Source organism: Lycium barbarum, chromosome 8 (genome assembly GCF_019175385.1).
Source record: "Lycium barbarum isolate Lr01 chromosome 8, ASM1917538v2, whole genome shotgun sequence".
NCBI classification, from domain to species: domain Eukaryota; kingdom Viridiplantae; phylum Streptophyta; class Magnoliopsida; order Solanales; family Solanaceae; genus Lycium; species Lycium barbarum.
The window spans coordinates 122069981-122142069 of record NC_083344.1 but is presented as its reverse complement, the minus strand read 5'-3'; the positions used below and the strand labels follow the sequence as shown (position 1 = coordinate 122142069).

The 72089-nt window shown below is 34.1% G+C and overlaps 5 protein-coding genes across 6 annotated transcripts; 3 read left to right on the top strand and 2 right to left on the bottom strand.

The window, feature by feature from the left end:
• Positions 1 to 24786: 24786 nt before the first annotated feature.
• LOC132608269 (E3 ubiquitin-protein ligase MBR1-like) lies at positions 24787 to 25254 on the top strand. Its single transcript, XM_060322319.1, has one exon. The coding sequence runs from the start codon at positions 24787 to 24789 to the stop codon at positions 25252 to 25254; it is 468 nt and encodes a 155-aa protein (XP_060178302.1).
• Positions 25255 to 28814: 3560 nt separating this feature from the next.
• On the top strand, positions 28815 to 29183 carry LOC132608268 (E3 ubiquitin-protein ligase MBR1-like). The gene has a single exon (XM_060322318.1). It carries the CDS (start codon positions 28815 to 28817, stop codon positions 29181 to 29183), a length of 369 nt encoding a protein of 122 aa, XP_060178301.1.
• Positions 29184 to 35532: 6349 nt separating this feature from the next.
• Positions 35533 to 36021, top strand: LOC132608267 (uncharacterized RING finger protein P32A8.03c-like). Its single transcript, XM_060322317.1, has one exon. It carries the CDS (start codon positions 35533 to 35535, stop codon positions 36019 to 36021), a length of 489 nt encoding a protein of 162 aa, XP_060178300.1.
• A 563-nt stretch (positions 36022 to 36584) lies between these two features.
• LOC132607034 (ribulose bisphosphate carboxylase/oxygenase activase 1, chloroplastic-like) lies at positions 36585 to 39656 on the bottom strand. Of its 2 annotated transcripts, none has more exons than XM_060320822.1 (7): positions 39497 to 39656; positions 38159 to 38487; positions 37953 to 38058; positions 37777 to 37862; positions 37210 to 37682; positions 36834 to 37120; positions 36585 to 36744 (listed from the first exon to the last, which is right to left on the bottom strand). In XM_060320822.1, the coding sequence occupies exons 1-6, from the start codon at positions 39539 to 39541 to the stop codon at positions 36840 to 36842; spliced, it is 1320 nt and encodes a 439-aa protein (XP_060176805.1). In that variant the 5' UTR covers positions 39542 to 39656; the 3' UTR covers positions 36585 to 36744; positions 36834 to 36839. The 2 variants fall into 2 exon arrangements, with proteins under 2 accessions (XP_060176805.1, XP_060176806.1); XM_060320823.1 differs by having other exon boundaries at positions 39503 to 39650.
• A 27814-nt stretch (positions 39657 to 67470) lies between these two features.
• On the bottom strand, positions 67471 to 69473 carry LOC132607033 (protein PSK SIMULATOR 1-like). Its single transcript, XM_060320821.1, has one exon. The coding sequence runs from the start codon at positions 69194 to 69196 to the stop codon at positions 67778 to 67780; it is 1419 nt and encodes a 472-aa protein (XP_060176804.1). The 5' UTR covers positions 69197 to 69473; the 3' UTR covers positions 67471 to 67777.
• Positions 69474 to 72089: the final 2616 nt, after the last annotated feature.

Below are 72089 nucleotides of genomic sequence, written 5' to 3'. Positions count from 1 at the left end.
TTGGAATAGTGCTACCATTACCAACAACGATTCCAGAATTATTGCTCAAATTAAAATAAGACGTGAGAGTACCTGTGTTGGCAGTTATGTGGGAAGTCGCTCCGGTGTCCATGTACCAATTATCATCTGGTTGATGTATGGACAGAGTGTGCATGGCGGCTTCCACGTCTGTTGGAGTGTACCCAGAGTAGGATGGACCATGCATGGAATAGGCCTGCTGAGGTGAGCATGGACCTGCACCGAGAAGGCCACTGCCTGGCCTTGGCGTCGTGGGACGCTGCTGCCACGGCCTGGTTAGATACGGGCAGGGGGGCAGCGCCCATTACTGGGCAGCCAGGCAGGCCAGTAGTAGCCCCCTGCTGGTGGCTGGGCTGTCGGCCACTGGCCGTGGCTGGTCTGTCCGCCGTCGCCGCGGCCGGATTTCCCGCGGTTGGTGGTGTTGTTATTCCCCTTTCCCTTGTTCCTGTTGAAATTCCTGCCATGATTATTATCACGACGGTTGGTTGAATTATTGGTGCCTCCAGGTGGCGGGGAGGGAGCATCATTATCAACAAGGAGAGCCGCGGGACTAGAATCGCGGGCACGTTCCTTGGCAGCGGCGTCTTTGAGCTTGAGTCTGGAGCACACTTCAGAGAAAGAGGGCAACACATCCTTCTGCTGGATGGCTGTGACAAAGTGTGCATATGTCTCCGGTAAGCCCGCAAGGAGGCGCAAGACCAGACGTTAGTCGGACCCCGGCCACGCCACGTTGGCAAGCTGGTCCGCGAGTGACTTTAGTCGATTGTAATAGGCCATAACCGAGCCAAAGTCGGCCATTTTTGTGGTGGTGAATTCAGTTTCAAGGTACGCTGCCCTTGAGTGCTTGTTATCTTGGAAAAGTTGAGCAACTCAGTTCCAGGCCTTCTCTGCAACATCATCCGCCACGAGAATAGAGGTAAGAATATCATGGGATACGGTGGCGTATATCCATTGGAGGACCACCGCATCGAGCCGTTTCCAGAGCGGAAGATTAGCCGCTTTCGTTGCGTTGTACGCGGTGAGTTCGGTGGTGTCAGTTGGTGGTATGATGTGCTCAAGTACGGAGTGGACGCAGGCTAGAACTTTGAAGAGTGTCGCCCATTCGTGATAATGGTCGGTTTCCATGTCAAGGGTGATTGGTATTAAAGATTTCACATTCGTAACAGTTAAGCAGAATGGAAATTTTTGTCAGCCATTGAAGAGAGAAGAGGGAAGAGGAAGAGGACGGCTAGGGTTAGGAGGGAAGGTGACGGCTAGGTTTTTGGGAGGTGAGGAAAGAAACCTAATCTGATACCATGTAAGAAATTAATCTGTGATCTGTATTGATGTATGAAAGTCATTATATACAAAGTAGGTATCTAACTATCAGCATAATACTAGGCTAAATTATAGGACCTAATTACTATACATAAGGAAGAGATCATGCCTAATATACATTTGCTAATTATGAAAAGATTATCCTAATATTTACGTAGAGTCTATCAATTACTTTGATTGTTATTCCATCTTCTGATCATAATTATAGGAAACACATGAAGCATTAGGGAAGTTCGTGTATGCAGCAGCAATCACTGAATCCTATCTGACAAATATCAACTTGATTATATAATAAGACTTGTCATATTTTGATGAAGAATCCGTGATTGTAGGGCAATGATTTTATTAGCTTAAATTTAACCCTTTGTATTGATCTATATTTTTAGTTATTTATTGGTTGAAAATTTTGTATTTTGATCTTGACAAACTAAAGCTTGAATTATGTCGCCAACTGCAATTTTTTTTTTTTGGGGGGGCTTTTGCTAATATTGTTATAGATATTTCAACTTGGATTTTAGTGATTAGGCTTACATAATTTAAGGATGAAGTTGCCAGATGCACATTGTCAGGTGATCGCATACAGGATTGAGGGGAAGATCGACTCCAAAAGACATGCAAAAAGTATTCAACAATATTTGTGAAGACAGGGATATATGAATTGAAATTGAGAGATTATCAAATTTGCATTAATCTTCTAAATCGGGATTAAAATATTCATCTGTTTGAAGTGAAATTCATCTAGGGCCCGTTTGGAAAGCCACCTGGTAATTGGAATTGGTGTAATTATTAGGGTAGTAATTACACAGCCTAGTAATTTAACAGTAGTGTAATTACCACGACCTATTTGTTTGTCATAACATAATTATAGTGTAATTACAAGCGTACTATTTGGTTGCACAAGTGTAATTACACAGTTAGTTTAATTTAAAAATAAAATTTAATTATAAAAAATTTAAAATTAATATTTAAAAAATATTTGCCGTTATAAATGATATTAAATTAGTTATTTAATAACACTTTTTTTCTTGAAAATATATTAATTAATAATCATATATGTGTAACTAATATTGTAAAAAATAATTGATATATATTTTTCAAATTAATAATATTTAATTTTAACTAATTATAAAACATAAAAGAAGACTTTTTTTGTGAGAACATCATGGATTGGATGTTTGACCAAAAAATAATATTTATAAATATAATGCCATAACATTATTCAAATGTTTGACACAAAAAATCCATCAAATGTAAGTGAAAAATAAACAACATGCAATGTGAAAGCAAATAACTTAACATTGAAAATATAACCTAAATTCAAAATCCAAAAGAATTTTTTTAACATAATACTCTTATGTCAAATTCCAACAGTACATAAGTAAGTTCCAACGTAATTTAAGTAAATATTTCAAAAGAAAGAGAAAATATAAGTCTATAACCTCATTCAAAAATGAAATTCAACTTTAATAAGTCACTCGTTATATGTCAAGTCTGTTAATGACTCATTCTTTCCAATATTAAGAGGTGTAGTTTCAAAAATTAGAATAATAACACGGTTATGCTAAATGAATAAAATAAAATAATAATATGAGCAATTACATGGAACTACAAGAAGTAAAGGTTGGGAATGAGAAGAAAAGAATTGAAGAATAAATAATATAAAAAGAAAAACATATTTTAAAAAATAAAAATAATTAAAAAGAAATTAAAATAATAGAAATAAAAATGAATTAAAAATCAAAAGAAATAAAAATGATAGAAATAAAAAATAAAAAGAAATTAAAATAAATAAAAAAGAAACAAACTAAAAAATAAACCTGTAATTATAGGGTGTAATTACACCCAATTCTCAACCCCACCCCACCCCACCCCCCTCCTTTGAGAATTGGAGAGTGTAATTACACCCTTTCAATTACACCCAATTCCCACCTAACTGTGAATTACTTGATCAAACAAGCAGGTCAAACTGTGTAATTACACTCAATTCCAATTATCTAGGTGGCTTTCTAAACAGGCCCCTAATGCCGTTGCGATAAAATATATAAATTCACACATGCTTTTTTGCTGAATTAATAGTTAGGATAGTAGTCCTATATCCATGTAGCTTCTAATTAAAGACAAGACAACATGATGTATTAAACAAGCCAATGAAGAAATCGGATTAAGAGTCTCAAAGAAGAACCTTTACTAATAATATGTTGTTCTCTCCTTTTTTTTTTTTTTTAATTCTTTTTGTCACAATCAAGAACTTTGATACATCTTATGTCCAAGATATTCACCAGAAAAAAGAAAATGTAGTTTTTTCTAGCAAAGATTATCGAAAGGAATGCTTAACCTAAAATTTGGTTTTACGATTATTGAGTTTATAAAATAAGGTCACAGACAAATAAATTATCTAATTTTAATCAATCTCTAGACGGTGGTCGCCACATATCGACTTAATGGTCACTTAATCTCTAATATTGGATTGTCTTTGTCGTAACATGTTTTCTATATGGTAAAAAAGAAGAAAAAGATAAGTACTGTGAACATCATTTCCAAGAAGTATTAAGTAGATATAATCCTATACTATCGTAATATTTAGGTAACTCATAAAATAAATATATATAATGACAAATAATATTTTTTACTATGATTAAGATTGTCTGGGAATAACGTGCAACTGCACGTTTATAGAGACTAGTCATATAAAATGCCTCTATTACTTCCTCTTAATGACTTTTTGAGATACTTAAGTAAAATTAGCTTTTTGAGACACTTAAGTAAAATTAAGTGACTTTTTCATTAAAAAAAAATAGCTTATAACTTTTATGATACTTAAATAAAATCAATAGTTAAAAAAAAATTTAGTAAACTATTGTAATAAAGTAAAGCTAAAGGACCGGTGTGAAATCAAGTTTAAGATTGGTCATATGGAGAGTGGAGGTACGGGTGATTCAAGGGAGAGGCTAGTAAATCATTTGCTTTAGGCCTCCAAACTTTTAAGTCCCCAAAACTTTTTAATAATATATTTTATAATTCATTTTTGCTTAGATATTGAAGTTTGTAAAATAAACAATTAAAAATTCTTTATTAAACAATAAATAAATAAAGACTTAATACTTTTTAACATTATAAATATTTTAGATCTTTGAATTAAATTCATTAAATCTTCATAATAGTAAATATAGTTTTATACAACAATAACCAAGGTAATGTAATGAAAACACATGCTTAACATCTTAATAACTTGAATTAATTCTTTCAATATAAAGAATAATTCCAGCAGTCTCATCATATACAACAATTCCTTTGAACATTTGGACTATTGTAAGGGCAGATAGTCGCTTCTTTTTGTGCAATCTAAAGCCAACTTGATCATATCAGCTTCTATTTGTCCGTTTCAGCCATTAATCTTCAATCTCTTACTAACTATATGGTCACTATCTTCAACTTTTTTTCTCATTGTGATCACAAAATTATTAGAGATTCCTTTTGTTCAGAGAAAATTTGTAAAAGTATCACCCCATAGGTATAAATATCAAGGGATGAGTTTGCAACAGTCACGCCTTTTTTTTTTTTGGATGTGCCTGGGCCCACCTTAAAAAAGGACATCGAAATGCGCCAAGATCACATATGATTGCAGTGTCATCATCATCAATTAATATGTTATGAGGTTTCATGTCGCAAACATACCTTCGCGTTCTCCAAAGAAAAATTTGTTAAACGAAATATTTTGACTATTGTAAGGGCAAATGGTCGTATTTTCTTTTATTGTGTGCAATCTAAAATCAACTTGATCATATCGGTTGCTAATTGTCTGTTGCACCCACTAATCTTCAATCTCTCACTAACTAAATTGTCACCATCTTCAACTTTTGGCCAGAGAAATTTGTAGAAGTATCACCCCGTAAGTATAAATATCAAGTTATGGCTTTGCAACAATCGGGCTATCATTCTATTTCGACGTGTTGGCCCAGCATTTAAAGATGGGCGTTGAAATGCGCCAAGATCACACATGATTGCACTGCCATCATCATCAATTAATATGTTTTGAGGTTTCATATCGCAAAGAATGAGGAAGTTGGTGTATGTCATATGCACGGAGTATGCAATTTCCCTTGACAACTTAGATGTTGTTGGCCAATCACTCCATCAAGCTTTGTTGATAGGTCCCATTCTTCATAACCTTTTTCAACAATTAAACTTGTACCTTGCCTAAGACTTCTGTGCCATAATTTATTGTGCGGATAAATGACCTATGCAGCAACTGGCAACAACTTTTGATCTCATTACCTTTCTATCATAATTGCTAGGGTGGTAGGACAATGGTAAAATCAATTAAGTCTTCATTATGTTAAAATAGGTGTTAGGTAACTTTTGAAAACATCATATATAATTGAGAAATACTGGTGGCCATAATCAGAGGACCCAAAACATTTTTATATAACAGTTCATGCTCCTAAAGTTTCTCGTCAAGATAGACTCAATATAGGATGGATACGTCTTTCCTTCGTCATAATACTTGTCTAAAAAATATAGTTATCACCCAGCATTTTACTTAGAACTTCGAAAGAGTTTTCACCATTTTCTTAAGTTCACTCTCTTCCTCAGGATCCTTTAGTTGCCAAGGTTGTATTCCTGGTTGCAAATTAAGTCTATGAATGTAAGCTTTTTCGACATCAGCTAGTTGCCACTACAGAATGAGGATAGGGGTGGATCTAACTTAGGCCGAGGGGTGTCACATGACACTGCTTCATCGAATTTTTTTACTAAATATGTGTATGTAATTAAAAGGCAACAGCAAAAAGGATGATATACCCCGTGAGGTGACACCCTTGATACAAAAGTGTTGTGTAGCTCAATTGGTCAGGCGCTTAAATTTTTAGGCGAGAGCGCAAGTTCGAACCCAAGCAACATCATTTGCTTTTATAAAAGAAGTTTTTGTTCCTCATCCACAAAATGATAACATGTTCAGGTTTGAACCCCTGACACTTAGAACCATTAATCTTCAATCTCTCATTTACTATATCCTCACTATCTTTAACTTTTCTTCTCATTGTGACCACAAAATTATTAGAGATTTCTTTTGTCCGGAGAGAATTTGTCAATGCCCAAGGGTTCGTTGTTCCTTCTCCAGTTCCAGGAGTGATTCCTTCGCAAGCTCTCTTTTAGCCTAGGTTTTTCCTGAACCGAATTTATTTTGAGTCCTTCTGAATAAGTAACAAATTATCATTTCTAAGACTTTTTAAGGGTGTACATATGAGTACAAGAAATGTGATGCCACCGACATTGAAGATGCGTCTCCTCGTTCTATTACTGACTGTAGTTTCAGACATTCTCGGCATCTCCTTTTCATCTATCACGACTGCAGCAGTCTCATGTACAACAATTGCATCCAATATTGACTATTGTTAGGGCAAATGGTCGTATTTTCTATTATTGTGCAATCAAAACTCAGTATGATCATATTGGTTGCTATTTATTTGTCCATTGCACCCACTAGTCTTCAATCTCTCACGAACTATATCGTCACAATATTCAATTTTTCTTCTTAATCTCATTGTGACCACAAAATTACTAGAGATATCCTTTTGGCCGGACAAATTTGTAGAAGTATCACCTCGTAATTATAAATATACAGTGATGGCTTTGCAACGATCGGGCCATTATTCTATTTTGACGTGCTGGGCCGCCTTTAAAAATGGACTTTGAAATATGCCAAGATCACACATGATTGCACTACCATCATCATCAATCAGTATGTTTTGAGGTTTCATATCGCGAAGAATGAGGAAGTTGGTGTGTGTCATATGCACGAAGTATGCAATTTCCCTTGACAACTTAAATGTTGTTGGCCAATCTAATCCTTCAAGCTTTGTTGATAGGTCCCATTCTTGATTAGCGGGAGAACAATCAACCTTTTTTCAACAACTAAACTTGTACCCTGCCTAAGATTTATGTGTCATATCTTATTGTGCGGATAAAGGACATATGCGGCAATTGGCGGAAACTTTTGATCTCATTACCTTTCGATCATAATTGCAAGGGTTGTAGGGCTGATATTTGTTTGTTGCACCCACTAATCTTCAATCTCTCACTGACTATATTGTCACCTTCTTCAACTTTCCTTGTCATTGTGACTGCAAAATCACTAGATATGTCCTTTTGGCCGAGAGAATTATAGAATTATCACCCCGTAGGTTTAAATATCAAGGGATGACTTTGCAATAGTCGTGCTATCATTGTATTTCGACAAGCCTGTGCCCATCTTCGAATATGAACGTTCAAATGCACCAAAATCACACATGATCACTGCCATCATCATCAATCAGCATGTTTTGAGGTTTCATATCGCAAAGAATGAAAAAGCTGGTGTGCGCTATGTGCACTGAGTATGTAATTCTCCTGACAACATAAGCTACGACCAAAAAAACTTAAATAAAGAATGTAAGCTACGACAAAAAAATACAGAAACGTTTGAATTTGATAAATGCCCATGAAAAGTAAAACACCAAAATCTTTAAATAAATCTATGTGCATTATAAAGATAGGCATAGATAAAGTGATGTGGCACCTCTCTATGGCCACCATTCCTATTTGTCTTTTTACTCTTTTTTTTTTTTTTTTGAATTTTCACTCATTCTTTTGAATTTCCCTCTTTCTTATTCATTTGTTTATCTACTATATTAATATCACATTACTCACCTCTAACTATTCTAAAAAAAAAAAAAAAAAACTGAAAGGCCATGTTTATATTCTGATGGATTAGTGTTTGTAAATAAATTGTCATAAATATACAAGGATTTGAGTGAAAGACACAACGTTAATCTATAAAGTATAAAGTGAGAAGTTTTTATCACCAATTCCGTCTGCCTGTACCATGGCATTTCAATTTCAATGTTGCACATGATGGGTACTGCTCTGCAGGTTTGCAAGCCAAGATTATGAGACTATGAGATTAGGAAGATAACTAAGAAGGTTTCCGATTACGCTCTGGTATTTTTCTCTATTCAAAGGTTATGGTTTGTTTTATTTTTCGCTAGCTAATAACTTTTAATTACTTTTGTTGGGAGTAATACTCTTTTCTATATTGTGATCTCCACAAATTACATTACTTTTAATTACTTTGCTTTTGTAAAATTTCGAAGAACAATGAATTTGTTGTGGATTTTAATTTGGTTTTTCTTGATATGTGTCGGGGTAGAAACTAAAACATATAGTTGAGTGAGATTGGACGCAATACTTTTTGAGTTTGTGCATTTTAGTTTGGAAATATTTTTTTCCAAGTAACTACTTAGAATTATACATATCAAATGAACTATTGGAAGAGCATAGATAGATGAAAGGGTGTAAAAGATATACAAACAAGATACTCAACGGAATCTCCATCAGGTACTAAACCCGAAGGTTTTCTTAGAAGAGGTCAAACAAAAATTCACGATTATAAAATGTACCATTAGGGATCAAAACCCCTTCTTTATCCTAGTAGAATACTCTTCTACCCCTCGACCATTGGTAGGTGTTGATTTTAAGATTTTCATTTTTTATTTATTCTCTTCAAGTTCATTTTTTCGCGAAAAAAACCGACCGTTTTTTTTTTTTACAAAGCCCAACAGAACTTGATCAGGCTTTTGAAACAATTTTATTTCTGAATTTTAAATACAATTGACCGATGTCCTTAGTTTTTAAATCGATTTTTTCTCGGTCAGTTTTTGCCCCTTTTTAGGTGTGAATTGTAAAATTAGTTGGGCATCCATTCTGTTAAAATAGACATGTATGTTCAGGTAATTCTTCAAAACATAATATACACTTGAGCAATATTAGTCACCCATGATCAATGGACCCAAAACATTTATAGATAATAATTCCTGCTTCGAAAAGTTTCATGTCAAAATAGGATATATGTCTAACAAACATGTGTTATCACCCAACATTTCATTTAGAGCTTCGAATGAGTTTTAACCATTTCCTTAGAAGTTCACTCTCCTCCTCAAGATCCCTCGATTGCTAATGATTTATTCCTGGCTGCAAACATTTGAGTTCACGAATGCAAGCCTTTTCAATTTCAACTATGATACATTCAGTTGTTGTCACTATTGAATAAGGAGGGATGCCCCCTAATTTTTAGATTATGCATGTTGTTCTTCTAAATTCTTTGATTTCATAGAGAGTCTTGTCTCCAAATCATTCATTTAATATTCTTAGATCTCCAATAATGTTGTCCTCCAACTTGATATTGAATAGATGACTATGATATAGTCAAACCTCTCTATAACAGCATTGTTGGGTCCGGAATTTTTTGGCTGTTATAGAGAAGGGTTGTTATACACCTATAATTGTATAACAACATTTGAGATTTAAAATATAGTTGGCTATAATAGGCAAAAAAGAAAGCATAAAATCAATTTTTTGTTTATTTTTTAATGTTAAAAAAAATAACAAAATTATTTAAATTTTAAATCTCAAAGACATGCATACTTCACTAACTATACATTAAAGAAAGTTAATACAATTTCAATAAATTCATAACTGAATGTATAAAGTCTTAAGCTCTGAGGCACGCATTTTAAATCTACTTGAAAATTAAATTATTTCAAGATTGATGGAAGAAATTTAAAATATAGCTTGTTTCATAGATTTCAATATCTTAGTGGTGATATAACACTTGTATTCCATTTTGAAAAGTTATTTATAAATCAAAATAGAAGATAATGATATTTTTAGATTACAAATATGTATTCATATCTCTACACTTATTATTGGTATTCATAGAAGTAAAATATAACATCAAAAAATCGGTTCCAAAAAAATTTAGCTGCTATAAAGAGGTACTATTATATGTTAATGTTGTTATAGAGAAGTCTGATTGTATTTTGAAATTTGCACATACCCAAGCAATGCCAATGGTTGGGATCAATAGTATCCCAATTCGACCCCTCTTGATTTGATTTCAATACTCTAATATTTACTTGCATGAAATTCTCCAATTCTAATCTTGCCTGACAACTTTCTCTTAGCAATATAGACACACACTATTTCTCCTGATGAAAAATGTTTCATGACTTTGTTGTGAGAATTCCTTCTTACATTGTAGTTATTTGGTGAGTATTATCGTGAAAATGGAAGACTTTTTCTCCTGCCTTAGTTCCACTTCGACCTTGCCCTAGTTCTTTCAATTTGGGAGGGAAATTGAAAACTCCTTTTCATGTGGAAAAAAATTTGTAAAATCTATTTTGCTTAAAAAAAAAAAAAAATGTAAAATCTCAACCTTCACTGCGGAATTACCAAACCGTCGTATAATTAGTTATGGAGCAAAACGTTTTTGCTAAAACTAGTGACAGACTTTTCTATGGCTAATACTTTCAAAAAGTTAAAAGATCTTTATAAAAAGGAAAGAAAGAAAGACTCAATAACTCTTAACGTTATAAATATTTTATATCTTTAAATTAAACAACTTAAATCTCCATATAGTAAATTAGGCTTTTTACAACAATATCCAAGATAATATATTGCGAACACGTGACGAACACATTATTAACTTGAATTAATTCTTTCAATATAAATAATAGTTGTAGTTTATGAAGTTAAATGTTTTATGTCTTTTAAGAATATTATACTATAAATAACAATTATGAAAAAACAAAACCTCTTATTAAAATCTTGTTTAGGCCACTAATTTTAATGAGTCGCCATTGAGTGACGACTTTAGAAAACAAAGAGCTCCTTCTCATTGAATTTTCGATAAAATTGGGATCTTCTATTACCTCTCAATCGTAATGCATGGTTTGTACGACATTAATAAAATCAATAGGCCTTCATTCTGTCAAAATAGACCTGCAAATTCTTATAACTCTTCAAAATATCATACACACTTGAGCATTATCAGTCGTCATGATTGGAGGACTCAAAATCATTTATAGATAACAATTCTTGCTCCGAAAAAGTTTTGCTTCAAGATAGGATACATACGTCTCTCCTTGGCCATAATACTTCTCTAACAAATGTGCATTATCCATCAGCATTTCACTTAGAGCTTTAAGGAGTTTTTCACCATTTCATTAAGAAGTTCACTCTCCTCCTCAGGATCCCTCGATTACTAAGGTTGTATTCCTGGTTGCAAACATTTGAGTCCATGAATGATTTTTTTTTCAACATTAGCTATGATACGTTCAGATGTTGCCATTATAGAATGAGGAGGGATGCCCTGTAATTTTTCCATTATGCATGATAGTCTTTTGAATTCTTCGATTTCATAGCTAGTTTTGTCTCCAAATGATGTTCTTTTGAATCCTTAGATATTTTGTTTGTTATATTTGAAATTAATATACATTATAAATTTTAAAATATAATAATTATTTATAATTATACCCTTGAAATTTCTAGATAAATATATTTCAGTTGAGTGATTTTGTCTCTAAGTGAAGAGTCTAGCAAAGAGGAGCATCAACATATCTATTTTTGCTCTGTGATAACGTCCAAATCCACTCCTTAAAGAGAAAGTGTGCACGATCGTATGAAATATAATTTACCCAAATATGAGTCGGGGTCGAATCCAACAAGTGTCATGCCCCAAACTCGACCCTGGACGTAACAGGCATCCGATGCTATGAACAACGCCGGAAGAACCTTATAAATCATTAAACATCAGGTTCCTTTATAATAATCTTTCATTATTTAATTAAACAAGTTATAAATAACTAAATAAAATTGTGCTCACAATTATGATGTGAAACCAGCAGAAGCCTAATATAAATAAATAGTTCCTCGATAAGTTATATGAGACTTTCTACATCTACCCACGATCTGACAACTATCTATAGAGCTTCTAAGATGAACAAACGAGTATCTAACTTCAGGATGCAGCCCAAAAATTAAAACAATAAAACTACGTAAATAGGGGTGTCCCACGAACAAGGGTGTAGGCTCACCAATAAGTCTAAAAAATAGCAAGTTCTCCTACTCCGTACGTGTACCACGAACCTACTCTTTTTCGTTAGCTAACATTCCATCAAAAACAACAATGGTATGCCTGAGTACTGGGTATTAATTAATAGCAAAATATATGAGTAATAAGTATAATTGAAACAGTATTGAGAAACAGTTGAAAACACATGATAACATCTCATGAATATCTAGTATAAGCTAATGAAAAAGAAGTAATCACATTGAATGAGTAAGTCATTCTCATTACCTTATGTTCTTTAAAAACAGTTCGAAATCCAGGAATAAAACAGTTCATCCTCAAAGAAATCATTAAGAGAGAAGTAAATCACTTTCAATCCATTATGCCCTTTATCAAGATTAAGTCTTCCATTTGTGAACTTAAGATCATAATCAAATCACTCACGACCAATCACAATCATGCCAATACAGGCCACATCAATAACACGAATGGATGACCACTTAAGGTTCCCTAAAGCAGCATATAAGCACCACATCGAGGTTGGTTACCCTCAATGGCTATCCTTTCTCCCAAATAGCTAGACATAACCACATTGGTATTTTGAACCCTCGATGACCACTTTTCCTCCCGAATGGCCAGGCAAAGACCACACCGGGATATTGACCCTTGATGGCCACTCTTCCTCCCGAATGGCTAGGCAAACCCCACTACGATCCATAGTGACTACCCTTCCTCCCCAGTAGCTAGGCGAAACACAAACAATAGAATCATGGCATAATAGCCGAATTACAAATCATGGCATAGAAGCCGAATCTCAAATCATATCATGATAGCTGAATTGTTCACTATGAATTGTGTTCATCATCCAGTTAATAGGGTACACCAATATCATTAACTGATTTAGAAATCAAGTTCAAATCATTATTCAATTTCAATTCAAAGAAACCAGTTCATAGGGCAAACCACATGAAATATCAAAGCTTTCCAAAATCAAGTTTAAGCATCCTTATGGGGTAATCCATGTTCAAAGATTAAAGCTTTATATTTCAATTCCAATCAACCTCTAATAAGGGAAAATCATGTATATATATAATATACCTAACGGCTTAATGCGGGCTTGTCCCTCACGCACACAAACCTTTCCAAACAACACCTTAAAGGCCTTGTTCTTTGGAAGATCTATCTCGTGTCTGGTACTACATGGTTCCACTCTGCAAGAACCCCGAATCATTCTCTTGAAGCGCATCCTCTTCATCATAAATGATCTGCTTGCCCGTTTGAAAAAAAATGTTCGAAAAAGAGACATACCTCTAATCCCGCTAAAATGCTACCAAACGAAATTCCCAAGGTTCAACATCACTTTACAATGGATTAGAATGATAAAGATTAGAACGATAAATATTAGAACTTCCATCTAATTCTACCCATCTCACCCTTTTTGGAAAAACTAGGGTTTTTAAGTACAACATTCATGTTCTTCCTTTCATATGATCCGTCCATGGATTCCAACCACATGTAATAACCACATTATTCTCAATCCATTCAGTAAACACCATTAGAGGTTAAAAATCTTACCTTTATTGAGATTCCCCAAAAAGTCCTCTCCAATTGTTATTCCTTTGATTCTCAAGAATCTATGGATTGGAATGATAATATAGTGCCAATCCTTGTTATGTTGATGTGGTTTAATCATAAGATGGTTAGAACTCACCTTATAGGGTTTGGAGAAGTTCTAGGGTCTTTTCTCCTCAAAAAGTCAGCCAAAAATGAAGTGGAATGGATAATTTTTGAAAAATTCACAATCAGTGATTTTATAGCCTCATCACCACCTGTGACACAACCTGCTAGACGCAGGTGTGACCTGTGGGATGCATCCCCATCACAAGTTGTGCCAGAGAGGCACAACTTCAGGCGTTCAACTTTCAACATGACCTGCAAAATGCAGATCAGTACGACGGTCATAACTTCTTGTTCACATGTCTGTTTGAGATCCAAAATATATCGTTGGAAAGATACTTCAAAGGGATACAACTTTCATGTTTTAAGTTTTCTCAAATTCCTAACAGATTTTCACATAACTAGGCTGGAAGTCAGACCTACCGTAAACTTAGTCGATTCTATTGAATCTTACGCACCCCACTTTTCATGTTGATCTTAAAACAACTATTTCCACCCAAAATCATCTTGATAGGACTTCATATACCTAAAATATCACACTGATCATTTTAACGCATTCACACCTAACTCGAATTTATGGAGTGTTACAACAGGGAACAATAAACTAGGTGATCAAGCAAGTAAGGAATTATCACTTTCTGTGCTAAGCCAAACACCTGATAATATTTTGATTTTGAAACAATTATAACTAATACGGAAATATAAACTAACCTAGAAAGCAAGTAAAATGATCAATGGCTATAAGCATGGATACAGGGGAAATTACTCTCAAGTAACGATCCAATGTATTTCACGATTTTACAACTAAGAGAGAGTTTATGTTAATAGATAATGGTTTCTAAAATCACATTAAAAATCTTCCAACCAAATCAATGAATTTCATTCTAAACTTTTTCAAGATTTATGGTGTGATTTTAAGCACTGCCAATTGAATCTCAAGCTAACTTTCCTATTCCTAGCTCAAGTTATTAGATAGGGTTTTAAGCCCCAAATCCTTGTTAATTAATCTTTCCATCCTCAATTTTCCTATTCCGAGCTCAAATTGAAGTAAAATGGGCGAGGGGTTAGCTAATCGCTTAAGAAACATAAAAGAACAAGATTAATTAAAGAAACAAGACCCACTTCATTAGAGATAAAAACATCATTCAATACATAAGCTTAACAAGAGTTTGAATCCAAAACTTTAACAACATATATTTCCATAAACAAGTTTCAAGCATTGGAACGAAATACTACACACTTAAATAGTCAACACATAGCAAGGAATTAAGAAATGAGTAAAGGGTTAAGAAATTTGTCATCAAAGTCTTCAAACCTTCAATCCCCAAGGGTCGGTGCAAGAACTCCAGCTCTCCAAGACATGTATGAATGGCCAAAGATGAAAATGAACTCCCCCAAACCTTTATTTTATAGATTTCTCATTTTCTCCATTCAAATATGTCCAAAACACCCTAAATTTTCAGATTTGCAGATCTGGCCGTTTTTGCATTTGTAGCCATTTTTCTTATTTTCTTCAATTTGACCTCTTTTTGACTTGTTTTCACTTGGTTTCTTTCCCGGTCACTTCTAAATCATATAAACATGTAACATGGAAGTAAACGACATTAAATTCACTATTTTCTCAATCAAACAAGTTAAAAGTCTAAGATTAAAGAAGAGCTAAGTTGAAAAAAAATTCAACTTATCACTCTGCAAACGGTAAAATTATCATTTTAGTATTTTAATCCATGTATTAGTTATTTCATCTTCTACCCTGCATAAATTTGACTCATAACTTATGCATGCAGTTTTATTTATGTGGGATTAGAAAATTATAACCAATCAGGAAAACATCAAATTTGATGTGCTGAATTTTATAAAAGTATTAAAAAAAATTATCAAACATGGTATTAGTTATACTAGCTTTAATACATAAATAAATTTCTCCCTAATCAGCAACCAAATAACCCTTTAATATTATGCACAATCTTTCTAATCTTATGTTTTACGTGTACCTCAAATTAAAATATTATAATATTTAGAAGAATATTATTCATATTTTGCATCTCCCAAAATGATCCTGATGAAGTCCATCCCATTTTGTGGTAATTGGCATGTGCCAATTTAGTTGGCTACAAATTGAACTTGGAGCCAAAGAAAAATACTTGGAGCCAAAGAAAAATTCTTGGAGCCAAAGGCAAAAATTTGTGGATTACAAATTTTGAAGCTTTTTCTTTTTCTTCTTTTTGTGCTTGGAGGCCAAGTTTGGTCTCCTATAAATGGAGAGTCATTCTTCCATTTGTAGACACACCAAACAAAGAGAGAAATAAGAGTGAGGCAAAGAAGAGTGAGGCATTCACAGATAGAAAAATAGTCTGTGAGGAAAAATAGAGAGTGTGAGTGATATTGTAGTGAAGTAGAAAATCTTAAAAGAGGGTAATTTCTTTTGAGTGTGTAGTGGTCTTTGGAGTATTTTACTCAGACCTATAAAGTGTAAAACCCTTGCTATAGTGATATCAGTTGCTCCTCTCAACCTGTGGTTTTTCCCTTTTGGGTTTTCACGTAAAAATCTTGGTGTCATTATCGCTCTTTTTTATTCTTGTTGATTAACCATATCACGGTGCTACATTATTATTCCGCTGTAAATACCGTGAATATTATTTCTGCGGCGAGTTTATTCCCAACAACTGGTATCAGAGCACAAGTTTTGCTCATTCACAGAAATATTTTTTGCGGTGGGCCGTACTATACTCGGTAAAAAAAAATGTCTGGAGTAAAGTACGAGGTAGAAAAATTCAACGGTGATAGCGGTTTCTCAACATGGCAGAGAAGGATGAGGGATCTGCTTATCCAACAAGGATTGCAAAAGGCACTAGTGGAAAAATCCAAAAAGCCTGAATCCATGAAAGTTGAGGATTGGGAAGAAATGGATGAAAAGACAGTTAATGCAATCAGGTTGCACTTAACAGATGATGTGGTCAATAACATCATCAATGAAGAGAGCGCATGTGGTATTTGGACAAAGTTGGAAAACCTATACATGTCCATGACGTTGACAAAAAAATTGTACCTAAAGAAACAATTATACGCCCTGCATATGGGTGAAGGTACAATTTTTTTGTCACATTTAAATGTGCTTAATGGATTAATCACGCAGCTGGCCAACCTCGGAGTAAAGATTGAGGAGGAAGATAAAGCCATCGTGCTCCTGAACTCGTTGCCATCATCTTATGACAATTTGGCAACAACCATGGTAAGGACTTAATCGAGTTGAAGGATGTCACATCAGCTCTTCTACTCAATAAGAAGATGAGAAAGAAGCCTGAAAATCATGGTCAGGCTCTCATCACAGAAAGTAGAGGCAGTAGTTACCAAAGGGGTTCGAGCAACTATGGTAGATCTGGAGCTCGTGGGAAATCTAAGATTCGATCTAAGTCAAAATCCAGAAATTGCTACAATTGCGATCAACCAGGTCACTACAAAGGAGATTGTCCCAATCTAAAAAGGGGCAAAGGTGAAAGTAGTGGACAGAAGAATGACGACAACACAACTGCCACGGTGAAAAACAATGATAATGTTATTCTCTTCATAAACGAGGAAGAGGAATGCACGTACTTGACAGGTTTAGAGTCGGAATGGGAGGTTGACACAGCAGCTTCTTACCATGCCACACCGGTAAGAGATCTTTTTTACAGATATGTAGCAGGTGATTTCGGCACTGTGAAAATGGGTAACACAAGTTACTCAAAGATTGCGGGGAGCGGAGACATTTGTATCAAGACAAATGTCGGATGCACATTGGTTCTGAAGGATATGCGTCATGTACCTGATTTGCGGTTTAACTTGATCTCGGGAATTGCCTTGGACCGAGATGGATACGAGAACTATTTTGCAAATAAAAAATGGAGACTCACCAAGGTATCATTGGTGATTGCAAAATGAGTTGCTCGTGGCACGTTGTACAGGACAAATGCAGAAATATGCCGAGGTGAATTGAATGCGGCTCAGTATGAGATTTCTGCGGATTTGTGGCATAAAAGAATGGGTCATGTGAGCGAGAAAGGATTGCAAATTCTTTCCAAGAAATCACTCATTTCTTTTGTCAAAGGTACAACGATAAAACCATGTGACTACTGTTTATTTGGTAAGCAGCATAGAGTCTGATTTCAGACATCGTCTGAAAGAACATTGAATATGCTTGATTTGGTATATTTTGATGTTTGTGGTCCAATTGAGATAGAATCGATATGAGGTAACAAATACTTTGTTACTTTTATTGATGATGCTTCACGAAAATTGTGGGTTTATATCTTGAAAACCAAAGATCAGGTGTTTCAAGTTTTCCAGAAGTTTCATGCTCTGGTGGAGAGGCAGATAGGTCGAAAGCTAAAGCGTCTCTACAGTGACAATGGAGGTGAGTACACTTCAAGGGAATTTGAATGGTACTATTCAAGCCATGGGAGCAGACATGAAAAGACAGTTCCTGGAACCCCACAACATAATGGTGTAGCTGAGAGGATGAATCGCACCATTGTTGAGAAGGTGAGAAGCATGCTCAGAATGGCTAAACTGCCTAAGTCATTCTAGGGTGAAGCAGTTCAGACAGCCTGTTACCTGATCAATAGGAGTTCATCAGTTCCATTGGAGTTTGACATACCAGAAAGAGTTTGGACCAATAAAGAGGTGTCCTACTCGCATCTGAAGGTGTTCGGTTGCAGAGCTTTTGCACATGTACTGAAGGACAGAGAACAAAGCTGGATGACAAATCTGTTCCCTGCATATTCATTGGATATGGAGATGAAGAGTTTGGGTACTGACTGTGGGATCTTGTAAAGAAGAAGGTTATCAGAAGCAGAGACGTAGTCTTTCGAGAAGGTGAAGTTGGAACTGCTGATGATCTGTCAGGGAAGGCTAAGAATGGTATAGTCGCTAACCTTGTTACTATTCCTTCTAACCTTCCCAGAAGTGCAGAAAGTACAACCGACGAGGTTGCCGAGCAAGGGGAGCAACCTGACGAGATTGCTGAGCAGGGGGGGGGGCAACTTAGTGATTATGTTGAGCAAGTGGGGTACCCTACTCAGGAAGAAGAAGAACAATCTCAACCTCTGAGGAGATCAGAAAGGCAAAGGGTAGAGTCATCCAAGTACCCGTCCTCAGAGTATGTCCTCATTAGTGATGAGGGGGAGCCAGAAAGTCTGAAGGAGGTTCTGTCCCATCCAGAAAAGAGCCAGTGGATGAAAGCCATGCAAGAAGAGATGGATTCTCTACAGAAAAATGACACGTACAAGCTGGTTGAATTTCCAAAGGGTAAAATACCACTCAAATGCAAGTGAGTCTTCAAACTCAAGAAAGATGGAAATGGCGAGCTGGTCAAATACAAAGCTCGATTGGTGGTAAAAGGCTTCGAACAGAAGAAAGGTATTGATTTTGATGAAATTTTCTCACCTGTTGTCAAAATGACTTCTATTCGAACCATTTTGAGCTTAGCAGCTAGCTTAGATCTTGAAGTGGAGCAGTTGGACGTGAAAACTGCATTTCTTCACGGAGATTTGGAAGAGGAGATTTATATGGAGCAGCCAGAAGGATTTGAGTATCAAGAAAGAAACACATGGTGTGCAAATTGAATAAGAGTCTTTATAGGTTGAAGCAGGCACTAAGGCAGTGGTACAAGAAGTTTGACTCATTCATGAAAAGTCAAACTTACACAAAGATCTATTCTGATCCGTGTATATACTTCAAAAGATTTTCTGACAACAACTTTATTATTTTGTTGTTGTGTGGATGACATGTTAATTGTAGGACAAGACAAGGAGCTGATTGCCAAGTTAAAGGGAGATCTGTCCAAGTCATTTGACATAAAGGACTTGGGCCCAGCACAACAAATTCCGGGGATGAAGATTGTTCGAGAACGAACAAGCAGAAAGTTGTGGCTATCTCAAGAGAAGTACATTGAACGTGTACTAGAACGCTTCAACATGAAGAGTGCTAAAACCATTAGCACGCCTCTTCCTGGTCATCTGAAGTTGAGCAAGCAGATGTGTCCTACAACAAAGGAGGAGAAAGAGGGCATGGCCAAAGTTCCTTATTCGTCAGCAGTCGGAAGCTTGATATATGCAATGATATGCACTATACCTGATATTGCTCGTGCAGTTGGTGTTGTTAGCAGATTTCTTGAAAATCCTGGAAAAGAACACTGGGAAGCAGTCAAGTGGATACTTAGGTACTTGAGAGGTACTACTAGAAACAGTTTGTGTTTCGGAGGATCTGATCCAGTCTTGAAGGGTTACACAGATGCTGATATAGCAGGTGATCTTGATAATCGTAAATCTACTACTGGATACCTGTTCACTTTTTCAGGGGGAGCTATATCATGGCAGTCGAAGTTGCAGAAGTGTGTCGCACTCTCTACAACTGAAGCAAAGTACATTGCCGCTACAGAAGCTGGCAAGGAGATGATATGGCTGAAACGGTTCCTTCAAGATATTGGATTGCATCAGGAGGAGTATGTCGTCTATTGTGACAGTCAAAGTGCAATAGACTTGAGCAAGAACTCCATGTACCATGCAAGGACAAAGCACATCGACGTGAGATATCACTGGATTTGAGAACAGATAGAGGATGGATCTATGCAGGTCAAGAAGATCCCTACAGGTGAGAATCCTTCGGATATGCTGACCAAGGTGGTACCAAAAGACAAGTTCGAGCTATGCAAGGAACTTGTCGACATGCACTCAAACTAGAAATCCGGCGTTGCCTCCTTCAGGTGAATGGGACTGGAGGGGGAGATTGATGAAGTCCATCCCATTTGGTGGTAATTGGCATGTGCCAATTTAGTTGGCTACAAATTGAACTTGGAGCCAAAGAAAAATTCTTGGAGCCAAAGGCAAAAATTTGTGGATTACAAATTTTGGAGCTTTTCTTTTTCTTCTTTTTGTGCTTGGAGGCCAAGTTTGGTCTCCTATAAATGGAGAGCCATTCTTCCATTTGTAGACACACCAAACAAAGAGAGAAAGAAGAGTGAGGCATTCACAGATAGAAAAATAGTCTGTGAGGAAAAATAGAGAGTGTGAGCGATATTGTAGTGAAGTAGAAAATCTTAAAAGAGGGTAATTTCTTTTGAGTGTGTAGTGGTCTTTGGAGTATTTTACTCAAACCTACAAAGTGTAAAATTCTTGCTATAGTGATATCAGTTGCTCCTCTCAGCCTGTGGTTTTTCCCTTTTGGGTTTCCGTGTAAAAATCTTGGTGTCGTTATCGCTCTTTTTTATTCTTGTTGATTAACCATATCACGGTGCTACATTATTATTCCGCTGTAAATACCGTGAATATTATTTCTGTGGCGGGTTTATTCCCAACACATCCTTTCTATGATTTTGCGGAAACATAGTCATATTAGGAGTTAAACCATATAAAAAAAGAGAATATAAATCATAAGTGATGCATTCTACTGCTAGGAGTACAACATGCAACAAATCCGACTGTTTTTCTTGAGGTTTCTCATTTCATACGACAAAAAAGGATTCTTTGTACAAATCATCAAGTCGTTGATTCGAGAATTCGTGTATAAATGAATTGTTGGATAAAGCTAAAACTTTATTTGGATCCGATATCAATATTAATCTAATAAATATAGGATACATGTTATATGCAGTTTCATCACTAAGGTATAATCACATCATACTATACTAAAAGTGGGAAGCTCTCAAATCTAAAATTGAATTACTAAAATGTTCATGAAATTTTTGAACAACATTTTTGCCCTTTAGGAAAATACTATACCAATAACAGTAATGTACATATTAGTAAATACACTTTATAATAAATAGTGTACTTTTAAAAACAACAAAGATAATGTAACTGAGCCTCTTCTAATCCGATCATCATTATTAGGCTCTTTAATAAAGACCATTAGTGTTCTTTTGCAAAGATGTATCAAAGCGTGAGGAATTAATTTTTTTATGCGGTAATGGGATATAAGTAGATAATGATGCATTAAACAGTGTAACCTTTCATATTCGAATGGGTAGAGTAATTAGTATTGAAAACAATAGTCAGTCGCCTTCATTGATTTTCTCATCATTTGAAGAAAATGATCGGTTATAAAATTAAGTTATTAATGAATAATTTCATTCATTGAAGATGTTGGAGAAAACCCCTCTCAGTTTATTCTCTCACTCAACAACAATGACAATTCAAACGAACTGAACAATGAAGAAGATAACCGACAAAATCTAAGGACGTTTTGGTTTTGTCGGAAGGAATTTTTGATTAAATGACCCTCTACATAAATATAACAGATCGTCTTTGTGTTACATCAGAATCGCCCATGTATACAGAGGGTCATATACCTGTATTCATTTTGTAAAGACCCTTTTAACTATTTTCCTCTAAAATTCAAAAGTGAAGGAGAATGGGCCGTCTACAAGTTATAATGCAATTGGGCCTGAGCAAAAAAACTTATGTAGAAAGATATCCGAAGGCCCAAAATACAAGAATAAGCTATACAGCCCAGATACGAAATTATACAGATATACAAACAAAAATTGTTTGCCCTTCATATGGACTGGTCTTTAATTTTTGCCCCTCAAATCGCTGGTCTTTAATTGTTTTTCCTACTTCTCATTTAAAGAAAATTTGTGGGCCAAAGTACTCTTATTCGCTAGTCTATGAAATCAGATATTCTGGGTTCAAACCCTAGCAGAGTAAAAAAAAAAAAAAAATCGCAAGACACGACTTTCATAGAAACTATGCCTATTCGGGGAAAAGGTATGCCTTAAGGCATAGTTTCTATGTAGTTGCATAGTTCTGTAGGATAACTTAATTTCTATAAATTTATGCCGGACAAGGTATAGTTTCTATGTAACTTAATTTCTACAAAACTATGCAGGATAAGGGATACTACAGAACTATGCATTACGGCATAACTTTGGCCAAATAGACATAGTTTCTCTGAAAACTCTGCCTTGCAAAATTATTATTTTTTTCTTTTTTTTTTCCTTTGCTAGGGTTCGAACCCGGAATGTCAGGCTATTTTCGATCACTTTTTTATTACTTAAAGTGCAGAAAGACAAAAATTAAAGACCAGCAATTTGAGGGGCAAAATTAAAGACCACCCCCTAAATGGGGCATTTGTGCGGATGACCCATGTACAAATACAAAGGATCCTATGTTTAGAACTTAATATTAACGAGCAAAATAAAGGGAAAAAACGTTTTCCCGTAAAGTTCTTTTTCCTTTGAGCTGAAAAGTCAAATGCTGAGGAAGTAACATTTTTTCTTTTTCTTTTTAGAGAATAGCTAACAGTAGTAAATGGAAGGGCAACCTCAAGAAAATGCTACTTATGCTTTTATTCTACCTCTTTATTTTTAGACTTGCGTATTATCACAATGTAAGAAAAATAAAAATAATAGTAATAGGTTTATAAAATTAATTAAACAAAGTAATATATCGTAAAGGGCAAATTTGTCAATTTGCATTTTTTTTAGTAATTATAGTCAAGTTAAAATAGTTGTTACCGGAAAAAAAAATGTCAGCATAATATTATAAATTGCAATGGAAGTTAGAGTTACGAAATTAAACTTGAGGGGAGGTGAATGAAAGTATCCTTTTAATTTTCTAGCTATAAATTATAATGACTTTGTGGATAAAGTAATCTAACTTGAGGGAATTGCTGTTATAAAATAAACATAATGTCTTTAGGAAGTAATGTACTTTAATGACCCTGTATGAAGTTATTGCTACCTTTTTTTTTTTTTTTTGGTCAACAAAAGACTTTGGCTAATTAATTTCCAGAGAAAGAGCCACTCTATTTATAAGTGTCGTGTTTGATTTCCTAAATTGATGTGGCTTCGAATGTATATAAATGTTTTCCTTATTAGTTCAGGTTTGGGAACCAATTTATATATGGAAATAAATGGTTTGAAGGACTAAACACGTTTTCCAAAATAATCAAATTAGGAGGAAGATTCTTTGTTCTATCTTTGTTTGTTATGAAATTTATACTCTTAGTCCCTCAAGTTAATCTTTATAAGCCTAATGAATTACGAACCATCACATATATCAGTTATTTAATTATAATATTTTGTTATACAAAAAAAATATTTTCTTATTTATTCTTCCTCTTCAAAATTATCTTAAATATGCTCAGCAATAGTATCATTTGTGTACGATATTTTTTATATAAAAGGTTTAAATGTTTCTTTTAAAAATAGGATAACATCATAGGGGGTGTAAGTACAGGACTTCTATAATATGAGGGGTGTAAGTACTTGAGTTTGAAATACACGGGTCTATCTTTAGCTGAATTATAGTATAGCGGTATTTAATATAATTAACTCTAAAATTTATTAAGTTCCTATGTGTATTAAGTTTACTTGAGTAAACCGAATCCAAATTAAAATGGGAATACACCTGATTACCCAAAAAAATAATCTATATATACGTTGTTGCAGTTTTAACTAAAGCTGCATCCTCATTACACTAGTTCCTTCGATGAGTACTCATAGACAAAATCATCGCCCTTTCAATAATCACACACATAATCATTCTTCACCCAATTATTATCATGGCAATCATCAACAACAACGACGCTATAATCAGCGTAACAATCGAATGCGCCCCAATTATCAGTCTTCTCGACAAAATCACTACAACAACAATCCACGCACGTATAATTATTCGTCGTTAGCGGATAGTGGTTCTTATACAACAATGAATCATGAGGAGTTTACTCGACCAAATCACAACAACAACAATCAGAACGTTCATAGTAATCCACGCACGAATAATTATTTGTCATATGGTAGTTCTTATACGACAACGAATCATGAGGACTTTGCGCGACAACATTGGGATCAAAATCAATATCGAACCCCTGTTTTTCAACCTCCTCTATCGTACTATCCGGTGGGTATGGTCTTTCCGTCAGTTGTAGTAGACAATCATAGTCGATACTATCCTGTGCCACATTATGAACTGATTGATGATATCTATGTCGCTAATGATCTGACCGAGTTGATCGGGAATAGGAGAAGGTTTAGACAACAGGTTGGCTCTCTGTATGACTATGTATCTCATCTTATGGATGACATGGATATTCGTGATGAGGAGAATGGGGACGATAACGATGTATCAAAGTATTTGAAAATAAGAACTCATTCTTCTCCTGCCAAAGATGGAGTCGACCCCCATGTAGTTGCTGATTCAGAATCAGAAATTTGTGCTATATGCCAATCTGAATTTGAACACGAAGAGAGTATAGGAACATTGCAGTGTGAACACAAGTATCATACGGACTGCATCAAACAATGGCTGTTGAGGAAGAAAAACTGTCCTATGTGCAGAGCTTCCGTTATACCTTCAGGAGAACAAAGATTATAGAGAGATTTACTCATCCCGCGCCTATATGAAGATTCTTTTATTTTGTTTTTGGTCAATTTGAGATTTTTTTTTTTTTAGTTTCGTAAGGGCCAAGCAGGTTCTTGGTTTTCTTTATTGTTGAAACTCATGTCATTAAACTTTGATATAACATAGACAAGTCGTTTTAAATTGTGCATGACTTACATTATCTGATACATACAAATTTATAAGACATGTTTTCCGGTTGTTCTTAAACATTGTAAAATAAGCAATCATTGGAGAACGATAAAAGCCCACTAGAAAGATACTTAGAGCCTGTTTGGATGGGCTTAAAAAAAGCAGCTTATAAGCTGAAAACAGCTTATAAGTCAAAAAAAAAAAAATTGGGGTAGCCTAACTTATTTTTTTTGGCTTATAAGCTATTTTTAGCTTATAAGCTGCTCTAGATAAAGTAAGTCAAACGGGCCCAATTATTTTTTTGGATTTATTTTAAGCACAAAATGACTTATAAGCTGCCAGCCAAACACTCAAAAAGGCTGAAAACAACTGCAACTTATAAGCCAATCCAAACCCGCTCTTAAAGTTTGTGTACTCTTATAAATGGAACCGAACGGATTGCATGGATTATACACAATTTATATCCTATAGCTACTCTCACAATACAGTCTTACTGTTGCAACATTTGATACCTTTTCTTTGGGATTTAATTCAATGATGAATCGGGTTAACATTAGAAGTACTTTCCAGTGTTGATGGCATGATTTGCATCTCCAAGTGCCGCTTCTTGATGTACTTATCAGTTACTATCATTGAAGTAAGGTCTTAATAAGGAATAAGGTTCATATAATTGTTGATGCATATATGAGAGCTGAACTTAAGAATAAACATAGGTAGTAAAATTGAAAACACGTTTGGAAGTCTTTTTGTTGTAAAATCAATTTTTTTTGCCAGTGAAGACTGAATGGTTCAAGATGAATGGAAAAGATTTCTTGATCTCTATCAAAGAGAAAAGTTTTGGTGTTCCTTTTGGCTTTGTGGGGAGCTTTATTTATAACTGTAGAAGAAATGAACATGTGATGGATACAAACATTTTTTCCCAATACTTTACTTGAGCTATCACAAAAGCTATTTGTTAAATGTATATTTGATTGGTTGAATTATGTTATTTGAACACTTAGCTGCCTTGAATTGGACTTTATGTTGACTTGATATATACGTCACATCATTTGAACACATCATTAGTTTATTGCCTTGGGTTTGATTGAGATATGCTATGTCATTGAGCACGTGACATGAGCTTGGATTTATATACAAAATGGACTAAATAGGATAAGATCTCAAAATATAAACTAATTTTGATTATAAGTCTGGCCAAGTTGTAAAGATCTGTTAAAAGGAATTGGTACAATATGACTATGCATAAAACTTAGAAAAAACGAAATAATGTATCTGACACGTAGTATATATACTAAGTAAAATATTAAAACTATTATTGTATCATATAATTTGTTTTTGTATCCAGTGGGGCATATAACAACTTTATCAATGACAAACTTCGATCGTAAAAATTACTACTATCTAGTTTTCTACATTTAAATTACTATCTAGTTTTCTAATAATTTCACGAATTTGTAGATATTCTGGAATGCAAACACCTACATGAAGATTACATACAATTTCAAATTTTGGGACTCTCATTTTCAAAGGCATACCCGATTAACAAATTGTCAAGTCACTGCAGTGCAGAATGAACCTAACTTCAAAATGGCTCTAAAATACAATAAAAACAAAGGGAAAGTCCATCTCTAGATGCAAGATTCAATTTGAACAAAATTAGACAAATGAAATATTTAGCCAATATTATCATAATAAAGGATCTAACATACATGACATAAAATGGTTCCATAACAACAAAATCAGATACTGTACTATAATAGGGTCGCCTTTCATAACAAAAAAGAAAAGAAAAAAAAAAGTTAACATCTAAACTTATTCGAGAACGGGTCTCTTATCGCCACGTTCCATTCATCGATCCATTCGTAGTAAATGTCGATAGGCTCGGTCAAAGTTGTAACGCTAGTACTATAACTTGCTTTGCAATGGCAGGCGGCAACAAATGGCCTCTCTAATCAAATTCTTCATATCAATGCGACATTTTACACCTCCTTCAGGACAGCAACATGGACAAGTGAAGGCTGTTCAAGTTTGGACATTTTCTTCTTTGGTGCTGGCTTTGCTCTTGACTTCCTCTTGCCCTTATTTTTCTGTCAACAAAAAAATTTGGGTTATTAATTTCCAAAGAAAGAGCCAATTTTTTTCTAAGTGTCGTTTTAGATTTCCTGCATTGATTCGGGTTCCAATATATACAAATTGTTTCCTTAATAGTTCAGGTTTAGGAACCGATAATTATTTATGGAAATAAAATAGTTTGGACTTTGGAAGACGAAAAACATTTTCCGAAATTGAGTCAACTTAGGAGATAGATTCTTGTTCTATCTTTGTTGTTGTGAAATTTATACTTTTAAGCCCTCAAATTAATCTTTATAAACTTAACGAATTACTAACCATTACATATATGAGTTATTTAATTAAAATATTCTATTATATAGATTTTTTTTAATTATTTATTCTTCCTCTTCAAAATAATCTGAAATATGCTTGGTGAAGTTTCATTTGTGTAGGACTTTCTTTATATAAAAGGTTTAAATGTTTCTTTAAAATATAGAATAACATCATAGGGGGGGGGGGGTGTAAAGGGTAGGACTTCTTTAATACAGGGGGTGTAAGTATTTGAGTTTGAAATACATGTGGCCTATTTGTAATTGAATTGTACCATATACGCATTTAGTATATTAACCCTAAATCTTAATAAGTCCCGAGTGTATTGAGTTTACTTTAGTAAACCAAATCCAAATTAAAATGGGAATACACCTGATTACCGGAAAAAAAAAAACTATATATACTTTGTTGCAGTTTTAACTAAAGCTGCATCCTCAAAACACTATATACTACGATGAGTACTCATAGACAAAATCATCGCTCTTTCCATAATCACACACATAATCATCCTTCACCCAATTATTATCATGGCAATCATCAACAGCAACGAGTCTATAATCAGCATAACAATCGAAGGCACCAAAATTATCAGACTTCTAGACAAAATCACTACAATTACAATCACAACGGTCATAATAATCCGCGCACGAATAATTATTCGTCGTTCGAGGGTAATAGTTCTTATACAACAGTGAATCATGAGGACTTTGATCGACAAAATCACAACAACAACAACCAGAGCGTTCATAGTAATCCACACACGAATAATTATTCGTCGTATGGGGTTGGTAGTTCTTATACGACAACGAATCATGAGGACTTTGCGCGACAACATTGGGATCAAAATCAATATCGAACCCCGGTTTTTCAACCTCCTCTATCGTACTACCCGGTGGGTATGGTCTTTCCGTCAATTGTAGTAAACAATCATAGTCGATACTATCCTGTGCCACGTTATGAACTGATTGATGATGTCTATATATATCGCTACTGATCCAACTGAGTTAATCGAGACTAGTAGAATGTTAGATCATAGAAACTTCATCACTAGTCAACTGTTTGACTCTCTGTATGACTATGTATCTCATCTTATGGATGACATGGATATTCGTGATGAGGAGAATGAGGACGATGACGATGTATTAAAGTATTTGAAAATAAGAACTCATTCTTCTCGTGCCAAAGATGGAGTCGACCCCGATGTAGTTGCTGATTCAGAATCAGAAATCTGTGCTATATGCCAATCTGAATTTGAACACGAAGAGAGTATAGGAACATTGCAGTGTGGACATGAGTATCATATGGACTGCATCAAACAGTGGCTGTTGAGGAAGAAAGATTGTCCCATGTGCAGAGCTTCGGTTTTGCCTTCACAAGAACAGAGATTATAGAGAGATATGTGAAGATTATTTTATTTGACTTTGGTCAATGTGTGAAAATTTATATTTTCTTGTGTAAGGGCAAGCTAGGTCCTTGGTTTTTGTATTTGTTGTCATTAAACTTCGATATAGCATAGACAAGTCGTTTTAAATTGTGCATGACTTACATTATCTGATACATACAAATTAATAAGACATGCTTTCCCGTTGTTCTTAAACATTGTAAAATAAGCAATAAGTAGATCATTGGAGAACGATAAAAACCCACTAAAAAAGATACTTAAAGTTTGTGTACTCTTATAAATGGAACTGAATAGATTTCATGGATTACACACGAGTTATATCCTATAGCTACTCTCACAATACAGTCTTACTGTTCCAATATTTGATACCTTTTCTTTAGGATTTAATTCAATGATGAATCGGGTTAACATTAGAAGTACTTTCCAGTGTTGATGGCATGATTTGCATCTCCAAGTGCCGCTTCTTGATGTACTTATCAGTTACTATCATTTAAGTAAGGTCTTAATAAGGAATAAGGTTCATTTAATTGTAGATGCATATATGGGAGCTGAACTTAAGAATAAACATAGGTAGTAAAATTGAAAACACTTTTGGAAGTCTTTTTGTTGTAAAATCAATTTTTTTGCCAGTGAAGACCGAATGGTTCAAGATGAAGGGAAAAGATTTCTTGATCACCATCAAAGAGAAACGTTTTGGAGTTCCTTTTGGCTTTGTGGAGAGCCTTATTTATAACTGTAGAAGAAATGAACATGTGATAGATACAAACATTTCTTTCCCAATGGTTTACTTGAGTTATCACCTAAGCTATTTGATAAATTTATATTTGATTGGTTGAACCATGTTATTTGAATATTTACCTGCACTTGAATTGTACTTTATGTTGACTTGATATATACGTCACATCATTTGAACACGTTATTAGTTTATTGCCTTGGATTTGATTGAGATATGCTATGTCATTGAGCACGTGACATGAGCTTGGATTTATATACATAATGGACTAAACAGGGTGAGATCTGAAAATATAAACTAATTTTGATTATAAGTTTGAGCCAAGTTGTAAAGATCCGTTAAAGGAATTGGTACAATATGACTACGCTTAAAACTTAGGAAAAAGGGAAATAATGTATCTGACACGTAGTATATATGCTAAGGACCTGTTTGGAAAGCCACCCAGGTAATTGAAATTGGGTGTAATTACACAGTTTAGCCTGTTTGTTTGACCAAATAATTACACAGTTAGCTGAAATTGGGTGTAATTGAGAGGGTGTAATACAGTCTCCAATTCTCAAGGTGGGGTTGAGAATTGCGTGTAATTACAGGGTTACTTTTCAGTTTGTTTCTTTTTTGTTTATTTTAATTTCTTTTTATTTTTAATTTCTATTATTTTAATTCCTTTTTTATTTTTACTTTTTAATTATTTTTATTTTTAAAATTTATTTTCCTTTTATATTATTTATTTTTCATTTCATTTCTTCTCATTTCCAACCTTTACTTCTTGTAGTCCCATGTAGTTGCTCGTATTTTTTTTTTTTATTCATTTAGGATAACCGTGTTATTATTCTAATTTTTGAAACTACACTTCTTAATATTGGAAAGAATGAGTCATTAACAAACTTGGCATATAACGAGTGACGTTATTAAAGTGAAATTTCTTTGTGAATGAGGTTATACACTTATGTTTTCCATTTCTTTTGAATTATTTACTTAAGTTACATTGAAACTTATGTAATGTTGGAACTTGACATAAGAGTATTATGTTAAACTTTTTTTTTTCTTTTGAATTTAGGTTATATTTTCAATTTTAAGCTATTTGCTTTGACATTGCATGTTGTTTATCTTTTACTTATATTTGATGGATTTTTTATGTCAAACATTTGAGTAATGTTATGGCATTATATTTATAAATATTATTTTTTTGTCAGACATCAAATCCATGATGTTCTCACAAAAAAAGTCTTCTTTTAAGTTTTATAATTAATTAAAATTAAATATTATTAATTTGAAAAATATTTATCAATTATGTTTTACAATATTAGTTACAAATATATGATTATTAATTAATATATTTTCAAGAAACAATGTGTTATTAAATAGCTAATTTAACATCATTTTATAAGGGCAAATAAGTTTTAAATAATAGTATTAAATTTTATTTTTAAATTAAACTAACTATGTAATTACACTTGTGCAACCAAACAGCACGCTTGTAATTACACTGTAATTACTAGGCTGTGTAATTACTACCCTAGTAATTACACCATCAAATTTCAATATTACATAAGTAAGTTCCAACGTAACTTAATTAAATAATTCGAAAGAAAGGGAAAATATAAGTGTATAACCTCATTCACAATGGAATTCTACTTTAATAACGTTACTCGTTATATACCAAGTTTGTTAATGACTCATTCTTTCCAATATTAAGAGGTGTTCAAAAATTAGAATAGTAATTTTTTCTTTTGGATTTTGAATTTTGGTTATATTTACAATTTTAAGTTATTTGCTTTCACATTGCATGTTGTTTATTTCTCACTTACATTTGATGGTTTTTTGTGTCAAACTTTTGAATAATGTTATGGCATTATATTTATAAATATTATTTTTTTGTCAAACATCCAATCCATGATGTTCTCACAAAAAAAGTCTTCTTTTAAGTTTTATAATTAATTAAAATTAGATATTATTAATTTGAAAAATATTTATCAATTATTTTTTACAATATTAGTTATAAATATATGATTATTAATTAATATATTTTCAAGAAACAATGTGTTATTAAATAACTAATTTAACATCATTTATAAAGGCAAATATTTTTTAAATATTAATTTTAAATTTTTTATAATTAAGTTTTATTTTTAAATTAAACTAACTATGTAATTACACTCGTGCAACCAAACATCACTTTTGTAATTACAATGTAATTACATTATGATAAACAAACACTTCGTTGTCATTACACTACTATGTAATTACTAGGCTGTGTAATTACTCGAGAGTAATTACACCAATTATAATTACCAGGTGACTTTCCAAACAGGCCGTAAGTAAAATATCAAAACTATTATTGTATCATATAATTTGTTTTTGTTGTACTAAAATTGAGAACATATAGAACAGTAATGAGAAAACAATTTATCAAATCACTGTTGTGCCGTGGTAAGGCACTGCCTTGAAAGCAATTCGTTTAGCCGGTCCGCTCCGCTCCCCAAGGTTCCACAACAACTTCCAACACTTGCACTAGAAGTATGAAGTTTGCACAAACTGTTGCCCAGAAATCAGAAGAAAATATTAACTTTTAAGCAAAAGAGAAGATGTATTTTTCGCTCTGTTTCTAAGAAATCTCTGAATTTCGCTTTATAGGTAGATGCCAATAGAGTCAGGAATTAGAAACATTACGTTGGTTAACGCTCAGAAAATAATTATGCCAATAAATCTGAATAATGAAGGAAAATAATTATTGGCATTAATTCTTGAATAATGGGTCACTTAATTCAGAGGTTACAAATCTGCACAATAAAGTCCTAAATTTCGGAATAAGCCCAAAATATCAAAAAAAAAAAAATTGCAAAACGAGATTTAATCTAGGCCTCATGTACATTTTTTGTGTGGGGGAAGGGAGGGGGGGGGGGGGGGGGATTCATCACTTTTGCCTACTGAGCTCAATATCTCATGTGCACAAGGCCCATCTCTTGTTCAAGCTCATTTACTAACCTAACAACACACTGTTCAATATAAGAAGGAAGGAAAGATTTTCCTTCACCTATGTGAGACATTTGCGCTTCATATAGGAGAAAAGATAAGTAAGAAAAAAGAACCCACTAAGAGACTTTGACTTTGGATTACCAACAAAAAATTGACTGGAATAGCAATACATAACTCTCACATTTGCATCCAGTGGGGCATATAACAAATTTATCAATGACAGACTTCGATCGTAAAAATTACTACTATCTAGTTTTCTAATAATTTCACGAATTTGTAGATATTCTGGAATGCAAACACCTACATGAAGATTAAATGCAATTTCAAATTTTGGGACTCGCATTTTCAAAGGTATACCCGATTAACAAATTGTCAAGTCACTGCAGAATGAAAACTTCAAAATGGCTCTAACAATAAAACAAAGGGAAAGTCCATCTCTAGATGCAAGATTCAATTTGAACAAAATTAGACAAATGAAATATTTAGCCAATATTATCATAATAAAGGATCACAAAATCAGATACTGTACTATAATTTGGTCGCCTTTCATAACAAAAAAGAAAAACAAGAAAAAGTTAACATCTAAACTTATTCGAGAACGGGTCTCTTATTCCATTCATCGATCCATTCGTAGTAAATGTCGATAGGCTCGGTCAAAGTTGTAACGCTAGTACTATAACTTGCTTTGCAATGGCAGGCGGCAACAAATGGCCTCTCTAATCAAATTCTTCATATCAATGCGACATTAATTCTACACCTCCTTCGTGACCGCAAAATGGACAAGTGAAGGCTGTTCAAGTTTGGACATTTTCTTCTTTGGTGCTGCCTTTTCTCTTGACTTCCTCTTGCCCTTATTTTTCTGTCAACAAAAAAAATTTGGATTATTAATTTCCAAAGAAAGAGCCAATTTTTTTTTCCAAGTGTTGTTTTAGGTAGGCGTTTGGACATGCGGTTTGAAACCATGAGATGAAACCAGCGTTTGAACATACATTTCATCTCATGATTTCAAACCCCAAATCATTCAAAAAAGACATGATTTGGGGTTTCAAACCATGATTTCAAAAATTTTAATATAAAACTTGATCCATAAGTTTATATTTTATAAAAAAGACCCATAAGTTGGTAATTATTTTTAACAATTATTCCCACCAACCATTTACCAACCTCATTAACTTCCACCAACCTTTATTAAAGTCTACCATGTGGACGATTATATTAAAGAGTAGTTACATTACTATTCATGTTAAATTTTCGTTTTTATTGAACTAAAGTTTGATCAATTGATGTTGTATTTTTTAGAAAGGCCTTCTAGTAGCGTATTAATTTTGTTTTGAACTATGACTTGCTCATTTGGTAAGATTGTATAGGAATTGGGAATGTGTTGATAGTTTTCACAACTTTGTGGATTTTTATGTCTATAAGAGAAAATACATTAAGATATTCAAATTACATGTCCAAACATATTCAAACCATGTCCAAACGACTCCCTAGGTTTCCTACATTGATTCGGTTTCCAATATATACAAATTGTTTCCTAATTAGTTCAGGTTTAGGAACCGATAATTATTTATGGAAATAAAATAGTTTGGACTTTGGAAAAATAAACATGTTTTCCGAAATTGAGTCAACTTAGGACATAGATTCTTGTTCTATCTTTGTTGTTGTGAAATTTATACTTTTAATCCCTCAAATTAATCTTTATAAACTTAACGAATTACTAACCATTACATATATATGAGTTATTTAATTATAATAATTTATTCTATAGATTTTTTTTTTTTATTATTATTATTATTATTTATTCTTCCTCTTCAAAATAATCTTAAATATGCTTGGTGAGATGAAGCTTCATTTGTGTAGGATTTTCATTATATAAAAGGTTTAAAAGTTTCTTTAAAATATAGAATAACATCATAGGGGGTGTACAGGGTAGGACTTCTTTAATACAGGGGGTGTAAGTATTTGAGTTTGAAATACATGTGGCCTATTTGTAATTGAATTGTACCATATACATATTAAGTATATTAACCCTAAATCTTAATAAGTTCCGAGTGTATTGAGTTTACTTTAGTAAACCAAATCCAAATTAAAATTGGAATACACCTGATTACCGGAAAAAAAAAATCTAGATATACTTTGTTGCAGTTTTAACTAAAGCTGCATCCTCACTACACTATATACTACGATGAGTACTCATAGACAAAATCATCGCTCTTTCCATAATCACACACATAATCATCCTTCACCCAATTATTATCATGGCAATCATCAACAGCAACGAGTCTATAATCAGCATAACAATCGAAGGCACCAAAATTATCAGACTTCTAGACAAAATCACTACAATTACAATCACAACGGTCATAATAATCCGCGCACGAATAATTATTCGTCGTTCGGGGGTAATAGTTCTTATACAACAGTGAATCATGAGGACTTTGATCGACAAAATCACAACAACAACAACCAGAGCGTTCATAGTAATCCACACACGAATAATTATTCGTCGTATGGGGTTAGTAGTTCTTATACGACAACGAATCATGAGGACTTTGCGCGACAACATTGGGATCAAAATCAATATCGAACCCCGGTTTTTCAACCTCCTCTATCGTACTACCCGGTGGGTATGGTCTTCCCGTCAATTGTAGTAAACAATCATAGTCGATACTATCCTGTGCCACGTTATGAACTGATTGATGATGTCTATATCGCTACTGATCCGACTGAGTTAATCGAGACTGGTAGAATGTTAGATCATAGAAACTTCATCACTAGTCAACTGGTTGACTCTCTGTATGACTATGTATCTCATCTTATGGATGACATGGATATTCGTGATGAGGAGAATGATGACGATGACGATGTATTAAAGTATTTCAAAATAAGAACTCATTCTTCTCCTGCCAAAGATGGAGTCGACCCCGATGTTGTTGCTGATTCAGAATCAGAAATCTGTGCTATATGCCAATCTGAATTTGAACACGAAGATAGTATAGGAACATTGCAGTGTGGACATGAGTATCATATGGACTGCATCAGACAGTGGCTGTTGAGGAAGAAAGATTGTCCCATGAGCAGAGCTTCGGTTTTGCCTTCACAAGAACGGAGATTATAGAGAGATATGTGAAGATTATTTTATTTTGACTTTGGTCAATATGTGAAAATTTATTTTTTTCTTGTGTAAGGGCAAGCTGGTCTTTGGTTTTTGTATTTGTTGAAGCTCATGCCGTTGAACTTAATATAACATAGACTAGTCATGTTAAATTGTGCATGACTTAGCTTGCATTATCTGATATTCTGATACATACAAATTAATAAGACATTTATTTCCTGATGTTCTTAAACATTATAATCGACTAAATACATAAATGAATTTCATCGAGATTTAACTTTATGTAGACACAACATAAACGTCATAGACATAATCTATATATGGTACCTTTTCAGCTCATCACTGCAGTAATTACCTTGATGTTTTTTAGTGTTCGTTTGAGAGCCACAAACAATTGAAAACATAATAAATAGACCTGATAATTTGCACCTTTACTTCTCATGAATCAACAAAGGAGAATGTAGAGACCAATAACAGAAAAAAAAAAAAAAAAAAAAAAAAAAAAAAAAAAACAAAAAGAAGAAGAGATACAAATTACAAAAGCCCAGTAAAAAAAAAAAAAAAAATACTATAAGTTTGTCCTCCCTTATAAATGGAACTGAACAGATTTCATGGATTACACAATTATATCCTATAGCTACTCTCACAAAAGTTCCTCTGAAAATTCAAAGATATAGGTTCCTTCATCACTTGTAAAAGGTGTTGTTCTTGGCTTCTCTTAATTTCCTGCATCCACACAACAATAGTGAAAATATTAAGCCAGTCCTATGGCATCTACAATCATACTATTCAAACATTTGAAATGAATATCAAACCTTTATTTAAAACTTTCCAGAGCTGATGGCATCCGCATTTGCATCTCCAAGTGCTGCCTCTTTGAGGTATGTGTCAGCCAATTGAACTCTCTTCACATTCTCTTGCTCTTGGACAAGCATGTTTCCGTACTCGAGGAGCTTATCAATTGTCATCTTTGGTTGCTCGAAAGTTGGAGGCCCGTCAATTGAGTTCAATAGTTTTTCTCCAACCTGGTCGATTCCAGTGCCTTCAATCCACTTCCTGACTTCATCATCGTATACTCTTGCCCTCAAAGCACCAAAGAAGTCTGTTTTAAGAACAAATATACTCATAAGTTATCATCATTCTGTTTGAAGTCCTTTTTCCATAATCACACAAACATTTGAGTGTTCTTACCAATAGATTGTCCAGGGAAGGTGTCAACAAGCTTTACAACGTGTTCATCAGGTACGCTGTCAGTTCTGAAAATTCCCTTGCACACACCAATTCTGTCCTCCCTGGTTGGTGCCCAGTAGAATTTTTCCATACGACCATCACGGATAAGAGGGGCATACAATGTGGAGAAGTCGTTACCAGTGACTATAATGGGGACCCTGGCGTTCTCTTGCTTGTTGTACATACCGGGGAGCTGGACATTCGTCGGGTTATCAGCAATATTCATGAGGGTGGCATTCACCATCTGGTTGTTAACTGTGTATTGGGTAGTTCCGCCCATTCTACCAGCTCCTGCATCGAGATCGTTGATGAAGAGGCAACACATGTTTCCTTTTCTGATGATTTCAGCTGCCTCGCGGTACCTTTGCCTAATCAATTTTGCTGGCTCTCCTGCATTTCCACTTTCCAATTCTCCGGCACTCATCATGATGGGGCTGAAAATAATCAAGACTCGAACATATTTAAGTAACATGATTCAGAGATTTTTTCACAAAATGATGTTAATGTGATCAAGTCATTCATACTTACTTGATTCCCATTTTTCTGAAGACAAGCTCACACTGGAAGGACTTTCCTTGACCTTTTCCTCCCCAGATACCCAAAATCAGCGGTACCTGTAACAAATTTTGACAAGATTAAAACCATCAACTTATGACATAAAAGACTGTCTGGAGGAATTTCTAAGCCAAATTTTAATAACAGACCTTGATGTTGGGCAATTTCAGGAAGTTCTTGGTGATGTGAACAACTAGCTTGTCCATGAAAGCAGGAGCAATATACAACCCATCCAGTTTGTTGTCCAAGTTGTATCTGGAATTAATAATCAGGCGAACATTTTCATTTTAGATTCATATTTTCCGATTGACTATATTCATACCTTTTAACTTCAAAAAATTAGTCGAGGACTTACTGACGAAGACCCTGGCTGATGTATTCGTAGGAATTCATAATGGCGTGGTGAGTACCTTGACCTGTAGGAGCCTGGAAAAGACTGTCAACCATACCCTTACCCCTTGTGATGTCCTGTTGATCATCGGATGCATCCATAACAAGTCCCTTCCATCTGTCCCCATCGGACTGTTTCTTCTCGTCTATTTCTTGTTCTTGTGCTACAATCCTGAAGCTCCTGTTTGAAACCTTGGGGATGGAAGCGCCTTTGGCGTTCACCTTCTTCAAGGTTTTGCCAAAGAAGGCAGTGCTAGGGACTGAAGTTCCACCAACAGAGTTGTTCAAACTCAACTGCACCAAAGATGTCTGCTCTTAGTAGGAGGCACTAATACATAGTACTACTACAATTTCTTGAACAAAGTACAGAATTTACTGCTTCTTCTATATGTTCCAATCTTAAAACATGAAACATTCCCAAAATCAATCTATTTTTAGTTTCTTACCAGTTTTCCACACTACTCAACATTCACATCAAAGAAATGACACATATTATTCCACTTCTAGTCTTTAACTAAAACAAATTAACAATATAATACTCTTATCTCATGATCTCATCCCTATTTTTAACAACAGTATAAATACAACCCCTTGGGACTAACGAAACATTGGATTTTTGTATAACGTTGGAACCGATCCAATGTTTTTTTCCTTATAAAGATTTTTAGTTTGCTCAAAACAAACACTATTAGAAATAGAAATTTTTTTCACCGACACTCAGCGGAAAATTATTGCTATAAAACATGATTATCCCACCTCATTCCCACCGAATCAGCTCACTGGAAAAACTCATGGTGGGAAACAAGTTCTTGTTAAAATGCTGGGAAACTTTCGAATTTTTCCGCATGAAAACACTATTATTTAGGTTTTTCCCACTAACATTCAGTGGGAAATAGCCACTAAATATTTTTCAATGAAAAAATAGAAATTTTTTAGTAGTGGAATCTTTAAACCATAATCTAAAAGGTTCATAAACTGCAATACAAATAGAAAGGACCATTTACTAAACAGCTAGCTATCCCAAAAAGAACGACCGGCAAAAAATTCTGATCATTAGTGCATGTACATAAGATAGAAGTCCAATAGTTTAACTTGTAGTTACTTTTGTTTCTAGTAGAAGTGGACTGCATGAGATAGAGATAGACAATTAATTCAAAAGAGGAATGCTAGAACCTTAATAAACAAACAAGAATCATTATTGTTTCCTAGCTTAAACAAAGGTATAAAGACTGATTAGAATCCATAATTTAACTATAATAAACAAGTTGACATGTGTTAATTTGTGAAGAGAAAAATAAAGTACCGGTACTTTGTTGGCAGCTGAAACAGTTGAGACAGAGCTAGCCATGTTTTTTTTTTTGACTCCTCTGAAATTCAAACAACTGATCACAAGCTCTTAAATTTTTTTGCTGAGTTAAAAATTAATTGATTGTTGAATAGTGTGAAGGAAGGGAGGAAATTTATATAGCACAAGTTATTTGGATTATCTGAGAATGTAACTGCTTTTGGATCACGAATTCACTAATAACCACACGATGGTGGATTGGCTATATTACGTGGACATTTTGATGAGGACTTTATTTTGTGACATGGAAATTGATTTTTTCTTTTTCTTTTTTCCTCTTGAATGTCCTAGAAACTAGATTAACAACAAAATGGAGGCTTCTCGGAACTAGTTGGTTTTGAGGTCAATATTTAAGCTGTTATTCCCTCCATAAATTTTCTATTTCGTTGTTGTTATCCCGGATTTTATCTGGTAGTATACAAAATTTTGAGGCCACTTCCTCCCCTCCACCAAAATTTTCCAAAAAACAAAAGAAAAGGAGAAAAAAAAAGGGGGTGGGGGAGCTTAAGCAGGAGAAAGAAAAGGCTAAGAATGCATGGTGTGTGTGGAAAAAATAGAGTACACTTAACGATAGTCGGTTTGGGCAAGTATCTGTAAGTCAAAAGGATTTTTTTCTTTTTTCGGAGAGTTGAATTGTTTGGTTAAGCTTTTTAGAAAGAATAAATAATGCTTCTGGATACTAGTAGAAGTTGAAAAAATTGGATTCCCAAAAATCACTTCTATTATCTTGACCCGACACAAATTGTCCCTCTATTGACAAAAGTGTTTTTCAAATCGATTGGTCAAACACAACTGCTATTCTTCAAAAATATTTTTTCGAGAAACACTTTTCACAAAAAAAATAATAATTCTATGATAAGCAGATTTTGAAAGTTTCGTCAAATTTGCTACTATTAAGCATGGGAAGTAATACACTAATCCAGAACTTAATCATTACAAGTTTACTTCATATTTAAGAGTGCAATGGTCTCACCTTCTCCATATTGTTTCTAGCCTATTTATTATACTCTATCTGAAAATGTGTCAAACATCTTTAATGACCTAAAAGACACAAATATTTTGCACTGATCCAATCTAACCCATCGAATGCGACTGTGCCCTTTTCCATCTTTTTTGTTTTCCTTTTTTCCTATAATCTTTATTGGGTTTTAATTTGTTTTATCTGAATTCCTAGAGTTGAAAAGTACGCGTCCATGCTGTAACTCTATGTTAAGAATATCACATTGCATTTAAATCATTTTTCTTGGTTATCAACAACACATCTTTTGCAGTTTTTTACTAGGTGTCATCAGCTATCAATTTTTGGGCCTCATTAGTTTGAAATCGCGTGAAAAGTTTCACTTTAATTTTGGGGTGAAGTGTTTGGATACACCTCGATCTAGAGACCTCTGGATATTTGTCACTCTATCACGGCCTTTGACCGTATTGGCAATACATGGCTATATATAGCAATTCATAGCTCACGAGAAATGTATATATATCCTAAAGAATCATGTGTCAGGTTCAAATTTTAACGGTTACAAAAACATTAGATAATTTCTTCTCATGCATCTGTTCTAGCTAGCCTTAGTGGACAGAGTTACCTGATATCTGTTGTTGGTGAGATGTGGTAAATATCTCGTGAAATTAGTCGAGGTGTGCGCAAGTTGATCCGCACGCCATTATAAGAGGAAAATGTATATCCTAAAATCTAGAAGGTCTTACCGGCAATTAGGGGTGTACATGGACCGGGTTGGTTCGGATTTTTTAAACACCAAACCAAACTAATTGCGTTGGGTTTTTAAATTTATACACCAAACCAAATCAATAAAATTCGAGTTTTTCAACCTCGGGTTTTCTCGGGTTATTCGGTTTTCTCGGGTTTTTCGGGTTTTTTTTTTCCGGAATAGTCTTGATACAAAACATATAACTTTTACTTCAAATATTTCTTTAGTCCCAGTAAGGTACAACTGTCACACCCCATTTTAACCGGAGTTAAATTAGAAGTATGACGTATTGGAGATTCCTGTTTTTGGTTTGTGTTAAGGAGCCGCCACCTAATTATTTATGGTGAATTAGGACACCTAAAGTTTATTAAAGTTATGTTTAAAGTTAACTCTGTTTAAGTCTGCGAAACTTAAGATTCTAGGTAAGGGTTCAATTAGTCTAAAGAGAAGGTATTAGGCACCCTTTAAGACCCATTAACAATGGTTGACCGACCGGACTTAAAATTAATTAGGCTAAATGTAAATATAGTATTATAAAATATTTAAGAGAATATCTTGAAAGTATTGCTAAAGTTTTAGATAGAAGAAAAATGTTTAAAGTAAAACTTGTAGAAAAGTAGTGATTTAATAAAAAGATTTTAGTTATAAATAAACTAAAAGAAAAGGAAATGAGTAATGTTTATACGTATTCGGAATATGAATTACGCCAACTTGCAAATTAAAATGAATTTGTAAAGTTATTGCAAGATTAATATTAATGTTTTAACAAATGTGTATTTCAAGTGTTTGAAATGAACTAAAGTGAAAGAGTTATCCGTTAAATTAGTTTGCCTTTTTATTTAGAATGAGCTAATGTTATGTAAAATTTGTGACGTTTTAAACTTCTAAGATAATAAGAGTAAATCTTGATTCTCAAAAATACGTAGTCATAATATTTTAAAATCAATCATTCCAAAATAAATAGTAAGGATACTATATAAAATAATAATAATAATAATAATAATAATAATATCCATGAATTAGTTGTTAGCTCTCTTTTAAATTAACTACTTCTTATTAAACTAAACTCCACTAATTCGCTAAAGTTCATCTAAATTAACAAAACAAAAGTGTTAGTCATACAACACAAATTAAACGCACAAAATGAAATGGAAGAGCAAATAAGTTAAATGGACTCAGCCCATTTTAGGACTGCTGTGACTAGGCTGCTGTTGGGCTTTGGCCCAGTCATTTCTTTTTGTGGACTGCTGCAGCTGGACAGGGAGGAGGAGTTTCGTTGGGCTTTGGCCCAACACCAAATGCGGGAGATGTCAAATCACTCAGACTCATGCGGTAATCATGCATAAAAAAAACGAAAGAAAAGAATTAGTATACAACCAATAAAGAAGGTTAAACGTGTAAAATATAACTCAAAACAAATTAGTAGATTGTATATATTCTGTGTATATTTAAGTATATCTCATGTAAATATATATATATATATATATATATATATATATATATATTGTCTCATAAACAAAACAGCACATGATATGCGCAGATGCATTATTGACCCTTATGTATTACTACCTGTTTTAATCATATACACAATATACCTAATATATATATGCACCACGATGTATATATCAGGTGTATATCGAATGTATACCTTTCTGTTACCTCGATGACTTAACTGTATATCTTATGTATATTTGATCTTAGACAGATTCTAGGTCCTGGAAGTTCAGTCTGAGTACCCAAACTACAGTAAGTATCTTTCAAATTCATTTAGCATAGATATCCATCATAACTCCGAATTAATCTAGCCTTGAAATTTATTTCTAACTTCAGATAATTTCTTGATTTTGTATCTAACAGGGAAGCAGCTGAAGAAACGTTGAACATAATAAGAGACAAGAAAACAGCGTACTTTTAGTTCTCCTCAGCATATCATATGCAATTAAAAGAAAAGAAAAAGAACAGAGGGGAGGCTTTATACTCAGCAAAGAAAACAATCAACCAACTGTCCTAGAGGATTTATATTAGGCATATTACACACTAGAAAATTAGGAATAACAAAATCAGACTAGAACCAAAAGAAGCAATGCAGCAGGAGGTGTATACAGCATCCAAGATTGCCAGTTTAGACGTCAAGAAACAGGATGCCATATATTAACAGCAAGGCTTGTTTTCATATAAATAAGAAAAGGATAAACTGTTTCCATAATTCCAGTCAGCTTTAGCTAATCCATTCCAAGTAAAAAAAAAAGGGCAGAACTGAGAATAGGATCGTATTTCAGGCCAAACTTAGATGAAAAGAAGGAACTAGTCTGTTAGACCAAGAGGAAGTTGAGAAAGGAAACAAATCATTCATATCCAAACAGATGCATATAAATCTAGCTTGTCCTAGTATTCCTAGATTTGTTCAGGCACTGACATCAGTCTTCAAACATATTCAACAGATTTAATCAATATCCAAGGGGCCATTAGAAGGGGGGGCATTCGAACATTTAAAGCATATGATTCTCAATTTATATTAGCCTACTAAACATAAACTATAGCTTAACTTTGCTAGAAATTATACCAAAACAATGTATCCCCTTAAAACACACTCATTAATCTCATCATAATTTAATCATCTGCCAATCCCCACATTGAATAAATAGAAAAAAAACTGAACCAGACTGTGAAAGCAAGAAAAGAAACAGGGCAGATTTTAGGACAGCGTAATACGAGCAGTTTCTTTTTAGAGAAATAAGAAGAGGGGAAAAACAGTTGGGGCACCACACAACACAAGTTCAACTTTTAAAACAGTCTATGAATTATTCCTAGTATTAACAGCTTCTCGACTTCAAATCCTTTCAAATTGTATGCCAAAGTATTTATTGGACTACTTAGTCAAATCAGAAAGTTGTGATGCTTATTTAATCCTATCTTCTAAAACAATAAGGATACTTACAACTTTCAGAATTTCAATCCCCAACTCAGTCAAAACCATTTCTACCAAGACTGTAAACATGCTAACAATATTTTCAAGTTATCCAAACACTTAGTTAATAATTAAACCCTAATCTTATTGGTTTAGATAGTAAAAGAGGACTGGATGGGATCAACAGTCCAAGACAAGCTCGAAACATCCAGTTTTTCACAGAAATAGCATTCAGAGTTAACAAACGACTCCTTACCTTACTTTAGGGGGAACATATCACTCGAAACAATGCTTCATATATCAAACAAATGTATTGCTTTAAAACGAATCAAATAATACACACTGATCACATTTAACTGAAACCAAACTGAACCAAACACTTACAAATATTAATTCCAGATTTTTCAAAAAAAGAAAACAAATAGCCTCATTCAATTAATATAACATCACCTCAATGAAACAAACTCAAAACATCCCAGACACAGTATTTAGACCTTACTGCAGACACAGTATTTAAACCTTACTAACCAAACTTCAAACTAACCATTCGACATTAATCCTATCATTTTGGACAACTGGCATGAATCTTAAACTGATCAACTGGCATGAATCACATCATATTTAAACAAACAGCTACCACATTGTCGATTAACACAGAATTTCAATTAACCCATATCAATATAGTAAACCAACTACCAGCCTCTTGATACGATTAATTGGGAATTAAAACACGCGTAACCCTACCTAATTACCAGCAGAAACTCTTCAATTACACTAACATACAAAACTGCCTAAATTAACGAAATTACTACTAGCTCAAAACCTCATACAAAAGAAAAAACTCATAAACGAACTAAATTATTAGAATAAAACTAAGACGAGGAATAAATTACCTTTTTGTGGTACAGTGAACGGGTATCGACGTCTCGAATCTACGCTCGAATACGACGAACTCAAACTCGAAAAAAGTCTTTCGAATTAAAACTCGACAGGAAGCAGAACAGTATACTTTGTTTGAAAAAGGAGAAATTCCGTTTGTCTCAGGAATTTCAAATGCAAATAAGGGTTCAGACCAGATTAAAAAGAAAAGATTTTGTAACCAAACATACTCCTGTATTCTAAATCTTTCTCTCAAATACTGAATCCATTTTTTCTCACAATTTGAAGAAAATCCCTCCAAATATTGAAAAACACCCCCTTTCAACGATTCAACCTCGACATATTTATAGGATTTTGTTAGCGTTAAAGTGAAGAGAGGAGCGTGGGAGAGAGAAGAAGAATCAGGCGTGGGGGACAAGAAGAGGTGGAGATGGCAGAGGCATGGAGATGGCAGAGGCGTGGGGGACAGGGGTATAGTGGAAGTGGCAGGGAGAAGGTGTGGGGAGAACGTGAAGAGAGAGAGAGAGGTGAGGAAGCGGAAGAGAAGAGAAGAGAGAGAGGCGAGAAATGAGGCTGAAGGAGAAGGAGAAAGAGAAAGGAAAGAGAAAGGGTTTAGGGATTTAGGGTAAGGAGGAAAATAAGGGGTGGGCCGGGTCGGACGAATTCTATTGGGCTGGTCCGTTTTGGGCTGGCCTATTAATTTTAAATATGGGTTGAGAATGTGGGTTGGGTATAAAAATGTGGGTTGTTTGTTTGGGTAGGAAATAATATTGTATCTGTATTTTAAACCATTAATTAGCTGAAAATTGTTGGTCATTCCTCCGCTATTTAATTATCTTCGGGCTTCTAAGTTAATGACTGGTATAATATATATTATGTAAAGACAATAAATAATTAATATGTAAAAAATAGATATTTTATGAAGTGCTGCCTTGTAACTAATTTAATGATTCCAAAACGATGACGAACATTTAAAATTTGTGATAAAGTAATGCTCGATATGTTTAAAAATAAGAGTAGTGAAAATAATAAAAAGTGAAAATAAAGTGTTTAGCTCGTCAGTAAATTTAGAAGCCCGAGTGAATAGAATTAAATAAGGGAGGGACAAAATTGGGTGTCAACAGAAACTATATAATTAAGGTGTTTCTTAAGAAAATAACATAAAATGTGAGAAGAGTGATGACATTGTATTAAAATATTTAACAAAAGCTAATAAAATCGGTTAAAATAAATATTTCTAATTAACAAGCCATAAAGAAAATGACCATAATCTAAAAATATTAAGTCATGCTAAAATAAGTACGACAAATAAGTATTAATTACAGGACAGAGAAAAAAAACTTAAGTTATGTATTTTCACTCTCTAAATCAATTATGCAAAACTAAATAATAGATATCCAACATTATTGTCATTCCTAATGGTAAATTGAATTTCTTTTGTTAGCATTAGTGTTGAGTTAGTTTTGGTTTGGACTTTATTTGAGTTACTAACATCCATAGGATATAAAACTCATTGACGTTCAAAATTCTAAGTTCAAGCTTGAATAATATGATAATAGATAAAAAACTACGAAAAAATTTAAGAAATATTTATAAATTACATTACACATAAATATTTTTATGTATAAAATATTTTAAAAATTGAATACATGTAATGTCGGTTTGGTTTGGTTCGGTTTGACTTTTTTTAATTAAAACCAAACCAAACCAATTATGGTCGGGTTTTTTTTTTAACACCAAACCAAGTCAATCCAAATCACTAGTCGGATTTTTTTCTCGGTTTGACTCGGTTTATCGGTTTGGTGCGATTTGTCGGTTTACTTTGTACACCCCTACCGGCAATTATGTTAGCACAAAGGTTCACCACCCACTTGGCTGCTCTCTGATCCAATAAAACAATATGTCCACGACCTTGGAAAAGTTCTATGCTTGCTTTTCTTGTACTACCTTCTTTCTCGTCTTTGCAGGTTTTTGTGAATAAATTGCACTTTCACTACCCTTTGGACCACAGCCTTTCGATGGTCGTCTTTTTTAGGGTCCATCTACCAATAATTCAAGCTCCACATAGTTTAGAAGCCCTCTTTCCTACTCCTCATATTTTTTTTTCTACATATATTTGATTCACATTCACTTCATGGCACGACAACTAGAAGGAAAAAAAGAAGAAAAAAAAAAAAAAAAAGGACATTGCTCGGGTGCAGTCATTTTGCATGACAAGAAAATTTCCAAAAGAAATTCTTACAAAAATGTTTTCGGTATTAGGTTGCTATGTAGAAAGTATTTGGGCAATTCACAGAATTGCCCTTCTTTTGGGGTGGTCTTTAAATTTTGCCCCTCATATTTGAAATCTTTAAATTTTGCCCTTCGCAAGGCAGAGTTTAAATTTCAGTACCTCATTAGGATTAGTAAGGTAAGGTCTAGCCCCCCTTGCTTGTACTCTTCTATTTGATGTTTGCTTTTATTATTAATAAAAAAACTAGCCCTAGGCACGTGCCTAGCGGGTTCGCTTAAAAAAAAAAAAAAATTCGCTATGCCCCCACCGGCATACACTTGTTAAGGAATTATCAAAGTTATACCGGACCTGGCATACTTATGCCTTATGGGCAGACTTGGCATAAGTATGCCGGATCCGGCATGACTTTGGTAATTTCTTCACAAGTTTATGCCGGGTCCGGCATACTTATGGGCAAATTTTTAGTTAAACCTTAACTAAAAGTCTTTTTCTAGTTATGTCTTATGGAGCAGACTTTTAGTTAAGGCATAACTAAAAGTATGTCTTATGGGGTAGACTTTTAGTTGAGGCATAACTAAAAGTATGCCCCATAAGGCATAACTTTTTCTTAAGACATAGACTTTGTCTTATAAGACAAATTTTTAGTTATGCCTTAAGGAAAAGTTTCGCCTTATCGGGCATACTTTTAGTTTTGCCTTAACTAAAAGTTTGCCCCATAAGGCTTAACTAGGAAAAGACTTTTAGTTAAGGCTTAACTAAAAGTTTGCCCATTAAAAGTTTGTCGGACCCGGCATAAACTTGCTAAGGAATTACCAAAGTTATGCCGGACCCGGCATACTTATGCCAAGTCTGCCCATAAGGCATGAGTATGCCGGGTTCGGCATAACTTTGGTAAATTCCTTAACAAGTGTATGCCAGTTCCGGCATACACGCGACCCAAACCTTGCCTTGTAATTTTTTTTTAATTTATGCTTGAGCGGGAGTTTGAACCCAGAACCTCATGATTTCTGCGTGAACGCTCAGGGTTGCAACGCGAAGGGCAAATATTAAAGACCAGCAATATGAGGGGCACAATTTAAAGACCACAAATATGAGGGGCAAAATTTAAAGACCACCCCAAAAGAAGGGCAATCCGCACAAAAAAATGAAAGTATTTTAAGGAAAACATATATCTATCTATACTACTAGTTTAATGAGGCCTGGGCTTATTCATGATACAAAGTAGTAAATTTAATTAAAAAATAACTTATGAACATTTTTATATTGTATAACTATTAAAGTTTCTTAGTCACATAATTGAATAATTCTTAAAGAACAAATTATTTATGATGAAGAAAGTTTGGAGGGAGAATTAGCAAATATAAATGGATACAATATTCGACATTCACTAAAGAAGTAAAACTTTAGAGGTTTACACTTTCAGAAAATGTTTTTCAATTTTTTCATGTTTGACTGATCAAAAATTTTGAAAAAAAAAATTCTGTAGAAAAATAAATTCCTTAAAAATGAGAAAAATGACTTCTCTAAAGGAATTAGAAAAATTAGCAAGCTAGGGTCAAAACAGGTGCATTGTAACTGATGAGCACATATGGCAAGAATTCCATATAAAACAATAAGTAACCAAATGGAGCAAGCAAGCAAAAAACTTGATATGCTTGGGAACTTAAACCCAACTTAAACATTTGAAGGCTTATTCAGTCTTCAAGTTGCTTTCAGCCTATCCAGTGTGTTCTAGCAAATGTGCTAGAAGGATAGGAGTTTGTCCCATTAAGAATATCTTTAATTATAAGGATTATCAACTTTTGCAGCAGACATGGGCCGATTTAGAATATTATATAGTATATATAGGGTAGATTTTCTGTGTTTATGTACATATATTAACTTTTGAATACCTTAAACAAATATAAATGGTTTGCTCAAGTGGTTCAGGGAGTTCAAAATTGTCTCTAGTGTCCTAGGTTCAATTCGAAGGAGCAACATTACTTTTTATATTTAACTTTTGTTGTCATTTTTTGAACCCCCGAGTGAAAATCCTGGATCAGCCACTGGCTGCGGCAACAATGCAAAGCGCCCTCAACATATACCAAAACAAAATATAATAAAATATAATAATCTCTGGCATATCCTCAACTTTCTCGATCTCACATCACACGTTTACCAGAGAGGAAAAAATTATGATATACTAACATGCATTTATGGGATAAAGAAAAAAAATCCTAATACACGTGTTTATTTATAATTAAGCTAATGGTGATGACATAAGGCCAAGTAGAGGATACCATTTACATAGCTTGTTATACAAATCTTCACAACATGATGCTGTCCTTTTAAGATAAGATTTATAGGCATGGGAGAAAATTAAAGGTAAGCTTTGGGATACATTTGGAATTTCGTCAGGAGCGCCCAACCAAAGTTTGTGAGGACACACAAAGGAGAGATTCTCCCTTATATTAAGTACTAATATTAAAAGCATGAAGCCCCTAACTTGAAAGTTAAATTATGTAAATATCCTTCTTATTTAAAAATTTAATTACGTGCTTATTAAAAAGAAAAAATAGACCCGTGCATAAACTCCCCAACAAACACTTCGTACGAAATCGACTTCCTCCTTCAGTGAGAGCCACACCTATTCATTCACGAGTCCGGAACCAAAATGACCCCAAAAAAAAAACCTTTTGAACTAAAATACCCCAACAAAAAAAAGTGACATAAGTACCTTTAGCGCAGTATTTTACTATGCTAAAGCACTTAACCGTGACGGAGCCGTTAAGTGCTTTAGCGCAGTAAAATACTGCGCTAAACCAAATTCTCTCTCCCCTATAGCGCAGTATTTTACTGCGCTATAGGAGTCCACCATTTTCCCAAAACAGCCTCTTATTACATTTTCACACTTTTTTACGTAGTTTAGCCGTATATTAATCATGCTTTGAGACTCCGGAACTTCAATATTTTATATATAACCCTACTTATATTTGTACGATTAATAAGGTAGGCTCAATACTTCAAGGATATGCAAAAGTTTGGATTGTCGTTTTAGTGGTTGAAAAGTGCTCGAAGTCCTTTTTTGTTTAAAGACTTGTAGTCATTAACTTTACGTTATTTATCTTTTAGGCTTTCGTGTTATTTTTAAATTAATGCTTAACTTTATTTCGAATGTGTCACGTTTGTTTTTTTCTATTATCAATTTACGATATGAAACTATAAACAATAATAAAGACTAAGATAATATTTATAAATATAAATAGATATGCAAAAAATATATAATCTTTACGATAAACTGTACAACACTAATGTATATACACTATCGTGGACGGGTCCCACATGTGGTATGCCTGAGACTATCCTTAGGCCTAAGGCTCATACCATCCCCACCGCCCTCGCCATCGTCTCCATTGCCCTTTTTCCTCTTAATAACCAGGCGCTCCAAGTCATGATCATCTCCTCTTCCCCTGGCCCGTGCGCCCTTGACTAGAATGTGCTTCTTCATGGGATCTGCAGCCTATAGGGGCGGAGCCTAGTTGATATCCCTATAGTACCAGCTCATAATAACTCTGACCTATTGAACTTCCTATTACACTCTTATCTTGAATTTCTGAGTAATTTCCTCCTTAGTGTACTCCATTTCAATCTTTACTTAGTCATGCCCATGACTGACTGGTTATGTTTATCATCAAATCAAAGACAATACTGATCTATCAGCGGGCCCCGAGTGAACAGCGTGCCGCGAGTGATCATCGGGCCCCGGGTGATCATCAGGCCCCGGGTGATCATCGGGCCCAGGGGGAACATTCGGATCCATGAAAGAGTCTGGTCTGTACAAACTAAATTAGGCATTATTCTTGAAATGAAAGATAAATTATATTAACTAATTAATAATTTGTAGGGAATATGTGAATTATGTTGTATTATATCTTGTGAATAATTAACATGGGATAAACAATTTCACAAATAAATAAAATAACAATGGCATAATTAACATAATAGGAGATTACTGTATTTTGGGGGTATGTAGTCTCTATGTACGTGTGTTGCACGAATATTTCTTGTCGATTTTTATAATATTATTTATATTCTATTGATAAGCAACTTGGAAAAAAATATCTACTTATTATCTTGAATACAATATTTATTTTGAATGTATAAATCTTTATTAGATAGTCTTTTCCAAAAAATATTTCCACTCTCCAACCAAATATTGGAAGAAAATAATTATTTTCAACATAACTTTCGTCATATTAAATGTGCAGTAAATTTAATATGTGATAGTAAGGACACATATGTGATGGCAAAGACTTTTAAGTTAATTAGTTTTGAATTGTGTGATGGCAAAGAATTTTAAGTTAATTAGTTTGAGAATCGAAATTCAGTAATAATATTTGTTTAGAACTCTATTTTGAATACTTGATATATTTTTAGTTGATCAAATAGCCAACACAACTATGATAAAATTAGACTAAAAGAGTATATTCGTCGACCACATATTTTCCTACTTTATTGTTAACTTACGTATTTATGAAAAGAAGAACTTTAACTATCTTTTTTTTTAGATAATCTTTTTTTATTTAACATATATATTCATGCTTTTAAAATAATATAGATTTAACAATTCATAATCATTTACGACTTGTTTGGATGGTTATTACCTATTGTATTATATTGTGTTGTTAGTTTAAATACAATGTTTGCTTTGATTGTTACTTTGATTTTATTGTATCGTGTCGTTAAATCCATCGTTATGTAACGATGAAAGGTCCTATTTTATGTTAGGACTGATTTGGTCCTATACAGTACAACACAATACGATACATAACAATCATCCAAAGAAAGTGTTAACAAAATAATAATTCATTAACAATCAACTTCTTTCAATTCATAACCAATATTTAACAACTAATTAATTCATAATCAATATTTAACAAATAATCAATTAATAAAATAATAATTCATTAACAATTAACAATTCATAAATAATTAACAATTCATAAACAATTAACAAATTAACAACTCATAAACATATAACAACTTAACAATTCATAAACATTTAGCAAATTAACAATCCATACACATTTAACAATTAATGAATTTTCCAAAAAAAAAAAAAAAGGAACAGTGACAAAAGCCACTGCCCAGCCGATCAAACCAAAAAAAAAATGAAATTTGATTTTTTTTTTGGAAATTAACGACGATTAAATGTTAAACATGCGTACAATATAATTTATATAATAAATTAATAACAAAAGTTCATAGCAGAAAACCTTAATCGAAGATTTTTTGTAGAGTTGTGTTAATCGAGTTATACGTTGCTTTTTCCCACCATTCGAGCTTAGAATCTTGCTCTTTGACTTGAATATACCAAGAATCTAAACTTTCCCGACGAAAATTAATAGAAAACGACGTTATTTTTGAAAGTGCAAGAGGGGGGGTGAATTGTAAAAAATTTCGATCTGTTAGTCGACTAGGTTAAACCAGTAGTCGACTGCTTATTCAGTGAATGCTAAAGTAAGGTGCAGAAAATAAATGACACAAGGTATTTTATATTGGTTCAGATTCAATGTGAATCCTAGTCCAGTCCCCTTGGGTTGCAAGGGTGTTCTCTGCAGCTCCTTTATAAAGGTTTGGTACAATGGAGGTTTTGAGTGGAGTTCCTACGTCTACACTCAAATCACTCTTATTCTTTTTTATACAAAGCCTCACACAATATACTATAACTCTCTTTTCTTTTTGTTACACTATAAATCACTCAGACAAACAATGTTTATGAAAAGTAAAGGAGAGCACTGAGGGAATGAGACTAAGCATAGTTCGACTGTTTTGCGAAGCAGCCCTTTTATGATAGTTTAGGCTCTTCACGCAGAGTAGTCAACCCAAGGGATTTGATCCTTGGAAAAAGGAATTAGTGATCCTATTTCCAAGAATAAGGCTGGGGCTGTTGCTTCTTTCCTTGTGCGATGAGGCCGCATTAACGGTTGACAAGATTGTTACACCCCGTGGAATATTCCTCCTTTAATGGCGTAGATATCCTTTCCTTCCTTGAACTGATTTTGTACTGCTGGAGAGTATCTAGTCGGCTACCACAATATTCGCAGTATCCATTTGTAGGGCAGGGAAGATTTCACCAAGTTAAACTTGTGTAAGCCCATCTCGTTTGGGCTGCCTTGTAGGCTGGGATGGGCTGTCTTGTGGGATCTCTTATTTCTTGTGTGGTTCAATTGTTTTAGCTGCACAAATAAAATTGTCATAAAAAAAACTTGACACTAATAATCTCCCCTTTTTTGAGGATGATAATTTTAAATGAGATGTAGTCAACTTCCCTGTGGTGGATACTCCCCCTGAATAGGTGAAGGCTCCCCCTGATTAGCCTGATCAGTTGACTTGTCTTTGCAAGCTCCCCCTGAACAGTTAACTGTCTATTTTCTCCCCCTTTGGCATCACTAAAAAAAACAGACACATAAAACAATGCTATAGATAGAGACACATATGATATATAGGCTTAGAATATGAGTACCAATCAGCACAAAAGGAGTAAACCATAGTTCAAACACCAAAAAAACGACCTTAGGGTCCAAAAACAATTGTTTAAACAGACCAAAAATAACCAGATTTAAAAAGAACTACTCCTGGCGTCGGAATACGGGACGACGAAGGAAATAAGCCAAGGTATTCACAATAGCATCCTTCATTTCAGTCAACGGAGTAGTGAGACGTTCAGGAATGGCACCAACACTAGCTTGAAGCTTGGCGGACAATTTGACAGCTTCCTTTATCACAGCATCCAGTTTGACCCTCAACTTAGAGACATCAGTACCCGTTTCCTTTGTCGTATCAAGAATTTTCTCCAATTGAAACAAGGTGGATTCCATTAGGTCTTTGATGGACTCAATCTTCTCATCCATAGAGGAAAGTTTGGAGAGAAGGTCTGCATAACATTCAGCAGAGACGACAGAGGGGTCTGATTTTTTCGTTTTGGTGGAGGGACCAGGTTGAGATGCATCATAGACCTCTTTTAGCACCCAAGATTCATTGCTCAAGACATACCCCATACTACCAAATGCCCTAGAGTTGTAACATTGTTTAACAAGAGTAATGGGATAGTCGACTAAGTCAATTTTGTGGACTTCAAGTATGCGAGAGATGAGCATACCATATGGGAGACTAGAGGGATTTGACGCACACTCAATCATATAGTTGATGACTATGGAGGAAAAATTTATTTTCTTCTTGGAGAGAAGGAAAAACGCAAAGATAACATCACGTTGAGAAATAGTCGAGTAGGACCCAGCACGAGGGACAATAGTAGTCGCAACCATATGAGCCAACACACGGGCCTCAAAAGAGATGTTAGACGGACCAATTTGAGCAGGGACAGAGTCGGAATTTGAAAGGGCTTTCTTAACTTCATCAAAGGAGACCTCAAGAGATTCAGGCCAGAAATTTTTTGGAATTTCGAAAAACCCAGAACAGGGGCAACCAAGAATAAAGTCAAGGACAAAGCAATTTAATACAATGTGGGTACCAAGGACCATAGTTTCGAGTTCATTAGCCTTAGAGGACCGGAGATTTGCATAAAACATACGAACAGGGGTTTCATACACATGAGGAGGGGTTGCGAAAAAAAATTCCCAACCTTGATAGACAAATAAATGTTTTATCTTACAACACAGAGAGAGCATATGGTCAAGATCAACAATACTACCAGATACAATGGTTTTGTCTTCAAGAGACGAGAAGAGTTCCTGATGGTGGTCATCCCAAAATTTTTTGCGAAGATCAAGAGATTTTTCAGTAATGGTTTTGTGTTTCTTTGAAGAGGTTGAACATGCAGCATCACCAAAAGCACGCTTGCCCAGATTGCAAATCGGAACGGAGTCGGAGGCGTCAGAGGAAGAGGAATCGCCGGAGTTCGAGTCGTGAGGAGCATTAGAGAGGTTCTTACCGATTTCCTTTAGCCTGGAACTTTGGCGGGTGGAGAGAATGTGGGTTTTCTGAGTTTTCGCCATTGAAGAGACGAGAAGGAGGGTTTGGCGGGGAAAGGTGAAGATGAAGAAGAGAAGAGAAGGGGAAAAAAGTTTTATGGGAATCTGTAAGAAAGCGGAAAAGATTTTATGGGGAAGGTAAAAAAGTAAAACATGGGAAGATGGGACGGTCATAATGGGAATGAAATAGAATTTATGGCAAGGATTTTGAGTAGCCAAAAATCATGGCACGGATTACCAAAAGAAATTAGACAGACTTGTCAATAATCCCCAAAGATTTTCTTAGCATGCAGAAACGTTCTTTAAGAAGAGGTTTAGTAAAAATATCAGCAAGTTGGTTTTCAGTGTTAACAAAGACTATTTCAAAATCTCCCTGAGCAACATGATTTCTGATAAAATGATGCTTAATATCTATATGCTTGGCCCTAGAATGATGCACAGGATTTTTGGACAGACAGATAGCACTCGAATTATCACAAAATTTTTTTATAGGTTTAAAAAACAAGTCATAATCACTTAGTTGATAAGACATCCAAATTAGTTGTGTGCAACATTAACCAACAACAATATATTCAGCCTCAGTGGTAGAGAGAGAGACTGATCCCTATTTTTTGCTATTCCAGGAAATAAGAGATTTTCCTAGAAGCTGGCAAGTACCACTGGTACTTTTTCTATCATCTTTATCACCTGCAAAGTCTGCATCTAAAAAACCTTCAAGTGTAAAATCGTTGGTGTTAGGATACCATAAACCATAGTTAGTTGTTCCATGAAGGTATCTAATGATACGCTTAACAGCAGTAAGATGAGATTCCTTTGGAGCAGCTTGGAATCTAGCACACCTGCACACACTAAACATAATATCTGGTCGACTAGCAGTTAGGTAAAGCAGCGATCCAATCATACCGCGATACTTAGTTTCATCAACAGGTTTTCCTGTCTCATCCTTATCAAGAGAACAAGTAGGACTCATTGGAGTTCCCATAGCTTTTGAGTCAGACATCCCAAATTTTTGAACGAGTTCTTTAGCATACTTTGCTTGACATATAAATATTCCACTGTCCGTTTGATGAATTTGTAGCCCCAAGAAGAATTTTAATTCTCCCATCATACTCATTTCGAACTCGCTTTGCATAAGATCAGAAAATTCCTTGCACATAGAAGGGTTAGAGCTTCCAAAAATAATATCATCAACATATATTTGTATAATGAGATTTCCTAAGGAGGATCGTTTAATGAAAAGAGTTGTATCGATCTTTCCTCGGAAAAAACTGTGACTAACCAAGAAGGAGCTTAAGCGATCATACCATGCCCTAGGGGCTTGTTTAAGACCATATAAAGCTTTACTTAATTTAAAAACGTGATAAGGAAATTTTAAGTTTTCAAAACCTGGCGGCTATTTGACGTACACTTCTTCTTCAATGAACCCATTTAGAAAAGCACTTTTGACATCCATTTGAAAAAGTTTGAATTTTAAAAAAAAAAGCATATGCGAGCAAAATTCTAATGGATTCCAACCTGGCAACAGGAGCAAAAGTTTCATCGTAGTCAACTCCTTCCTGTTGCGAGTATCCTTGAGCAACAAGTCGGGCTTTGTTTCTAACTACTTCTCCGGCCTCATTTAGCTTGTTCCTGTATACCCATTTTGTGCCAATGATTGAAGCATTCTCAGGTTTGGGAACTAGATTCCACACCTTGTTCTTTTCAAATTGATCAAGTTCCTCTTCCATAGCCTTTACCCAGTATTTATCTTTTAAGGCATCACTAACTTTCTTTGGTTCATATTGAGAAATAAGAGCCAGATTTACATTATTTTTACTAGATGCTCTAGTTTTCCTCCCTTCATGGATATCTCCAATAACAAGTTTCTTTGGATAGTCAGGTTCGCTTCTCCATTCGTTTGGAACTGTTCCAATAGTAACATCAATCGACTGAGGTGCATCAGAAGTCGACTCACAGGGTGCCTTTTCTTCAGTGGGTCTTGTAACCACTGCAGTAAGTATTTGACTGTCTTCTTCATCTGCAATTTTTCTTTTCTCGGCCAGGTGATTAATATCATCAAATACAACATGAATAGACTCTTCAATAGATAAAGTACGTTTGTTAAAAATTCTATAGGATCTACTAGTAGGAGGATAACCAGTAAATATACCTTCATCACTTCGAGGATCAAACTTACCAAGATTTTCCTTCCCATTATTGTGAACAAAGCACTTACATCCAAAAGGATGAAAGTAGCTAATATTTGGTTTCTTACCCGTCCATAGCTCATAAGGAGTTTTCTTGAGAATTGGTCTGATTAGACATCTGTTCAAAATATGACAAGCTGTACTTACCGCTTCGGCCCAAAAGTGATGTGGTAAGCTTGTTTCTATGATCATTGTTCTTGCCATATCTTGAAGGGTTCTGTTCTTTCGTTCAACTACACCATTTTGTTACGGAGATCAAGGTGAGGAGAAATTGTGTGTGTACCCTTTATCATTGCAGAATTCTTCAAAAGCTTTATTTTCGAATTCTCCTCAATGATCACTTCTAATGGAAATGATGTAATATCCTTTCTCACGCTGAATTTTCTCACAAAAAAACTTAAAATTCTTTAGAGTATCATCTTTATGAGCAAGAAATATTACCCAGGTAAAACGAGAGAAGTCATCTATTATAACAAATGCGTACCTTTTTCCTCCAATGCTAGCAGTTCTAGTAGGATCAACTAGATCCATATGAAGTAGTTGCAAAGGCTTGGATGTAGAGACAATATCTTTCGAACTAAAAGACTTTCTAGTTTGTTTACCTTTTTGACACGAATCGTATAAATGATCTTTAGTGTAGTTGAGTTTTGGCAATCCTATTACAAGATCATGTCTTGCTAGTTTTTTTAATTAAGCGCATACTGGCATGCCCAAGCTTCTTATGCCACATCCACGGATCTTCTCCCATTGATGCCAGGCATATATGACCTTTAGGATTTTTGACAAAGTCCAAAGTGTACACATTTTTGTTTCTGCTTCCGGGAAGAATCTTTATCCCAGAGAAGTCTTCTATGACACAACCTGATTTACTAAATCTTATCTCAAGATCAGAATCACATAGCTGACTTACACTTAATAGGTTATACTTAAGTCCCTTTACCAACCAAACATTTGAAATGTCACAAGAATTATCAAAAGCAATAGTACCAATACTAATTACCGTTCCAGTTGAGTTGTCTCCAAAAGTTACCAATCCTCCATCAAAATCAGCGACCGATTTGAATAGACTTTTGTCGTCTGTCATATGTCTTGAACACGCACTATCTAGGTACAATTTTCCCTTTTTCCTTTTCTTGTGGTGTTCCTGCAAAACAGAATTTTTACTCTTGTTTAGGTACCCAAGAGTTCTTGGGTCCTTGATGGTTAGTTTCAAAACACTTATTTTTCTTGGGTTTCCATACCCAACCAGGTGCAGTTGAAAAACGAAATCTACAGTTATGATAGTTATGGCCGAGTTTTCCACAACAAAAACATGTTTGAAAAGGTTTTCCTTCCACTTTACAGAGATCGGTTGATCTACGTATTCCAAACTTCTTTACAGTCGACTTAGAGGTTCTAGTTGACTTATTAGTGTTTAAAGAAACAGTTTTCTTTCCTTCAAAATTATTAGTCATTTGTAAGACCTTTTTCCTAATGGACTTATTTGTGTAAGTTGACTGGTTTGACTTGGCATAGTTATGGTTGGAAGGTTTCAGTAAAATATCTATTTTAGATTGTAACTTGTAAACTTCATTTTGAATTGAATTTTTTTCTTTTTCGCAAATTTCTAATCTTGATTCCCATTGCTTTTTCTCTCTCTTCAGTTTTCTATATTCATCAAAGACATTATTCAGGTCTATAAGAGTTTGATCTAATAATTCTTGAGTTTCTTCACATTTAGAGCAGGGATGGGAACTTACCTTACTGCTTCCTTCGAGAGCCATGAAACGCACATTCTCAATTTCTTCAGATTCTTCATCTGAAATTTCATCTTCACTCCAACTGCTGAAGGCCCTTTGTTTTTGATAACTTCTAGTTGGTTTCTTTCTTGTCTCAGGACATTCAGATGCAATATGGTCATATTTTCCACATTCATAACACTTTCCATCATTTTTTTGCCGTCCAGTGGAAATCTTACCTTTTCTAAAGTTTGAGCTTCCTTTTTTGTTATTTCTTGATCTTCTCATGGCTTCTATCACATGCCTAGAAATCATAGCCATTTCTTCTTCTTTAAAGTCATCATCAGATTCTTCAACTTGAGCCTTGAAGGCGACCACTTTCTTCTTTTCATCCTTCTGGTATCTTTGTATGTGATTCTTTTCAAATGCTATTAGATTTCCTCTTAATTCATCATAGGTGAACTTATCCAGATTTCTATCTTCAAGAACAATTGCTTTGGTTTCCCAAGTCTTTGGCAGACTTCTAACAAGCTTTCTAACTTGTTGAGAGTTGGTATAAGTTACTCCAAGGGATTTGAGTTCTCCAATGATCTTGCTAAATCTTGTGAACATTGATTCGATGTTCTCATCGTCTTTCATCATAAAGGCTTCATAATCGTGTCTTAAAGCATCAATCTTCGTTTCTCTTACTTTTGATGTTCATTCATAAGTGACCTCAAGTTTATTCCACATTTCTTTGGCAGTGTCACAATTTGAAATTTTTGCATACTCTTCTCCACTTACTGCACAGTAGAGCAAAGCTATTGCCCTAGCATTTATTTGCAGTATCTCTTGTTGTTCTTTGGTAATGTGACTCTAGATCAATTGTTGAAGTTTCTGCGCCTTCCTTGTTTTCAGTGTCGGCTCTTGGAATAGGTTTAGGTCCTTTCTTAATCACAACCCAGGCTTGATAATCAGTTGACTGCACAGAGATTTTAAACCTTTCCTTCTAATGGCAATAGTGTTCACCATTAATGTATGGTGGTCTTGTTGTGGAGTGCCCATCTTGCAATATTGCTCCAGGAATTTGATATCCAGCCATTTGATCTTTTCTCACGTGCGGTTAAGCAACTGAAAGTGAGACCTTGCTCCGATACCAATTGAAAGTGCAAGAGGGGGGGGGGGGGTGAATTGTAAAAAATTTCGATCTGTTAGTCGACTAGGTTAAACCAGTAGTCGACTGCTTACTCAGTGATTGCTAAAGTAAGGTGCAGAAAATAAATGACACAAGGTATTTTATACTGGTTCAGATTCAATGTGAATCCTAGTCCAGTCCCCTTGGGTTGCAAGGGTGTTCTCTGCAGCTCTTTTATAAAGGTTTGGTACAATGGAGGTTTTGAGTGGAGTTCCTACGTCTACACTCAAATCACTCTTATTCTTTTTTATACAAAGCCTCACACAATATACTATAACTCTCTTTTCTTTTTGTTACACTATAAATCACTCAGACAAACAATGTTTATGAAAAGTAAAGGAGAGCACTGAGGGAATGAGACTAAGCATAGTTCGACTGTTTTGCGAAGCAGCCCTTTTATGGTAGTTTAGGCTCTTCACGCAGAGTAATCAACCTAAGGGATTTGATCCTTGGAAAAAGGAATTAGTGATCCTATTTCCAAGAATAAGGCTGGGGCTGTTGCTTCTTTCCTTGTGCGATGAGGCCGCATTAACAGTTGACAAGATTGTTACACCCCGTGGAATATTCCTCCTTTAATGGCGCAGATATCCTTTCCTTCCTTGAATTGATTTTGTACTGCTGGAGAGTATCTAGTCGGCTACCACAATATTCGCAGTATCCATTTGTAGGGAAAGGAAGATTTCACCAAGTTAAACTTATGTAAGCCCATCTCGTTTGGGCTGCCTTGTAGGCTGGGATGGGCTACCTTGTGGGCTCTCTTATTTCTTGCGTGGTTCAATTGTTTTAGCTGCACAAATAAAATTGTCATCAGAAAAACTTGACACTAACAATTTTTATGTGGGGACCACCTTAAATCGCCTCCAAAGGCGTTTTTGAAAATTTTTAACGCCACTGGAGGGACCAGTGGTGGAGCCGATCGGGTTTTATGGTGGAGCCCTATAGCGAATTATTTTACTGCGTTATAGGAGAGAGACAATTTGGTTTAGCGCAGTATGCCACCTTTTTTTTGTTGGGGTATTTTGGTTCAAAAGGTTTTTTTTGGGGTCATTTTGGTTCCGGACTCTTCATTCACAAACAATTTATTAATATGAACATCATTTCCAATTTCCGTTCTCAATCCTCATTTTAAATTGTCATTGAATCTTCCTAAAGTTTTTACTCCACTTTTGTCATCTTTTTGCCAACTATTATTATATGTATAAATTGGAGTTTGTTTCGACATGGTCAATTAGAATGATCAGCAGGCTCACGAGTCAAGTCTTATAATTACACATTTTTTCAGGTTTCACGATATTTTTGTAAAACAATTTCTGATGTATTATTTATTACTCATTGATTAAGATAATGCGCTTAGTGATTGAAATTCTCATGGAATCAAAACTCTTGCATCACTTTTATTATAGATTGTTTTTTTTAATATTCTGACTTTAATTTATTTATTTAACCCCCACAACTAAAAAGTTGAATTACTTAAATGCTCAACTAAAAACTTAAATTAATATACATAGTCAATTAGAATGATCATTAGGCTCATGAGTCACGTCTTGTATTACACATCTTTTCAGGTTTCACGACATTTTTGTAAAACAATTTTTGAAGTATCATTTATTACTAATTGATTAGGATAATGTGTTTAAAGAAATTCTCGCGGAATTGAAACTTTTACATCATTTTTAATCGATTGTTTTTTCCATATTCTGACTTTAATTTATTTATTGAACCCCATAACTAAACAGTTGAATTACTTAAACGCCCTTCTAAATAAATTAATATATTTAATATAATAGTTTTATATAATCAAAAATATCTAATATGATTTGTTATGTCTTTTCTTAAAAGGTTGTGTCCTTCTGGAAATGAGTAATGTTCTCCTTCAATTAGTTCCAACTTCCAAGCCACAGGTAATTTGCATAAAAATCGTCATAATTGTTTTATCTAGCTGCCTACTTTCATAGTTATTCTATAGTGGGTTATGGGTATTTCCAAGATTTCTCTTCTCTTACTATTTGCTATGAAAGAAATTTTGACGTGGCTAATTAAGTTCGCTCGAGTATTGTCTGTTTATTTCATTTATTTTTATTGTTGAACTCTTTAAATTCTGTGTAGTGCAATTTTTTAAATAGTCATCACTCATCAGGCTTCCAAAGTTTAAGCATATGACACTTTTATGTTCATGCTATATTAATCTATATATATGTAATTGCAAGACATAGGGCCGGTGACGTGGCGATCTCACAGATCAGAATTGGTATTTATCTTTTTAGCTGTTTTTTTTTTTTTTTTTTTTTGCCTTTTTATCCCATTTTCTATTAATTGTCAATTGTTTCCCTCAAAAAAATGAAGGCCTAACCATACGTTGCATCTCTTCAGCAAACGATACGTATGGTTTCCACGGGTTGTGAGTAAAAACTGATTTCATTGAAAATTTCAGTTAGAGTTTCCCATTAATTCATTTTTGCTATCAAGATCAATTTTCAGTTACAAAACAATTCCTCACCAACAAATCAAAAGGTTCTCCAAAATTACTTGAGGCTTTAGTACAGGAGGGAATCCTATACCATCTTCAATACTAGATGCTTCATTGGTCATCCGAAGTCAGAATAGCACCTCCGTCTACTTAAAAAATATTCACTGACAAGCATTAATGTTCTTACATATACATACAAACCAATAATGTATATTGTATAGCATAAAAAAACTAGCAGAAATCGCAAAACTTGTAGCTATAGCAGAAAGCCGGAGATTGGTACGAATAAGATGACAAAGGCAGAGAGCAAACGGTACTTAAAAGGTGAGTTACAATTATTTATATAGAAGTTGTAAAATTTTACATTCTTATCTTAATAAATTATCACTTTCATCTCACTCTTTGTTACCCATATCAGTCCATAATCTTGCTTTTTATGCCAAACCGATGTGTTGAATTATCCAGATTATACAACAAACAAAAAAAATCTCACGAAATTCAAAGTTTAAAGATTTATTGAGCGATAATCCATTTTTCCCTTTGAGATTAATATATAATCTTTTCTATGAAACTAACACATCTATTACTGTTTTTTTTTTATTCACTAAATTTGAAGATATGATGATTGACTTAGTTTTGGAATATGAAACATTATTGTGGAGGAATAATTGATGAATATTTGATTATCTTTTAGAAATGAATTTAAAAGTTTGCTTTTATTTTGGAGAAAGATGTTTTATCGGTGTTAATGCATGTCTCTGTCGAGTTTATTTACATTCATTAGTTCATCCATCATTTACAATACAACAGCTTCACCTTTGTTATTACTACACCTATAATTAGCTAAAAGAACAATTTTTTTGTTTTACAGATCAACATGTATATTAGCTAGCCGATCAAACAATACAGTGCAAGGGACAAGGATGGGTCAAGGTTCTACCGTCTCAGAATTTCTACTCCTTTTCCTTGCACCTATGCTTCAAAAGAGAAGGATTCAATGAATAATGACAGTGGAAGAAAAATCAGTCAGATTGTGAGCGGGCATGATCAAGAAATTGACAATTAATGAAGAACAAGAAGCCTCTTTGACCCTAGAAGGTTAACTAAATGCATCGAGAATATTTTGGTTTTACCTCTTATATTACTCTTTTACAAAGTGAAAATAAAATAGAAACTTGAGTTTAAATATAGAAATTTAGTATTAAAAAAATGTAGAAATGGTGTGTTCATTTTACTAATTAATTATGTTCATGCGTTAATAAACTCATTATCTTCTAAAGATATAAGGTAAAGAGAGTTTAATTAACTACTTTGTTTGCGTAATCTTATTGCAAGATTGATAACAATATTTTTGAATAGCGTTTAAATAGGAAGGAAGAGCGAGCGGACTTATATTGCATAACTTTTCTCTGTATGAAATAAGAGTTAGCTTCCCTTCCCAATAGGATTTTTTTTTTTTTTTTTTTTGCATATGTATTTTTTCCTTATACATTTAATTTTTCATCTTATTAATATTTGTCTAAGATTAAGTACTTTTATTTTTGTATTATAACTTTTCCTTAACTTTTCTACATCAATTAAATAACAAAATGAAATGTTGTCAATTAACTAGTTAATAATTATTTATGGCTAAGAAAATAATTCAGCATACATCTCTCTTATGTATAGATAGCTATAACATGGTTGTAGATTCTATATTATATTAAAAGCAGGATTTCCTAAATTCAAAAGTTATAATCTAAATATTTTTTTTATTAATTTAAATAATTTATTTATACAAAAAATTTAACTAAAAACACCAAATTTATTTGAAATGATGCAATCTTTCAGATTAGTTTTTACCAGATACTAACTGTTCGTGTTACTTCTAATCTTTGCTGCCTTTTCAGCATGTCTTACTGTTGCCTGCCTTTTCCCTCTTGGTTTTTCATTTTTGATGGGGTTATTTCAAGAGGTCTTCTTATTAATGTGTCAATAAAAGGAGATAAAGAGAAATGAATCTTTTCAAATGTGAAACCATTTGGTAGCTAGACTTCAAAGTTGAGATATTTTCATTCTTGATATCGAAAGAGATATGAATTAATCACAATCTTATTTAACATATTTTGTTTTCCGATTAACTTTGGTATGCTTTTGGATTAGATTAAAATGAGAATAGTGACCCAAGAAAATAAAAGAAATACTCCCTCCGTTTCAATTTATGTGAACCCATTTGACTGGGCACGACACTTAAACAGAGTGAAGACTTTTAAACTTGTGGTTCAAAATAAATCTTGAATATTTGTGTGGTTGTAAATCATTTCATAAAGTGAATTTGTTTCTAAATTAAGAAAGAGGTCATTCATTTTTGCACGGACTAAAAAGGAAATAGGTTCACATAAATTGAAACAGAGGGAGTATATTTTAGAGGACGTGATCTAGCCATATGATTTTCAGCAAAACAGTACACCCCTATAAAATGACTTAGAGCATGTTTGGATGGGCTTAAAAAAACTTATAAACAGTTTTTTTTAAGCTAAACCAAACAGGTCAACTTATTTTTTTGGGCTTATTTTAAGCACAAAATGGCTTATAAGTTGGCCAGCCAAACACTCAAAAAAACTGAAAACGGCTTATAAGCTGTTTTCAACAACTTATAAGCTAAGCCAAACGGGCTTCTAGTTTCGGACACACTTCTTGTATGTTAAGATCAAACACTTGCTCCCCCATACTATGAAAAACCTACACTTACGCCTCCCCTATGAGGCATATCCGTAACTAAATATATACAAAATTATTGAAATGCATATTAAAATTATGAGAATAATATTTTTTCCCGAAAAGTGTATCTTTTGAAAGTCTCAAATAAAAACTGAACACAAATTATACTGCATGACTTGACATACACGTGCGTGGAGAAATTAGTTAATGATAAAATGATATCTATGTGTGGTGCACCATACCAACGTTTGTGTCAATGTGTTGGTTAAAACGAATATGACAGTTAAAAGTTAAGATTATTGTGTAAAAAAAAAAAAGGACTTTAGTCCATAGGCGAAGAAAGTATTTTTTCCAATTTGATTGAAAACCAAACACCAAAACCTAACTCATTCATGGAACAAATTTCCTCAATAATTGTTTTACTTCATGCTAAACATACCCATAGTTTGCAACTTTGCATATTCTCTTTCACTGCACTGCATATTTTCCTTAAAATTTGGTTTATTGTTAGAATAAGTGGACACTCAACATTGTAACTGAAATAACATATTTGGAATGGGCTTAATCTGAACCATAAAGCTAGAATGGTGGGCCTTTAGTTTTAATATGACCAGCCCAATTGAAGGGCAAACAGTTCAATTTCTCTCCAGTCATTGTAGAAACAGTACAGTCAAACTAGGTGCGTAAAGTCAAACGATTAGGTGAATATGTCAATGTCAAGATGACCTCGAGTGTTTGTGAAGAACAAGAAAAAACTGATTTAAGAAAAGTCTCACTTAGCGTTAGCCAACTTCTTTAAGTTTCAAAGTCTCAAGGTGACACCACATTTAATTGTAATTGTTTAGAGATAGCTGTGAAAGTCTCTCACAAAATAATCGTCTATTCAATTTAAAGTACTCTTTACGCCAAAATGTGAAAGTGAAAAATGATAGTAGATCTAAATCTGATCACGTGCTTTAGAGACTAGGCACTAGCTAAGTAACTAGATATGTTAATCATTAGGAGGGAAAAATAAGAGCACTACTTACCAACTCATGTGGATTAGATTGTTTATTCATAATAACAATTACTTAATTGTTAAGAGTCAAAGATGCATTCCTAAATAATACAGAATAATTAATCAGTGCAATTTCTAAAATATCATGTGGCTTAATAATTAGGCTACCAAAGATGATATCAACCTTTAATTTATACTGAAATCAAGTCCTATAAAGGCTTTGCATTTGCATTAGAACTCAAATTCTTGAAAGACATGGAGAGTGGAAACTGTAAATGTTCACATTTTCAACATCAACGTGATGAGAAATATTGTTCTATATCCCCTGATAATTGTCCCAAGACCTGGCCTGAATTGGTTGGACTTTTAGGTGACAAAGCTGCAAAGGTGATTGAAGCAGAGATGCCACACTTACATATCCAATTCATACATCCGCCTTGGGCGTTGACTCAAGATTTTTGTTTCTCAAGAGTTCGAATACTTGTTGATCGTTTCAACAAAGTCGGTATGCCTCCAAGCATCGGCTGATCCTCTGCAATTTGATTTCCTTTCAGTCCAAATGAATGGGTGTTCTTATTATTTCTGGGTTATGATCAGATTGAACTAGTGTTTTCTCTTAGTCATTTGTATTGTTTTTTTTTTTTCCTAAAGAGTTTGGTTACCTGTACTGTGTCACTGTTTTAATTAGTGTTTGTAACTTGTAAGGAAATGGTTTCTATGTTTTGGACAAGTAATTTTCTTTCTGAATCCTTTCTTTTGACTCTTTCATACTAAGTGTTGCGTACCACCAACACAGTCAGCAAGGCCCTAGTGATGGGCCAGGGATGGCCCGGGTCACACTTATGATCGAATATGACTCTTACTTGATGGGCTTGATTAAGAAATAAAATTAAGTTCTTGCTATGGATTATAAATTTTGGCATGATGGTAAGCATTTTATCCTAACAACTGGTATTTCTAGCTCAGCTCTTATTCATCATTACACTAACTATGCAGCAAAATTTGGAATATGTTGATTTCTTTCTCATGAATTAATTCATATTTACACAAAAGCAAAAGGGAATTATTCAAACATCAAAATCTGGGCAAATAAAGAGATCAGTTAAAGACATACTCAGCATGAAACTGTTGTAGTATCCTGCTAAAAAGAATTAGGAAAATTGGAAAAACTAAATCAAGAAATAGTATTTGTATAAAAAATATAATTTCTCTTCCACAACCCAATGAATCCTAGCTAATATGTAACATGGTCTAACTATATGATTCAAAAAATCACCAGTTTTTCCAAGAACCACGAATCACGATTCACTCCATTGTCGATTCTCACACTTGCAAATGCAACTCAAACCGACTAAAATATCAGCAATGGCAGCTTCCGTCTTCTCTTTATCCGAATAATGCAGCGTCTGCAGCAACAAAACAGAAGGCTTGATATCGAACTTTGTCTTCTCCAAATTCCTTGCGAGTTGCCAATTTATAGTGTTATGAGCCATTGGCGCTAACCATTCCATTATATGCTTCAAAGCATCCCTCCACCCTTCAGCCAACGACTCGTCCTCATCCATACACTTCAAATTCCTGCTCAATTTTGCCCTCACAGTTCTCTTCAAATTCCCAGGCAACATTTGGTACAAATTTTCTCGTGAATTAACGTCTACAGCTTCAGATGGATTCGAATATTTCTCTACTAATGTGATCACATTAGCATAACGTAACGCGAGCCCTGAACCTCCAACAGTCGAAGGCCCCGCTGCATGAAACACCCTGTTGTTTTTTGCCAACTTTTCCGACCCAAAACCTTCGTCTTCACATAGGAAAAATATCGATTTTCGACTATAAAATCGAACCAATGTAGGCTTCGACGTCGTGGGGATAGGCCCGGACCGCGAAATAATTTGTTCCCTTATAGGTTCAATCAGACAATTCTCAGGTTGGACTTTGAGAATCTCTTTCTGTTGAGAAGAACGCATGTTCCGCAATGAAAGAAATGGAAGAACAGGTATATAAGGCCCGAAAACAAGGCAAATTCGAGCATATATTATACAAACAATACGTGCCATGTGACCAACACTTTTATCAAACGTTTGACTCCACAAAGAAATCTCCCTGAATTGTCGAACTTGTTTCCTTTGTTGTTCAAGTCTCTGATTAAACATGTCTAAATTAACTTTTTGCAATTGCCCTGATGCCTTTCTTTCCTTCCATTGTTTCATCTTCCGTTCCGATATCTCCAATTCTGTTAGATTCTCCAACGCCGCGTATAATCCTGACGTTGCATTGATCAGTTTCTCCATTTTGTCAACTCTTTTTTCAATCTCTTTCGACCCGTATTCGAGTTTTCCAAAATCTATTATCCCTAACTTCAGATCCGTATATACAAGATCAAAGCGATTTAGGCCAAAATCATTGCATTTATGGCCTAATCGCGCTACGGCTGCAGCAGCTTTATCAAGATCTTCAAGCCTCTCAGCACAAGCAAGGCTTAATAAAAATCCTTCGTCTTTCGAATTCAAATAAGCCACACCACGAGACTTCATCTCTGTTTTGAGCTTTGAAATCTCAGAATCGGATAAAGATTTGTATAAACAAAGCAATCTTGACATGATTTTCGCAGTCTCGAATGCTAAGATTCCCATTTTATTGGCCTCATCTGATATTTTTGAGCTCTTATTGTTGTCTGTTGTACTGAGCCAACCCATTCTTGCAAAACCAACCATTGAAGATTGATAGAATAGATAGATAGATAAAGGGTTTTTTTTTTTTTCAATATATAGCAGCAATGTTTGTTTTAAGAGATAGATAAAGGGTATGTTGTATATAGGAGCAATGTTTATTTTTTTAGGTTTTTGTTCGGAGTATAGATAAAAAAAAAAAAAAAGGTGGAAGCTGCAAGAATGATGAGTATGGAAATGGAGGGTATTTGAGGAGGAGGAAGAGGAGAAGAGAAACAACCTCGAATGATCTTCATTGGGTCAGGGTGTGTATGGATTATGATGACGCGTTTGGACGGTTGGACAGATATATCCTTTTTTTTTTTTTTTTTTTTTTTGATAAAACATGCAGCGAGGGAGCCAAGAATTCAAATAAAGGGATTTTAAAAAAAAATCAATAAAACTCAACAACTTATGTACAGTCAAACTTTTCTGTAACGGCATTATATGTCTGATATTTTTTTACTGTTATAGCGAGATGATGTTACAGAGAATATAGTATAATATAACATACATATAGAAGTCGATTTCAAAGAAAACTCGATTGTTATCGTGAAATGTTGTTGTAGAGAATAACTGTATGTGTAAAAATATTATTTCCTTCGTCTCAAAAAACTTGTCTTAATTTGCATTATGGGGTTCAAACTAACTAATTTTCAGTGTGAATTGGGACATAGGATATTTAGTTTTTTTTTTTTTTTAAATAAAATTTGCATATCTAGAAACTAATTAAAAAGTATTACAAATCACAATAGTTAACAATCAAAAGATTTAGAAAGTATTTAAAAAAATTACAATCAAAGAAAATATTTTTTGCTGTTCAAATAGCAAGTAAGACAATCTTTTAAGAAGGAGGAAATATTTTTTAATCTTATTTACATAAATATAATTTTCATGAAAGAAGGGTTTAATTGAATTTCTTGCACCCTTATGTCTTCGCCCGGTGGTAACAGGAAGAAAGAGAAAAACAATTGACAGGTGGGTCAGTTGAATTTTACTGAAGAGGGAGATATTTGGATTGACTTTTTGCTGTTTTTCTGCAGCTATTAAGGGATGGATGCCACGTATGAGGAATCTGGTTTTTGTCAGTTAGGAAACAGTTGGATTCGGTGATTGTCAAATGTTAAGGAAAGAGAAACAAATGTTGTGATTGTCAAATGTTGTTAGAGTCATCTGGCTGGTTTTGTATGTGACTCTCTTTTTCTTTACTTGGTCTTATTTTTGTCCCATTCCCATATTCACTTTCTAGGCTCATTCCAACTTATTAGATCATGTAAGTTGTGGGCTTAAATATAGACTATTAAAACTTGGCAGATAGAAAGGTTGTTTCCAATAGACCATTGGCTCAAGTAATAATTATATAAAATTAAAATTAATAAGTGTTGAATCTTTATAATTTTTTGTGTGTATTTATATTTTTTCCAATTTATAGTGCAAAGTTTGATTATGCACCAAATTTATGTAAGAAATATAGACTATTAAAACTTGTGGGCTTAAATACATTATAACATTTGTGTGACTGTGACTATACAAATTTTAATATTTGCAGTCTTAAGCATGTAATATTGTCATAAGGTCGTGTGATTATAAGGATTTTTAATATCATTGAGGGTGTGTTTTGTATGAAGGAAAAAAACTGAAAAATAAGTGATTTTTTTTTTAAAACTCATTTTTGGTATTTGATAAGCAAGTAAAAGAATATTCCTCAAAAACATTTATATATATAATCTAGGAGGTGGGGTGAGGTGGGGTTAGGAGTGACGAGGAGTGAAATTGTCAAGGAGTGGGTGAGGTGGTCTAGACTGACCAGACCGAACCAGTTTGGTCCTGCCATATTAGAATCCATGAGTGAAAGAGTCACCGCTCAATATTTGCTGATAAATCTATAGAGCATTTCAAAATTGAATCAATCAAATGTATAATTACTATGAACATGAATGGTTCTCTGTTGCATTATCCAATTTGATGTCCGCTACTTTCGTTTTACTTAATTTTTTTTTTCTTCGGGTATCTTGTAAGTCTAAATATTCCATTTCGTTTATGTCATCCTATTTTATTTTTAATCAACTCAAAAACGGATAATTTAAACAAAAAATGAAAATGATTTAACTTAAACATCTCATTTTATCTTTAGTGACAAAAGTTTAATAGCCATGCATACAATGTTGTGAAAACCACAAGTTTCTAAAGTTTTATATGCTATAACCACACAAATATTATGACATGTTAATTACATGTTTCAAGAGTCTTCGTTTCTTTGTTAAACTTAAAACTCCATGTCCAATCATATAAGTTCACATAAATTGAAACGATGGGAGTAATAAAAATTACGATCTCTGTTAGTGTTTATATAACACGCTTTCCTTTTTAATCTATTCTCAAAGGACTAAACATGATTTACAAAGTTGAAAATAATTAACTCCGAGAAGCCGTAACTTTAACTTAAACATATAGAGAATAATTGATGATACGTTCTCTTAGCTTTCTCAAATTAATTAATTTCTCAATGGTCTTTTCCTTTTCTATTACTTAATAAAAATAAATTTCATCAAAAGGTATAAAGAATGAAAATTTGATTGTGCATTCAAACATGTAAATTTGTAATATCATATATTCCGGTCTATCCTGTGGGAATTCTCATGTTTCTTTTTTCCATTAACTTTTTACTGTTATATATAGTGAAGAAGTGTATATCCTAAAACAGTGGACGTAACAAACAATTCGTTTTTCGAGTAACATAGATATACCGACATGTCAAATCTAAGAACTAATTGACTAATCATTATACAAATGCCATGCACAATCAATTTTCGTGTTCATAACAATATTGCAGAATTAACCATGACAAATTACCAGATTTTTTTTTAGACTTTAGCATCGGCGGCAACACTATAATGAT

Bases quoted from the DNA above. Each gene is read 5' to 3' on its own strand.
- LOC132607034 (XM_060320822.1), bottom strand. From the start codon at position 39,541: ATGGCTAGCTCTGTCTCAACTGTTTCAGCTGCCAACAAAGTACCG. The intron at 38,488-39,496 runs GTACTTTATTTT...TCTTTGGTGCAG, and splicing joins CAGCTGCCAACAAAGTACCG to TTGAGTTTGAACAACTCTGT. The intron at 37,863-37,952 runs GTCTGTTATTAA...AATTTGTTACAG, and splicing joins TGAAATTGCCCAACATCAAG to GTACCGCTGATTTTGGGTAT.
- LOC132608269 (XM_060322319.1), top strand. From the start codon at position 24,787: ATGGTCTTTCCGTCAGTTGTAGTAGACAATCATAGTCGATACTATCCT.
- LOC132608267 (XM_060322317.1), top strand. From the start codon at position 35,533: ATGGTCTTCCCGTCAATTGTAGTAAACAATCATAGTCGATACTATCCT.
- LOC132607033 (XM_060320821.1), bottom strand. From the start codon at position 69,196: ATGGTTGGTTTTGCAAGAATGGGTTGGCTCAGTACAACAGACAACAAT.
- LOC132608268 (XM_060322318.1), top strand. From the start codon at position 28,815: ATGTTAGATCATAGAAACTTCATCACTAGTCAACTGTTTGACTCTCTG.